Source organism: Heptranchias perlo, unplaced genomic scaffold (assembly GCF_035084215.1).
Source record: "Heptranchias perlo isolate sHepPer1 unplaced genomic scaffold, sHepPer1.hap1 HAP1_SCAFFOLD_148, whole genome shotgun sequence".
NCBI lineage: Eukaryota > Metazoa > Chordata > Chondrichthyes > Hexanchiformes > Hexanchidae > Heptranchias > Heptranchias perlo.
In genome coordinates, this window is record NW_027138733.1 from 765,135 (window position 1) to 837,223 (window position 72,089).

At 53.6% G+C, this 72,089-nt stretch overlaps 1 protein-coding gene across 1 annotated transcript; it reads right to left on the reverse strand.

The window, feature by feature from the left end:
• Positions 1 to 1,369: 1,369 nt before the first annotated feature.
• LOC137309131 (netrin-G1-like) lies at positions 1,370 to 55,926 on the reverse strand. Its single transcript, XM_067977424.1, has 7 exons — positions 55,680 to 55,926; positions 18,697 to 19,340; positions 16,102 to 16,274; positions 14,394 to 14,420; positions 5,174 to 5,341; positions 2,988 to 3,122; positions 1,370 to 1,652 (listed from the first exon to the last, which is right to left on the reverse strand). The coding sequence occupies exons 1-7, from the start codon at positions 55,920 to 55,922 to the stop codon at positions 1,423 to 1,425; spliced, it is 1,620 nt and encodes a 539-aa protein (XP_067833525.1). The 5' UTR covers positions 55,923 to 55,926; the 3' UTR covers positions 1,370 to 1,422.
• Between the last annotated feature and the right edge of the window lie 16,163 nt (positions 55,927 to 72,089).

The window sequence follows — 72,089 nt, forward strand, 5'->3', positions numbered from 1 at the left end:
AACCCCTTCCCCTTCCCCTCAACCCACTCCCCTGCCCCTCAACCCCTTCCCCCTCCCCCCTCCCCCTCCCCCTCCCCACAGACACACAGTCAGGACCCAGATCAGGAGACCAGGACACTTTCTGCAGCAGCTTTTATTGTTGTCCAGAGTAAAGCATCAAATCCTTTCCTGGATCTTATGACACTTTCCAGAGCTGTAAACTCAGATTCTTTGATGTCAGCACGTTGCAGTTACAGAGAAATCTGTGCACAGGAAAATCATACAAATAAAATAAAACCGTCTCATTCCCCCCGTCGCTGGGAATTACACAGTGAGAGATATATTCATCAACACAAACCGCGATTCATACAAAAACTACATGGAACATTGTGGGATTGCAAGAAAATAACTTCATCTTAATACAAAAGAATTGATAAACGCACTAACACTCTCCACTCACTGCTCAGGATTATTCCCCCATCGCTCTGATGCGCTCCAGGATTACACACAACGGTCACTAAAGCCCAGGTTCCAGGCCGCTCGAAGCCGGCCCACAGATTTCCTCAGGTCACGATGTACCGTCAGCAATCCCTCGCAGTGAGTGAGGGAGTGAGTGAGTGAGGAATGAGTGAGTGACTGAGTGAGTGAGGGAGGGAGTGAGGGAGGGAAGGAGTGAGGGAAAGAGTGAGGGAGGGAGTGAAGGAGTGAGTGTGGAGAGTGAGGAGTGAGTGAATGAGTGAGGAGTGAGAGGGATGGAGGGAGTGAGTGAGTGAGGGGCAAGCAATTGATGAGTGAGTGGAGTGACTGAGGGAGTGAATGAATGAAGTGAGGGAGGGAGGGAGTGTGGATTGAGTGAGTGGAGGGACAGAGTGAGTGAGGAGTGAATGAGGGTGTGAGGGAGAGTGAGGAAGGGAGAGAGTGAGGGAGAGGGAGGGAGTGAGTGAGGGGCGAGCGAGCAAGGGCTGCACCAGAGCGGGGAACGGCCTCCTCTGAGCTCCACAAATTTTCTGCCGTGTTTCCTACATTCCAACAGTGACGACACTTCAAAAGTACTTCATTGTCTGTAAAGCTCTTTGGGACGTCCTGAGGTGGTGAAAGGCGCTATATAAATGCAAGTCTTTCTTTCTTTCTTCTTTCCCAAAGCTGGCCATCCGAGGCCAGGCTGGCGATTGGAGAATGAATATCAGCAGCTCCCTCCCTCCCTCCCTCCCTCCCTCCGGCGGGGGGTCTGAAAGTACAGTCCCCACTGACTGCCCATTCCTTCAGGGCTCGGAGATACAGTCGGGCTCGGTGGGTGGGTGGGTGGGTGGGCTCAGGCCTGGGTTACAGTTTGCCTTTCCCGGGCCGGAGGGTGGGGACCGTGTTTAACGGGGACGCAGTAAACGCTGGATTCTCCTCCGCTCTTTGCACCTTCCCGTGAGCGTCCGTGGCGCTGGAAGCGGGTCAGAGCGCCGGGCGTCCGTTAGCGGTGGTTAGCAGCGCAGTGAGTGACAGCAGCACCCGGTGTAAGGTGGGGTCCCGGGGGGATTGGGAGACACACCCTCCTGCTTCCTTCCCACACTGGCCTTTCTCACACAGGAGCCCGGTGTAGGGAGCGGGACAGCGACACCTCCCATTGTCCTCGCACACTCCTCCGTTCTGACACCGCGTCAGCAAGTTATCGCACACGCCGGCTGCAAGAGGTCAGAGAAAAGAAACGTCAGGTCACTGAAAATCTCCTGACCTCAGAGATTGTTTGAACTGTCGCCGCTCCCAGTGTTTCACTTTTACACCAACAACTACTTGCATTTATATAGCGCCTTTAACGTAGTAAAACGGCCCAAGGTGCTTCACAGGAGCGTAAATCAGACCAAAATTAACACTGAACCACATAAGGAGACATTAGGATAGGGGACCAAAAGCTTGGTCAAAGAGGTAGATTTTAAGGAGCGTCTTAAAGGAGGAGAGAGAGGGGGAGAGGTTTGAGGGGAATTCCAGAGTTTCGGGTCCAGACAGCTGAAGGCACGGCCGCCAATGGGGGGGGTGAAGGAAATGGGGGATGTGCAAGAGGCCAGAATTGGGGGAGCGCAGAGATCTCGGAGGGGTGTCGGGCTGAAGGAGGTTACAGAGATAGGGAGGGGCGAGGCAACGGAGGGATTTCAATGTGAGGATGTGAATCTTAAAATTGAGGTGTTGCTGGACCGGGAGCCAATGTAGGCCAGAGATCACAGGGGTGATGGGTGAACAGGACTAAATTGATGGTTAAATACTGAAGGAGAGACTGAGGGTTAAATTCTGTGTCAAATTATTGTGTCCAATTCTGGGCACCGCACTTTAGGAAGGATGTCAAGGCCTTGGAGAGGGTGCAGAGGAGATTTACCAGAATGGTACCAGGGATGAGGGACTTGAGTTATGTGGAGAGACTGGAGAAGCTGGGATTGTTCTCCTCAGAACTGAGAAGGTTAAGGGGAGATTTAATGGAGGGGTTAAAAATTATGAGGGGTTTTAATAGAGTAAATAAGGAGAAACTGTTTCCACTGGCAGGAGGGTCAATAACCAGAGGACACAGATTTAAGGTAATTGGCAAAATAACCAGAGGGGAGATGAGGTGAATGTTTTTACACAGTGAGTTGTTCTGATCTGGAAGCAGATTCAATAATAACTTTCAAAAGATAATTGAATAAATACTTGAAGGGGAAAAATTTGCAGGGCTATGGGGAAAGAGCAGGGGGAGTGAGACTAATAGGATCGCTCTTTCAAAGAGCCAGCACTGCCTCGATGGGCTGAATGGCCTCCTTGTGTGCTGTCTGATTCTATGAAATGCTCCTCACTGAACTCCAGTCCCTCCCTTTGCGAGGAGCTGTGCCACTAATTGTTTCTCAGGGTGATGGGGGAACCCAGGAGGGTTCCTTGTCTAAAAGCCTTTGTCTTTCCCCCCCTGGTATCTCTGCTATCGGATCCACTGCTGACCCTGACACACAGGAGCCAGGCGGAGTGAGGGAGGGTCTGGTGCTGGAACGGTTACTTACCTCGGCAGCCCCTGTGCCAGTAATATCCGGGCAGGCACTTGTCACACTTGGGCCCTGCTGTCCCCTCCTTACAGTCACAATATCCCGTCTCATTACAGCGATCATGGAGTGAGCCATAGGGGTGACACTGACAGTCTGCAGAAACAAGACAACACACACACTGCACATGGCTGTTCCCAATAAAACCCATCGACACAACCTCAGGGACACAAATGACTCGGGCCCAGGACAGGGGACGAGCCGACTCTGGGGGGAAACAAGTCTCCAACAGTTTACAAACAGCGTCAATCATCCACACACTGATTGGACACGGCCCGTGTTCCACTCCTTGGGGCGACTGCACACAATTAACGCAGGTTAACAAGACCATAAAAAGCAAACCAAGCTCCGGGGTTCATTATTAGAGGGAGAGAATTCACAATCAGAGAGGTTATGTTAAACTTGTACAGAACCTTGGTTAGACCACACTTGGAGAACTGTGCACAGTTCTGGTCTCCATATTATAAAAAGGATAGAGAGACACTGGAGAGGGTGCAAAAAATCATCAGGGTGATACCAGAACTGAGAGGTTATAAATATCAGGAAAGATTGAACAGGCTGGGGCTCTTTTCTCAAGAAAAGAGAAGACTGAGGGGTGACCTGATAGAGGTCTTCAAAATTATGACAGGGTTTGATAAGATAGACGGAGAGAAGATGTTTCCACTTGTGGGGGAGACCGAAACTCGGGGCCATAAATATAAGACTGTCATTAATAAATCCAATAGGGAATTCAGGAGAAACTTCTTGACCCAGAGAGTGGTGAGAATGTGGAACTCGCTCCCACAAGGAGTAGTTGAGGCGAATAGCATCAAGGGGAAGCAAGATAAACACATGAGGGAGAAAGGAATAGAAGGATATGCTGATAGGATGAGATGAAGTAGGGAGGGAGGAGGCTCATGTGGAGCATAAATACCGACATAGACCAGTTGGGCCGAATGGCCTGTTTCTGTGCTGTACATTCTCTGTAATTCTATGTGTGGAGAATGGGAAGGAGATGAGGAAATGGAGAGAGAACATTGATGTTAGACAATGGGGGGAGGGTAACATTGAGCAGAGGCGAGTGATGCTGCTATGATGAAGGATGTTCGTTTGCCGAGAGTACAAACAACATACAAATTCCAGAAAAACAATGGAGACAGGGAAGCAATGATTATATCGTCACAACACAGGGCTTTCAATTTACCTCAGGGCCAGGCCTCATCGCCAGGGAAAGGTCGGACCGGGTCTGATCTCTGGGGAAAGGTCGGACCGGGTCTGATCTCTGGGGAAAGGTCGGACCGGGTCTGATCTCCGGGGAAAGGTCGGACCGGGTCTGATCTCTGGGGAAAGGTCGGACCGGGTCTGATCTCTGGGGAAAGGTCGGACCGGGTCTGATCTCCGGGGAAAGGTCGGACCGGGTCTGATCTCCGGGGAAAGGTCGGACCGGGTCTGATCTCCGGGGAAAGGTCGGACCGGGTCTGATCCCCGGGGAAAGGTCGGACCGGGTCTGATCTCCGGGGAAAGGTCGGACCGGGTCTGATCTCCGGGGAAAGGTCGGACCGGGTCTGATCCCCGGGGAAAGGTCGGACCGGGTCTGATCTCCGGGGAAAGGTCGGACCGGGTCTGATCGCTGGGGAAAGGTCGGACCGGGTCTGATCTCTGGGGAAAGGTCGGACCGGGTCTGATCTCTGGGGAAAGGTCGGACCGGGTCTGATCTCTGGGGAAAGGTCGGACCGGGTCTGATCTCTGGGGAAAGGTCGGACCGGGTCTGATCTCTGGGGAAAGGTCGGACCGGGTCTGATCTCTGGGGAAAGGTCGGACCGGGTCTGATCCCCGGGGAAAGGTCGGACCGGGTCTGATCTCCGGGGAAAGGTCGGACCGGGTCTGATCTCTGGGGAAAGGTCGGACCGGGTCTGATCTCCGGGGAAAGGTCGGACCGGGTCTGATCTCTGGGGAAAGGTCGGACCGGGTCTGATCTCCGGGGAAAGGTCGGACCGGGTCTGATCTCTGGGGAAAGGTCGGACCGGGTCTGATCTCTGGGGAAAGGGGAGCTGATTCCTTTTGCTCAGCCCTATCGAAGGTTCCTTTTTGTTTCTTTATCTTGTTTTGGGCTGAAATCTGAAGGGTGAAGGAAGGAGGCGAGAGCGGAGATTGTAACAGGAACTGACCGAGGCAAACGTTGTGATGGTCCAGCTCTGCTGACGGGTTTCGGTGATAGCCCAGTCGGCACAACTGGCAGTGTCGGCCTCTCGTGTTGTGCTTACAGCTCACGCAAATGGTGGTGGTGAGCAGCTCGATGTAACTGCACCGGTTCGAGTGGCCGAAACATTCACAGTCTTGCAAGGAGAAGACAGAAAGTGTAGACGGGACGTAGACAGGACGTAGACGGGTCGCAAACTGCGAGCGGGTCACATGCTGCAGGAATGAGAGGCGGAGAGGAAATGTCTGGAACGGGAGGGAGGGGAAACACTGAGACTTTTAGCAGTGAGGGGAGAACATCAGACTCCTGGCTCGATACGGTCACATGGAATCAGGCAGATGGCGATGGATGGGAACGTTCCAGGGTTTATAGAGTCCGGTGGTGTGGCTCAGTGGGTAGCACTCTCACCGCGGAGTCAGAAGGTCATTGGGTCAAGCCCCACTCCAGAGACTTGAGCCCAAAATCCAGGCCAACACTCGGAGTGCTGTACTGTCGGAGGGTCAGTAATGAGGGAGTGCTGCACTGTCGGAGGGTCAGTACTGAGGGAGTGCTGTACTGTCGGAGGGTCAGTAATGAGGGAGTGCTGTACTGTCGGAGGGTCAGTAATGAGGGAGTGCTGTACTGTCGGAGGGGCAGTAATGAGGGAGTGCTGTACTGTCGGAGGGGCAGTAATGAGGGAGTGCCGTATTGTCGGAGGGGCAGTAATGAGGGAGTGCTGTACTGTCGGAGGGGCAATAATGAGGGAGTGCTGTACTGTCGGAGGGGCAGTAATGAGGGAGTGCTGTACTGTCGGAGGGGCAGTAATGAGGGAGTGCTGTACTGTCGGAGGGGCAGTAATGAGGGAGTGCTGTACTGTCGGAGGGGCAGTAATGAGGGAGTGCTGTACTGTCGGAGGGGCAGTAATGAGGGAGTGCTGCACTGTCGGAGGGGCAGTAATGAGGGAGTGCTGCACTGTCGGAGGGGCAATAATGAGGGAGTGCTGTATTCTCAGAAGGGCAGTTATGAGGGAGTGCTGCACTGTCGGAGGGGCAGTAATGAGGGAGTGCTGTACTGTCGGAGGGGCAGTAATGAGGGAGTGCTGCACTGTCGGAGGGGCAGTAATGAGGGAGTGCTGTACTGTCAGAAGGGCAGTAATGAGGGAGTGCTGTACTGTCAGAAGGGGCAGTAATGAGGGAGTGCTGTACTGTCGGAGGGGCAATAATGAGGGAGTGCTGTATTGTCAGAAGGGCAGTAATGAGGGAGTGCTGTACTGTCGGAGAGGCAGTAATGAGGGAGTGCTGTTTTGTCGGAAGGGCAGTAATGAGGGAGTGCTGCACTGTCAGAAGGGCAGTAATGAGGGAGTGCTGCACTGTCGGAGGGGCAGTAATGAGGGAGTGCTGTACTGTCGGAGGGGCAGTAATGAGGGAGTGCTGTACTGTCGGAGGGGCAGTAATGAGGGAGTGCTGTACTGTCAGAAGGGCAGTAATGAGGGAGTGCTGCACTGTCGGAGGGGCAGTAATGAGGGAGTGCTGTACTGTCGGAGGGGCAGTAATGAGGGAGTGCTGTACTGTCGGAGGGGCAGTAATGAGGGAGTGCTGTGCTGTCGGAGGGGCAATAATGAGGGAGTGCTGCGCTGTCGGAGGGGCAGTAATGAGGGAGTGCTGCATTGTCGGAAGTCCTGTCTTTCGAATGAAACATTAAACCGAGGCCCTGTCCACCCTCTCAGGTGGACGTAAAAGATCTCATGGCAGTATTTCGAAGAGCAAGGTAATTCTCCCCATTGTCCTGGCCAATATTTATCCCTCAACTCAACGTCACTAAAAAGAAATTATCTGCTCTTTATTCATTGCTGTTTGTGGGATCTTGCTGTGCGCAAATTTTCTGCCGCGTTTCCTACATTACAACAGTGACCACACTTCAAAAGTACTTCTTTGGCTGTAAAGGACATTGGGATGTCTTGAGATTGTGAAAGGCGCTATATAAATGCAAGTCTTTCTTTCTTCATCTTTCTGCTGTAAGCCAGTAGCATTGTTTGAGAGCTCCTCCCTTGCTTTGTGTTGGTAACCTCTAGTGATGAGATACTTGGCCGTGTCTGACCTTGCTTTGTGTTAGTGACCCCGAGTGATGAGATACTTGGCCGTGTCTGACCTTGCTTTGTGTTAGTGACCTCTAGTGATGAGATACTTGGCCGTGTCTGACCTTGCTTTGTGTTAGTGACCTCTAGTGATGAGATACTTGGCCGTGTCTGACCTTGCTTTGTGTTAGTGACCTCTAGTGATGAGATACTTGGCCGTGTCTGACCTTGCTTTGTGTTAGTGACCCCGAGTGATGAGATACTTGGCCGTGTCTGACCTTGCTTTGTGTTCGTGACCTCCAGTGATGAGATACTTGGCCGTGTCTGACCTTGCTTTGTGTTAGTGACCCCGAGTGATGAGATACTTGGCCGTGTCTGACCTTGCTTTGTGTTAGTGACCCCGAGTGATGAGATACTTGGCCGTGTTTGACCTTGCTTTGTGTCAGTGACCTCGAGTGATGAGATACTTGGCTGTGTCTGACCTTGCTTTGTGTTAGTGACCCCGAGTGATGAGATACTTGGCCGTGTCTGACCTTGCTTTGTGTTAGTGACCTCTAGTGATGAGATACTTGGCCGTGTCTGACCTTGCTTTGTGTTAGTGACCTCTAGTGATGAGATACTTGGCCGTGTCTGACCTTGCTTTGGATGAGCTGCGTAAGGAGAAATCAGCAACGATTAATCCCAGATGGAGAACAACGCGCGGTCTGAACAGAACATCTGTACTGTGCGCACAAACACATCGACTCGAGACTGCACGGGACAGCAAGTGGGTCCGAGAGACAAGCAACCAGACACTTCCATCAAAACCCAACAAATATTTCTGAAAATCGTCACAGATTTCAATCTGCTGGGGTCAGACAGATGTTTGCAATGATTTCAATCTGCTGGGGTCAGACAGATGTTTGTAATGATTTCAATCTGCTGGGGTCAGACAGATGTTTGTAATGATTTCAATCTGCTGGGGTCAGACAGATGTTTGTAATGATTTCAATCTGCTGGGGTCAGACAGATGTTTGTAATGATTTCCTGCCAGAAGTAACTTTTCAGCTGATAGATATTTTTTAAAGATGATGTCAGCAGTGAAACCTCACTATCCACAGGATATTGGAACAGGAGGAGGCCATTCAGCCCCTCGAGCCTGTGACACAGGAACAGGAGGAGGCCATTCAGCCCCTCGAGCCTGTTACACAGGAACAGGAGGAGGCCATTTAGCCCCTCGAGCCTGTTGCACAGGAACAGGAGGAGGCCATTCAGCCCCTCGAGCCTGTTACACAGGAACAGGAGGAGGCCATTCAGCCCCTCGAGCCTGTTACACAGGAACAGGAGGAGGCCATTCAGCCCCTCGAGCCTGTTGCACAGGAACAGGAGGAGGCCTTTCAACCCCTCGAGCCTGTTCTGCTGTTCATATAAGATCATAGCTGATCTGTACCTCAACTCCATTTACCCGCCTTTGCTCCGTATCCCTCGATACCCTCACCCAACAAAAATCTATCGATCTCAGTCTTGAAAGCTCCAATTGACCCCCAGCATCCACAGCCTTTTGGGGGAGAGAGTTCCAGATTTCCACTCCCCTTTGTGTGAAGAAATGCTTCCTGACATCACCCCTGAACGGCCGAGCTCTAATTTTAAGATTATTCCCCCTTGTTCTGGACTCTCCCACCAGAGGAAATAGTTTCTCTCTATCGACCCGATCAAATCGTTCAATCATTTTAAACACCTCGATCAGATCAACCCTCAATCTTCTAAACTCAGGGAATACAAGCCTGGTTTATGTAACCTGTCCTCTTAATTTAATCCTTTTTGCCCCGGTATCATTCTGGTGAATCTGCGCTGAACCCCCTCCAGGGCCAATATATCTTGTCCACATTGAACTCCATCTGCCTCAGTTTTGCCCACTCACTCAGTCTGTCCATGTCCCTTTGTAACTTCCTGCTCCCATCCCCACGACTGACTGTGTCTCCGAACTGAGTCTCACAAACTTCAATAAAAACAAACTCCTTCTTGCAGGGGTCAAGTTGCTCGGTTGAAAGTATATTTTTTGCTGATGATTTTATTCAATCTGAACAAACGGTCACAGTTTCTGACCCTCACCCACAGATAATAACAGCAACCTGCATTTATATAGCGCCTTTAACGTAGTAAAACGTCCCAAGGCCCTTCACAGGAGCGATTATCAAACAGAATTTAACACCGAGCCACATAAGGAGATATTCGGACAGGTTTCATCAAAGAGGTGGGTTTTAAGGAACATTTTAAAGGAGGAGAGAGAGGGGGAGAGGTGGAGAGGTTTATGGAGGGAATTCCAGAGCTCAGGGCCTCGGCAGCTGAAGGCACGGCCGCCAATGGTGGAGCGATTAAAATCGGGGATGTACAAGAGGCCAGAATTGGAGGAGCGCAGAGATCTCGGAGGGTTGTAGAGCTGGAGGAGGTTACAGAGATAGGGAGGGGTGTAGGGCTGGAGGAGGTTACAGAGATAGGGAGGGGTGTAGGGCTGGAGGAGGTTACAGAGATAGGGAGGGGTGTAGGGCTGGAGGAGGTTACAGAGATAGGGAGGGGTGTAGGGCTGGAGGAGGTTACAGAGATAGGGAGGGGTGTAATGCTGGAGGAGGTTACAGAGATAGGGAGGGGTGTAGGGCTGGAGGAGGTTACAGAGATAGGGAGGGGTGTAGGGCTGGAGGAGGTTACAGAGATAGGGAGGGGTGTAGGGCTGGAGGAGGTTACAGAGATAGGGAGGGGTGTCGGGCTGGAGGAGGTTACAGAGATAGGGAGGGGTGTAAGGCTGGAGGAGGTTACAGAGATAGGGAGGGGTGTAGGGCTGGAGAAGGTTACAGAGATAGGGAGGGGCGAGGGGCTGGAGGAGGTTACAGAGATAGCGAGGGGTGAGGGGCTGGAGGGGGTTACAGAGATAGGGAGGGGTGTAGGGCTGGAGGAGGTTACAGAGATAGGGAGGGGTGTCGGGCTGGAGGAGGTTACAGAGATAGGGAGGGGTGTAAGGCTGGAGGAGGTTACAGAGATAGGGAGGGGTGTAGGGCTGGAGAAGGTTACAGAGATAGGGAGGGGCGAGGGGCTGGAGGAGGTTACAGAGATAGCGAGGGGTGAGGGGCTGGAGGGGGTTACAGAGATAGGGAGGGGCGAGGGGCTGGAGGGGGTTACAGAGATAGGGAGGGTTGAGGCCAGGGAGGGATTTGAAGGTGAGGATGAGAATTTTAATTGCGAGGCGTTGCTGGACCGGGAGCCAATGTCGGTTCAATCAATCGCTTCTCCGGGTCGAATCACTGCCCGGGTTGGAGCTCGAAGCTGAGCGAACGCTAATTAGCTGGAATCTGGTCTGTGGAGCCGATGATTTAATGGGGGGAGGCTGGTGACAGGCTGTTATTATGGGATTTCAGTAATTCGAGTAGGTTGAGTGTTTGAAAGACAAACTGTGTAATCCAGTATCTGACTGCGTCTCCCTGTAATTATTCAGCGAGACTGAATCCAGTAACAACCACGGTCAGTCATTAAGGACAAAATAGATAATCATTGAAGACATTAGAACGAGTTTATCTTTAGTTAAGTTTGTGCCAGTGATGAAGGTTTTGATGGTCTGTTTTTTCATGTTGGTTCTGGCTGTACCTGGGCAGGAAAGGGGCAGGTTTGGGTCCAAAGTGTAATGTTTCATAGAACTCCAGGGTGTCCCAGTCCCAGTCCCAGTCCCAGCATCGCACATGTTCCTGTCCAGGATCGGACTGTGATACGGACACTCTGTCCCGGTCAGTACGGGGAGTTATGGACACTCTGTCCCGGTCAGTACGGGGAGTTATGGACACTCTGTCCCCGGTCAGTACGGGGAGTTATGGACACTCTGTCCCGGTCAGTACGGGGAGTTATGGACACTCTGTCCCGGTCAGTACGGGGAGTTATGGACACTCTGCTCCCGGTCAGTACGGGGAGTTATGGACACTCTGCTCCCGGTCAGTACGGGGAGTTATGGACACTCTGCTCCCGGTCAGTACGGGGAGTTATGGACACTCTGTCCCCGGTCAGTACGGGGAGTTATGGACACTCTGCTCCCGGTCAGTACGGGGAGTTATGGACACTCTGCTCCCGGTCAGTACGGGGAGTTATGGACACACTGTCCCGGTCAGTACGGGGAGTTATGAACACTCTGCTCCCGGTCAGTACGGGGAGTTATGGACACTCTGCTCCCGGTCAGTACGGGGAGTTATGGACACTCTGCTCCCGGTCAGTACGGAGAGTTATGGACACTCTGCTCCCGGTCAGTACGGGGAGTTATGGACACTCTGCTCCCGGTCAGTACGGGGAGTTATGGACACTCTGCTCCCGGTCAGTACGGGGAGTTATGGACACTCTGTCCCGGTCAGTACGGGGAGTTATGAACACTCTGCTCCCGGTCAGTACGGAGAGTTATTGACACTCTGCTCCCGGTCAGTACGGAGAGTTATGGACACTCTGCTCCCGGTCAGTACGGGGAGTTATGAACACTCTGCTCCCGGTCAGTACGGGGAGTTATGGACACTCTGCTCCCGGTCAGTACGGGGAGTTATGGACACTCTGCTCCCGGTCAGTACGGGGAGTTATGGACACTCTGCTCCCGGTCAGTACGGGGAGTTATGGACACTCTGTCCCGGTCAGTACGGGGAGCTATGGACACTCTGCTCCCGGTCAGTACGGGGAGTTATGGACACTCTGTCCCCGGTCAGTACGGGGAGTTATGGACACTCTGTCCCGGTCAGTACGGGGAGTTATGGACACTCTGTCCCGGTCAGTACGGGGAGTTATGGACACTCTGCTCCCGGTCAGTACGGGGAGTTATGGACACTCTGCTCCCGGTCAGTACGGGGAGTTATGGACACTCTGCTCCCGGTCAGTACGGGGAGTTATGGACACTCTGTCCCCGGTCAGTACGGGGAGTTATGGACACTCTGCTCCCGGTCAGTACGGGGAGTTATGGACACTCTGCTCCCGGTCAGTACGGGGAGTTATGGACACACTGTCCCGGTCAGTACGGGGAGTTATGAACACTCTGCTCCCGGTCAGTACGGGGAGTTATGGACACTCTGCTCCCGGTCAGTACGGGGAGTTATGGACACTCTGCTCCCGGTCAGTACGGAGAGTTATGGACACTCTGCTCCCGGTCAGTACGGGGAGTTATGGACACTCTGCTCCCGGTCAGTACGGGGAGTTATGGACACTCTGCTCCCGGTCAGTACGGGGAGTTATGGACACTCTGTCCCGGTCAGTACGGGGAGTTATGAACACTCTGCTCCCGGTCAGTACGGAGAGTTATTGACACTCTGCTCCCGGTCAGTACGGAGAGTTATGGACACTCTGCTCCCGGTCAGTACGGGGAGTTATGAACACTCTGCTCCCGGTCAGTACGGGGAGTTATGGACACTCTGCTCCCGGTCAGTACGGGGAGTTATGGACACTCTGCTCCCGGTCAGTACGGGGAGTTATGGACACTCTGCTCCCGGTCAGTACGGGGAGTTATGGACACTCTGTCCCGGTCAGTACGGGGAGCTATGGACACTCTGCTCCCGGTCAGTACGGGGAGTTATGGACACTCTGCTCCCGGTCAGTACGGGGAGTTATGGACACTCTGCTCCCGGTCAGTACGGGGAGTTATGGACACTCTGTCCCGGTCAGTACGGGGAGTTATGGACACTCTGTCCCGGTCAGTACGGGGAGTTATGAACACTCTGCTCCCGGTCAGTACGGGGAGTTATGGACACTCTGCTCCCGGTCAGTACGGGGAGTTATGGACACTCTGCTCCCGGTCAGTACGGAGAGTTATGGACACTCTGTCCCGGTCAGTACGGGGAGTTATGAACACTCTGCTCCCGGTCAGTACGGGGAGTTATGGACACTTTGTCCCGGTCAGTACGGGGAGTTATGAACACTCTGCTCCCGGTCAGTACGGGGAGTTATGAACACTCTGCTCCCGGTCAGTACGGGGAGTTATGGACCCTCTGTCCCGGTCAGTACGGGGAGTTATGGACACTCTGCTCCCGGTCAGTACGGGGAGTTATGGACACTCTGCTCCCGGTCAGTACGGGGAGTTATGGACACTCTGCTCCCGGTCAGTACGGGGAGTTATGGACACTCTGCTCCCGGTCAGTACGGGGAGTTATGGACACTCTGCTCCCGGTCAGTACGGGGAGTTATGGACACTCTGCTCCCGGTCAGTACGGGGAGTTATGGACACTCTGCTCCCGGTCAGTACGGGGAGTTATGGACACTCTGTCCCGGTCAGTATGGGTGTTGGTTTGGGTGCTCAATGCAGCCGATGGTTTGGAATGACATGGACAGCATGCGAAGGGTTAAATAAACGGGAACGAGTTCATGCAAAATACGGGAAACGAAGGTGAAGAGATTGAGGCCGAGAGACACTCGTCCAGTTCCCATTTCTGTATCTGGGAGAACGGGATTACAACAGGTCCCGATTGATCTCGGTATCAGGAACCAGACAGCTTTCCACAAATACACTCAGTCCCTGTTCACACCTACACCTGTTTCACACTCAGTCCCTGTTCACACCTACAGCTGTTCCACACCCAGTCCCTGTTCACACCTACACCTGTTCCACACTCAGTCCCTGTTCACACCTACACCTGTTCCACACTCAGTCCCTGTTCACACCTACACCTGTTCCACACTCAGTCCCTGTTCACACCTACACCTGTTCCACACTCAGTCCCTGTTCACACCTACACCTGTTCCACACTCAGTCCCTGTTCACACCTACACCTGTTCCACACTCAGTCCCTGTTCACACCTACACCTGTTCCACACTCAGTCCCTGTTCACACCTACACCTGTTCCACACTCAGTCCCTGTTCACACCTACACCTGTTCCAAACTCAGTCCCTGTTCACACCTACACCTGTTCCACACTCAGTCCCTGTTCACACCTACACCTGTTCCACACTCAGTCCCTGTTCACACCTACACCTGTTCCACACTCAGTCCCTGTTCACACCTACACCTGTTCCACACTCAGTCCCTGTTCACACCTACACCTGTTCCACGGTCAGTGAGACACGAGGGGGGGTCGAGGGGAAGGTTCGTTCCCGATACAGAAATGGGCTCTGGGTCAGCAGGTCGCAGGTCAGAGAGCGTAGGTCCTACTTACGGTCACTGGTGACGGTGTTCGGGAGGCCTGGAGAGGGAAACGGAAACAAAAATCAGGGCCTGAGTTCAGGTGTTTGTGTCGAACACGGATTATAAAGTATTTTAGTGGAACAATGTGTCAGAACGCAACGTAAACACATTACAGTGAAAGGAGACTTCTTCAGAGTGAAGGGAGGGGGAGGGGAGAGGAGGGGAGGGGGAGGGAGAGGAGGGAGGACGGGGCGAGATGGGGGGGAGTGGAGTGGAGGGGGGAGAGAAGGGAGGAGGGGGAGAGGAGGTGGTTTGGACGGGGGAGGGGGATGGGGAAAGGGGAGGGGGAGGGGAGCATTTGGGGAGGGGGAGAAGCATTGGGGGAGTGGAGGGGGAGTGGAATGGAGGGAGAGTGATGGAGGAGGGCAAGGAGAAGGGTTGGGGGGAGGAGGGAGGGGTTGGGGAGGGGGAGGGGTTGGGGAGGGGGAGAGGGAGGGGTTGGGGGTGGGGGGGAGGAGGGTTGGGGAGGGGGAGAGGGAGGGGTTGGGGAGGGGAAGGGGTTGAGGGTTGGGGATAATACAGGAGGTGGTAATTCCAGAGTGAGCCTCACCTTGAGGGAATGGAGGCTTCGCCTGAGGAGGGTCAGACAGCTCCGCCCCTCCCCATCCGGACAGTGACAACCAGTGGCCAACATCCGGCCCCCGGGGTCACGGGGTCAGGGGACTCAATCTCCCAGAGTGCAGCGGGGCCCGAGCTCTCGATGGGGCCTTTTCTCCACCGCCCTGCATTGTGGGAAGGCAGGGCCGCCATCGCCGCCTCCGTTCAACCGGCTCCTGGAATCAGGGAATCGACAGAAAAAGGGGCCACGGGGGAAATTCACACCCCGGGGATCGACCATCACCCCCCTCCGGAACCTGTTCTCCCCCCTCCGGAACCCCTTCTCCCCCCTCCTGAACCCCTTCTCCCCCCTCCTGAACCCCTTCTCCCCCCTCCTGAACCCCTTCTCCCCCCTCCTGAACCCCTTCTCCCCTCTCCTGAACCCCTTCTCCCCCTCCGGAACCCCTTCTCCCCACTCCTGAACCCCTTCTCCCCCCTCCGGAACCCCTTCTCCCCCCTCCTGAACCCCTTCTCCCCCCTCCGGAACCCCTTCTCCCCACTCCTGAACCCCTTCTCCCCACTCCGGAACCCCTTCTCCCCCTCCTGAACCCCTTCTCCCCCCTCCGGAACCCCTTCTCCCCACTCCTGAACCGCTTCTCCCTCCCTCCTGAACCCCTTCTCCCCCCTCCGGAACCCCTTCTCCCCCCTCCGGAACCTCTTCTCCCCCCTCTTGAACCCCTTCTCCCCCCTCTTGAACCCCTTCTCCCCCCTCCGGAACCCCTTCTCCCCCCTCCGGAACCTCTTCTCCCCCCTCTTGAACCCCTTCTCCTCCCCTCCTGAACCCCTTCTCCCCCCTCCTGAACCCCTTCTCCCCCCTCCTGAACCCCTTCTCCCCCCTCCTGACCCCCTTCCCCTCCCCCTCGTGGTCCCCTCCCCCTGGAGTCAGTCCTTATTCCTGTTCTCTGTCTCTGTCCAATCTCCCGCTCTGAGTCTCTGTTTACACATTAATTCATTCACAAACATCCATTTGCTTCTATTTTGGAATCGGTGCATTGCCGGGAGTTGGAATTAGAATGAAATCTGAACTGAAACCCAAGGTGCCGCCGGTATCAGGCGGGGCCGGAGAAGCCCTCGTTACTCACAGATATTGGCCGTCCCTTTGGGGATCGGGAGGTACGAGCCGGCTCTCCACGGCCGGCCTTGAAAGCCTTTCTTGCATCTCCCGCAGTCCGGCCCCGTCGTGTTGTGCTCACACTCGCAACTCAGCTTCCCCTTCTCCAGGACACAGTTGTTGGCGTGAAGATTGCACTTACACCTGGCAAAAAAACAAGGGGACAAGCTGGTTTAAAATGACCCCGAGCAGCTCCGTTACACACCGGACTCTCTGCTCCGGGGCTCAGCTCTCCCTTTACCAGCTTAGGTTCCTGGTGTCTCCATCACAGGAAGGTCCTGGATCCCAGTTAAAGGTCATTGCAGAATTTTAAACTGATGCAAACCCCTTCCTGCAGAACATGGGCAGCCTGTGATCCCCTCACACAGTCTCCCCTTTCCCCAAACTGGACCCAGTGACAAGATCTCAGGCCCGAACTGCACAGGACGACAAACCCAGTGCAGAGCGATTCCCAGCACAGGACAATTCCCAGCACAGGACAATTCCCACTGACTGGAGCAGCAGAGACCAGGAATATGGGTCAACCCTAAAAAGAGAAAGAACTCCCATTTCCACAGCGCCTTTCACCACCTCAGGACGTCCCAAAGTGCTTTACAGCCAATGAAGTAAATTTGAAATGTAGTCACTGTTGTAATGTGGGGAACACAGCAGCCAATTTACGCACAGCAAGATCCCACAAACAGCAATGAGATATTGAGATCTCGCCTCTGAGACAGAAGGTCATAAGTTCAAGCCCCGCTCCAGAGACTTGAGCAAATAATCCAGGCCGGCACTCCCCGGTGTCAGTACTGAGGGAGTGCTGCACTGTCGGAGGGTCAGTACTGAGGGAGTGCTGCACTGTCGGAGGGTCAGTACTGAGGGAGTGCTGCGCTGTCGGAGGGTCAGTACTGAGGGAGTGCTGCACTGTCGGAAGTGCTGTCTTTTGGATGAGAATTCAAAGAAGAGCGGGGGAGTTCTCCCCGGTGTCCTGACCAATGTTTATCCACCAACCAACATCATAAAACAGATTATTTGGTCATTATCACATTGAAGAGGGTTTAGTCGCTGTGATGGGAGTTTACAGTTTCTGGGGAAGGTCGGTCTGGGATCACCTCCTTGTGAAATATATATTTTAATGTTCTAAAGGACACAATCGCATCGCTGACATTAACAGTGACTGTGATGAAGATTTCCCTTTAGTAAATACGATGTGGAAAGGCCCAGTGTGTTGTGAGGGTTTCTGTGTTGTAAAGTGTGAGATCGCTGGTCTCGGGGATTCTGTGCTAACAGCATCGGGCCGCTGTTTAACTCACTGGGAAGGTGAAGCTTCAAAATCTGCAGATTGGTCCTCACACATTCAGCACATTTGCTGTTCTCGGCACTTTTTGCTGAACTAAGCAGAAACCCAGACAGTTCCTTGGAGGCAAATTAACCTCAGCATAAACATTTTCCTGTTCCTGTTCTCGAATTAGTGTCTGAAGATTCTCCTGGACTAAAAGCTCGAGTGAGTCTCCCAGATGCTGAGTGTAGAATTTCTCATCTACAGGCTGCCCCCCGGTGACATCATCTGAAAACACAACGTCAGGTTCCACATGTACACTGACGACACCCAGCTCCACCTCACCCCCACCTCTCTCGACCCCTCCACTCTCTCTGATTTGTCACGCTGCTTTTCCAACAGCCAGTACTGGAGGAGCACAAATTTCCTCCAATTAAATATTGGGAAGACCGAAGCCATTGTCTTCAGTCCCCACCTCAAACTCCGTTCCCCAGACACCGACTCCATCCCTCTCCCCGGCCACAGTCTGAGGCTAACTCTGCTGCCCGTATCCTAACTCGCACCAAGTCCCGTTCTCCCATCACCCCCGTGCTCGCTGACCAACATTGGCAACGCCTCAATTTTAAAATTCTCATCCTTGTTTTCAAATCCCTCCATGGCCTCGCCCCTCCCTATCTCTGTAACCTCCTCCAGCCCTACAACCCTCCGAGATCTCTTCAATTCTGGCCTCTTGCGCTTCCCCAATTTTAATCACTCCACCATTGGCAGCCGTGCCTTCAGCTGCCTGGGAGCTAAGCTCTGGAATTCCCTCCCTAAACCTCTCCCCCTCTCCACCTCTCTCTCCTCCTTTGAGACGCTCCTTAAAACCTACCTCTTCGAACAAGCTTTTAGTCTCCTGTCCGAATATCTCATGTGGCTCGGTATCAAATTTTTGTTTGATAGTCGCTCCTGTGAAGCACCTTGGGACGTTTTACTCTGTTAAAGGGGCTATATAATTGCAAGTTGTTGTTGTTGATAGAGTTCCCTCCAGATGTTGGCCCAGACAGACCGTCCCCCAGATGTTTGCCCTGGGAGATTATCCCCCAGATGTTTGCCCTGGTAGACCTTTCCCCCAGATGTTTGCCCTGGTAGACCGTTCCCCCAGATGTTTGCCTTGACAGACCATCCCTCAGATGTTTGCCCTGATAGACAGTCCCCCAGATGTTTGCCCTGATAGACCGTCCCCCAGATGTTTGCCCTGATACAGCGCCCCCTGGATGTGAAGTGTGGGATCAGTGACCCTGAGCAGAGGTGACGAGGAGCTCTCACCGTCCGTGAATCTCCACGTTGGAGATGGCGTAGAAGTATTTGGAGAGGTTGAGCCGGTCGACGCTGGTGGCCCCGGTGGCCGGCTGGAGCAGCCTGACCCGCAGGTCGGTCAGGGTGAAGAAGTCCCTCAGGTCCTTGGTGGTGTCCAGCTGGCCGTAGAGCGAGGCCATGTTGCGGAGAAGGGGCCCCCCGAACAGGGCGAACCGCTCCCTGATCTCGAAGCGGACCGTCTTGTCCACCTTCCACACGTAGCCCCTGGAGTACTCCTCCGTGCAGATGATGTCCAGCACCGAGGCTGGGCTCAGATCCCGGACCGTTCTCCGCTCCATCCCGAAGGAGTTGAGGCAGTCGGCAGCGTAGAACTGGTAGGGCTGCCACGTCCGGCCGTGGTCCAGAGATTTCTCCAGGACCATCTGCTCCGGCCGGCCCGACTCGAAGGTGATGACGATATCCTCGGTCAGCTCGATGGTCTTGCCCCAGGACAGGGTGATATTGACCAGGAGGGGCTCGGGGAAACTCCTCCAGGAGACGCTTTGCCAAAAGGTGTTTGGGATCCTGCCCTCGTGATCCAGCATCAGCTCGGGGGGGTGTGCGAGCTCGGGCGTGCGAGCGTCACACTCGTTGTTGCACATGTAGGGGTTCTCCTGGAAATGGACACAGAGCAACACGGGTTAGATACAGAGTTAGGCCCCATCTACACTGTCCCATCAAACACTCACCGGGCAGGTACAGCACGGGTTAGATACAGAGTAAAGCTCCCTCTACACTGTCCCATCAAACACTCCCAGGGCAGGTACAGCACGGGTTAGATACAGAGGAAAGCTCCCTCTACACTGTCCCATCAAACACTCCCAGGGCAGGTACAGCACGGGTTAGATACAGAGTAAAGCTCCCTCTACACTGTCCCATCAAACACTCCCAGGGCAGGTACAGGGTTAGATACAGAGTAAAGCTCCCTCGACACTGTCCCATCAAACACTCCCAGGGCAGGTACAGGATTAGATACAGAGTAAAGCTCCCTCTACACTGTCCCATCAAACACTCCCAGGGCAGGTACAGCATGGGTTAGATACAGAGTAAAGCTCCCTCGACACTGTCTTGGAATCCAGGAATATCGATCCACTCTGATTTTCTCAGGGATAAGTTTTGATTAAACTGTACGCGCTCCATCTCACTGCACTCTGTGCTGGACGGTTAGACAGCTGGTTAATTATATCGCTGTAGTGTCGAGGAATGATGCTCGCTCTGTCTAACTAAAAATAGCTTCACACCTCTAAAATATTTAGAGACCTGAATTGTAAAACTACACAGGAATTGGAAACACAACTGTAAGATCCCACCTTATCCTCACTGGGAGTGATTCCCCGTCGCTGGGGGTGATTCCCCGTCACTGGGGGAGATTCCCCGTCACTGGGGGAGATTCCCCGTCACTGGGGGAGATTCCTCGTCACTGGGAGTGATTCCCCGTCGCTGGGGGTGATTCCCCGTCGCTGGGAGTGATTCCCCGTCACTGGGGGAGATTCCCCGTCACTGGGAGTGATTCCCCGTCGCTGGGAGTGATTCCCCGTCACTGGGGGAGATTCCCCGTCGCTGGGGGTGATTCCCCGTCGCTGGGAGTGATTCCCCGTCACTGGGGGAGATTCCCCGTCGCTGGGGGTGATTCCCCGTCGCTGGGGGAGATTCCCCGTCACTGGGGGAGATTCCCTGTCACTGGGAGTGATTCCCCGTCACTGGGGGAGATTCCCCGTCACTGGGAGTGATTCCCCGTCACTGGGGGAGATTCCCCGTCACTGGGGGAGATTCCCCGTCACTGGGGGAGATTCCCCGTCGCCGGGGGTGATTCCCTGTCCACCGGGGGAGATTCCCCGTCACTGGGAGTGATTCCCCGTCACTGGGGGTGATTCCCCGTCACTGGGGGTGATTCCCCGTCACTGGGGGTGATTCCCCGTCACTGGGGGAGATTCCCCGTCACTGGGAGTGATTCCCCATCACTGGGGGAGATTCCCCGTCACCGGGGGTGATTCCCCGTCACCGGGAGTGATTCCCCGTCACTGGGGGAGATTCCCCGTCACTTGGAGTGATTCCCCGTCACTCTGCAGTTTGTTGTATCAGAATTCGGAATATCTGGATCACAGAATTTATCATCAGCCAATTTCTCAGGAATGTTGTTCTGAAAGAATCATTTGTGTTTATTAATTCTCGGGATGTGGGCGTCGCTGGCGAGGCCGGCATTTATTGCCCAAAAGGAGAGAGAAAGGAGGAAAGTTTTCCGGGCGGAATGATCGAGGGGCAGTTCTCTTTTTACAGTCCGTTGTTAAAACAATCCCTTATTTCCGATCAGGCCATAATCCTGGGCTCTGGGTGTCAGACCACAGCCCAGCCTGTGGTCCTAATGATGCTTTATCTGCGGCTGGTTTGCGAGGAAGCAGTCGGAGATGGCAGGGCTCCCTCGGGCTCACTTCAGGTCAGGGTCCTTCCGCAGTGAAGCAGCGACAGAGACAGCGGCAGCTCCACATATTTCACACAAGGTGCGTTTCGGGAATGAGTCGACGGCCCGCAGACAATCAGAGGTCACACATCAGCTTTTATGTGGGTCGTATTCTCCCATCACAATGTTCTCAGATTCTCTGATGATTCCGACAGTCGGGTGAAGGACAGACGAGGCCCCGGAGAGGGTGCAGAGGAGATTTACCAGAATGGGACCAGGGATGAGGGACTTCAGTTATGTGGAGAGACTGGAGAAGCTGGGGTTGTTCTCCTCAGAGTCGAGAAGGTTGAGGGGAGATTTAATAGAGGTGTTCAAAATTATGAAGGGTTTTGACAGAGTAAATAAGGAGAAACTGTTTCCAGTGGCAGGAGGGTCGGTAACCAGAGGACACAGATTTAAGGTAATTGGCCAAAAAACCAGAGGAGAGATGTGGAGAATTTTTTTCGCAGCGAGTTGTCATGATCTGGAATGCGCTGCCTGAAAGGGCGGTGGAAGCAGATTCAATAATAACTTTCAAAAGGGAATTGGATAAATACTTGAAAAGGAAAAATTTGCAGGGCTATGGGGAAAGAGCGGGGGAGTGGGATTAATTGGATAGCTCTTTCAAAGAGCCGGCACAGGCACGATGGGCCGAATGGCCTCCTTCAGTGCTGTAAGGTTCTACGATTCTCTGATTATAAGACGGGATGGTGTGTGACTCGGAGGGGAACTTGGAGGTGACGGTGTTCCCATGCACCTGCTGCCCTTGTCCTTCTCGGTGGTGGAGGTGGTGGGTTTGGGAGGTGCTGTCGAAGAAGCCTTGGCGAGTTGCTGCAGTGCATCCTGTGGATGGGACACACTGATACTCTCCCCAACATCGGCAACACAGAATCAGACCAACATCCTTTTCCAAATGATCACACAGCTCGCCTGTTAGACCGCAATCTTCAGAAAGTGGCTGTTGCAGCAATGAATAAAATTAATGTGTGAGAAAGATGGAGAGGGGGCCGTATACAGAGAGAATCGAGATTAATGAATCTACAATTCTCACAGCATCTTTCTAAAGGCACTGACTAAAGCTGGATAATAGAGATTAACAAGAGAAATTAAAGATAGTATTAAATCAAAGAAAGAGGCAGAGAAAGACGCCAGAAAAAGCAGTAAGCCTGAGGATTGGGAGCATTTTAGAATTCAGCAAAGGAGGACCAAGAAATTGATAAAGAGGGAAAATAGAATATGAGAGTAAACTAGCGAGAAACATACAAACGGACTGTAAAAGCTTCTATCGGTATGTGAAAAGGAAAAGACTGGTGAAGGCAAATGTGGGTCCCTTACACACAGAGAGGGGAGAATTTATAACGGGGAAAAAGGAAATGGCAGAGAAATTAAACAAATACTTTGTGTCTCTTCATGGAAGAAGACACAAAAAACCTCCCAGAAATACTAGAGATCCAAGGGTCTGGTGAGAATGAGGAACTGAAAGAAATTAGTATTCGTAAAAAAATAGTATTAGAGAAATTAATGGGACTGAAAGTCGATAAATCCCAAGGACCTGATGATCTCCATCCCAGGGTTTTGAAAGAGGTGGCGACAGAGATAGTGGATGCATTGGTTGTCATCTTCCAAAATTCTATAGATTCTGGAATGGTTCCTGCAGATTGGAGGGTGGCAAATGTAACCCCACTATTTGAGAAAGGAGGAAGAGAGAAAACAGGGAATTACAGACCTGTTAGCCTGACAACAGTAGTAGGGAAAATGCTAGAATCTATTATAAAGGATGTGATAACAGGACACTGAGAAAATAATAATAGGATTTGGCAGAGTCAACGTGGATTTATGAAAGGCCGAAAGGGAAATCATGTTTGACAAACCTATTGGAGTTCTTTGAGGATGTAACGAGTAGAATAGATAAAGGGGAACCAGTGGATGTGGTGTATTTGGATTTTCAGAAGGCTTTCGATAAGGTCCCACACCGGAGGTTGGTGAACAAAGTTAGAGCACATGGAATTGGGGGTAATATACTGGCATGGATTGAGAATTGGTTAACAGAGAGTAGGAATAAACGGGTCTTTTTCAGGTTGGCAGACTGTGACCAGTGGGGTACCACAGGGATCAGTGCTTGGGCCCCAGCTATTCACAATCTATATCAATGATTCGGATGCGGGGACCAAATGTAATATTTCCAAGTTTGCTGATGACACAAAACTAGGTGGGAATGTGAGTTGTGAGGAGGATGCAAAGAGGCTTCAATCATTGAGTACATTCAAAACAGAGATCGATAGATTTCTAGATATTAAAAGGCATCAAGGGATATGGGGATGGTGCAGGAAAATGGCATTGAGGTAGAAGATCAGCCATGATCTTGTTCAATGGCGGAGCAGGCTCGAGGGGCCGAATGGCCTACTCCTGCTCCTATTTCTTATGTTCTTATTAATGAATCCACAATTCTCACAGCATCTTTCTAAAGGCACTGACTAAAGTTGGATATTGGAAGAGATTATTTTAATGTCTGTATTTAGAATGAAACGAGTGTCCATTAGTAACAGAATCCTAAAGCTGTCAAAAGTATGCATGAATAATCACACTGTCCAGATGTTAAGTGCTCCTGAATTGCCGTGTCCTCGGTACATAATTAACAGCCCCTTGTCCCAGTGCTACAACTCACCATTCTATGGAATGACAGTGTGTAAACGGTGAGGAAACTCGAGGGGCAATCAGTGGTGGGAGTTCAGTGTGAAACCACAGCGGGAGTGAAGAGAGAGACTGAGCGACTGTCTCTCTCCACCACTCGCTCGAGCTCTCTCTGATTCTCACATTTCTGGACCAGGTTTCTTGTTTACTGTTCCACTGCACCATCCATGCCTTTCTCACCTCCAGGCTCGACGATTCCAATACTCTCCTGCCCGGCCTCCCATCTTCCGTAAACTTCAGCTCATCCAAAACTCTGCCTCCCGTATCCTAACTCGCCCGTTCACCCATCACCCCTGTGCTCGCTGACCTACATTGGCTCCCAGTCCAGCAATGCCTCGATTTTTAAATTCTTATCCTCGTGTTCAAATCCCTCCGTGGCCTCGCCCCCTCCCTATCTCTGTAACCTCCTCCAGTCCTACAACCCTCCGAGATCTCTGCACTCCTCCAATCCTGGCCTCTTGCGCATCCCCGATTTTCATCACCCCACCATTGGCGGCCATGCCTTCAGCTGCCTGGGCACCAAGCTCTGAAATTCCCTCCCTAAACTGCTCCGCCTCTCCACCTCTCTCTCCTCCTTTAAGACGCTCCTTAAAACCTGCCTCTTTGACCAAGCTTTTGATCACCTGTCCTAATATCTCCTTGTGTGACTCGGTGTTAAGTTTTGTCCGATTACGCTCCTGTGAAGCACCTTGGGTCATTTTACTACGTTAAAGGCGCTATATAAATGCAAGTAGTTGTTGTTGAAACAGTAATTAAACATCACCACACAGCCCAGGGAGGGAGAGAAACAACAGGCTCCTGCTCTGTGCAGCTGCATCAACGTGGGAAGGGAAGATATTTCAATACACGGATCATATATTCCAGGAACTGTTCCTGCCACACTGGAGTGTAAACGGAGCATCTTATGAATCATTGTTACTTCTCCAAATCCACTCACCACTTGACATTTATTTCAGGGCTTTAAGTGTTTCTATCTTGGATTTACAATGTGTTGTGTGAGTAACAGCCTGTCATTATCACTAACTAAACCTCTCGCTATCTGCACGGTTCAGTCCCCTGGTTAATTATGTTAATTAGGGTATTATTAAGTACAGGAGTTAGTGGCTCCATAAAGTACAATCCCACAGATTGCGGTCACTCCCCATCGCCAAGTAATCAGCTCCTTTGTTACAGTTAATTTTAGAGCAGAGTTGCTCAGTTTGGAGGTTAATGATTGGACAAAGAATAAAATGAGCAGCGTTTAGTGTCCCAGAGAGGAGCTGAAATATTCTCCAGTAATCTCGACAGGACAGAGGCAGCGAGAGGATAAAACGGGTCAGAAATTCACCCCCATCCTTTTATACTGTCTGAGGGTTAAAGAGACAATAAATCAGACTCCAAACCTGGAGACTTTTACACCGACTCATTTACAAAACCCCCAACAGCAAATGGAAATCCTGCTATTAATTATGGGGATGTCTCACTTTTTCATCAATTTGACTATTTTAGGGGATCGATTGTTTCTGATAAATACAGTTCAGAAAGTGAATAAAAGGATCATTTAGAGGGTTTTTTTTATCTTCTTTGCCTGATCTCAATCTCATGCTTCTGTCAAACTATCAGCGATTAATCGTTCCTTCAGATCCCAATATCAGGAATACTCTCTGTCCCCTCCCCTCCAATGGGGACCCTCCCTCTCTCCCCATCCTCCAATGGGTACCCTCTCTCTCTCTCCCCTCCTCCAATGGGTACCCTCCCTCTCTCCCCCTCCTCCAATGGGTACCCTCCCTCTCTCCCCTCCTCCAATGGGTACCCTCCCTCTCTCCCCCTCCTCCAATGGGTACCCTCCCTCTCTCCCCTCCTCCAATGGGTACCCTCCCTCTCTCTCCCCTCCTCCAATGGGTACCCTCCCTCTCTCCCCCTCCTCCAATGGGTACCCTCCCTCTCTCCCCTCCTCCAATGGGTACCCTCCCTCTCTCCCCTCCTCCAATGGGTACCCTCCCTCTCTCCCCCTCCTCCAATGGGTACCCTCCCTCTCTCCCCTCCTCCAATGGGTACCCTCCCTCTCTCCCCTCCTCCAATGGGTACCCTCCCTCTCTCCCCTCCTCCAATGGGTACCCTCCCTCTCTCCCCTCCTCCAATGGGTACCCTCTCTCTCTCCCCTCCTCCAATGGGTACCCTCCCTCTCTCCCCTCCTCCAATGGGTACCCTCCCTCTCTCTCCCCTCCTCCAATGGGTACCTTCCCTCTCTCTCCCCTCCTCCAATGGGTATCCTCCCTCTCTCTCCCCTCCTCCAATGGGTACCCTCCCTCTCTCCCCTCCTCCAATGGGTACCCTCCCTCTCTCCCCCTCCTCCAATGGGTTCCCTCCCTCTACCCTCCTCCAATGGGTACCCTCCCTCTCTCTCCCCTCCTCCAATGGGTATCCTCCCTCTCTCTCCCCTCCTCCAATGGGTACCCTCCCTCTCTCTCCCGTCCTCCAATGGGTACCCTCCCTCTCTCTCCCCTCCTGCAATGGGTACCCTCCCTCTCTCCCCTCCTCCAATGGGTACCCTCCCTCTCTCTCCCCTCCTCCAATGGGTACCCTCTCTCTCCCCTCCTGCAATGGGTACCCTCCCTCTCTCCCCTCCTCCAATGGGTACCCTCCCTCTCTCTCCCCACCTCCAATGGGTACCCTCCCTCTCTCCCCTCCTCCAATGGGTACCCTCCCTCTCTCCCCATGCTCCAATGGGTACCCTCCCTCTCTCCCCTCCTCCAATGGGTACCCTCCCTCTCTCTCCCCTCCTCCAATGGGTACCCTCTCTCTCCCTCTCTCTCTCTCTATGCAGTGAGTCCGTCAGCAGCTGCACACAGACCTGATTCTAACCGGACGGTGTTTTAAGAGGCTGTTTCCAGATGTTGAGGTAATGACTGACTGACTTTGTGACCCTGTCATCAGGGGAATGGATTTTTCTATCGACCAGTTTGAATGATGAGGAGTCTCGGGGCCGTCTCCTGTTATTCTCTGTTTCCCGTTCTCTGAATTGCCCACGTTCATATTTAATTATAAACACCGATAGAGACAGACAGGCAAGGTCATGGGTACAAGGCCCACTCCAGAGACTCGAGCACATAATCCAGGCCGACACTCACAGTGCAGTACTGAAGGAGTGTCGCACTGTCGGAGGGTCAGTACTGAGGGAGTGCTGCACTGTTGGAGGGTCAGTACTGAGGGAGTGCTGCACTATCGGAGGGTCAGTACTGAGGGAGTGCTGCACTGTCGGAGGATCAGTACTGAGAGAGTGCTGCACTGTCGGAGAGTCAGTACTGAGGGAGTGCTGCACTGTCGGAGGGTCAGTACTGAGGGAGTGCTGCACTGTCGGAGGGTCAGTACTGAGGGAGTGCTGCACTGTCGGAGGGTCAGTACTGAGGGAGTGCTGCACTGTCGGAGGGTCAGTACTGAGGGAGTGCTGCACTGTCGGAGGGTCAGTACTGAGGGAGTGCTGCACTGTCGGAGGGTCAGTACTGAGGGAGTGCTGCACTGTCGGAGGTGCCGTCCTTCAGATGAGACATTAAACCGAGGCCCCGTCTGCCCTCTCAATTGGGCGTAGAAGATCCCACGGCCACTATTGGAAGTAGAGCAGGGGAGTTCACCCCGGTGTCGAGGTCAATATTAATCCCTCAACTAACATCACTGAAACAGATTATCTGCTCATTATCACATTGCTGTTAATGATACCAGGGCTAAAAGGGTTAAATTATGAGGACAGGTTGTCTGAACATGTTTGGTTTCCCTCGAGTTTAGAAGGTTGAGGGATGATCTAATCGAGGTGTTTAAAATGTTAAAAGGGATTTGATAGAGTCGATGGAGAGAAACTATTTCCTCTGGTGGGAGAGTCCAGAACAAGGGGGAATAATCTTAAAATTAGAGCTCGGCCATTCAGGGGTGATGTCAGGAAACATTTCTTCACACAAAGGGGAGTGGAAATCTGGAACTCTCTCCCCCAAAAGGCTGTGGATGCTGGGGGTCAATTGGATCTTTCAAGACTGAGATCGATAGATTGTTGGGTATCGAGGGATACGGAGCAAAGGCGGGTAATTGGGGTTAAGATATAGATCAGCCATGATCTAATTGAATGGCGGAACAGGCTTGAGGGGCTGAATAGCCTCCTCCTGTTCCTATGTAACAGGTTCGAGGGGCTGAATGGCCTCCTCCTGTTCCTATGTAATAGATTCGAGCGGATGAATGGCCTCCTCCTGTACCTATGTAACAGGTTTGAGGGGCTGAATGGCCTCCTCCTGTTCCAATGTAAAAGGTTCGAGGGGCTGAATGGCCTCCTGCTTGTTTAATATTTGCTGGAGATTCTCATTCTTTCTCCAGTCAGGTTTCCGTTCTCTTGAAACCTCCCTGTGCTCGGCTCATTACTGAAATGTTTAAACACAAACACCAGGTGCAGAGTTCTGGGTTTTATTAACATGAACAAACATTCATTTCCACCAGCTCAGATTCTCTGTAATTAAATTTCGACGCTGAGAATCCCATCGAGCTCCCTGGGAAGATGTGGACTTAAAACATCGTTCGTTTATTAAATTGATTCTGGGGATGTGGGCGTCGCTGGCAAGGCCGGCATTTATTGCCCATCCCGAGTTGCCCTGAGAAGGTGGTGCTGGGCCTTCTTCTTGAACCACTGGGAGCGGGTTTGATACAAACTGAGTGTCTCGCTCGGCCACTTCAGAGGGAGGTTAAGGGTCAACCACGTTGGTGTGGGACTGGAGTCACATATAGGCCCAGACCGGGTAAGGACGGCAGGTTTCCTTCCCTAAAGGACATTAGTGAACCAGTTGGGTTTTTACGACAATCCGACAGTTTCATGGTCACTTTTACTGAGACCAGATTTTTATTTCCAGATTTAAACTGAATAAAAGCATACGGGATTCTGGGCTTTAAAAACAGATGCAGAGAGGACAAAAGCAAGGAGGTTATGCTGAACCTTTATAAATCACTGGTCAGGCCTCAGCTGGAGAATTGAGTCCAATTCTGGGCACCACACTTTAGGGAGGATGTCAAGGCCTTGGAGAGGGTGCAGAGGAGATTTACCAGAATGGTCCCAGGGATGAGGGACTTCCGTTATGTGGAGAGACTGGAGAAGCTGGGATTGTTCTCCTTAGAGCAGAGAAGGTTAAGGGGAGATTTAATAGAGGTGTTCAAAATCATGAAGGGTTTTGATAGAGTAAATAAGGAGAAACTGTTTCCAGTGGCAGGAGGGTCGGTAACCAGAGGACACAGATTTAAGGTAATTGGTGAAAGAACCAGAGGGGAGATGTGGAGAAATTTTTTAACGCAGCGAATTGTTCTGATCTGGAATGCGCTGCCTGAAAGGGCGGAGGAAGCAGATTCAATAATAACTTTCAAAAGGGAATTGGATAAATACTTGAAATGGAAAAATTTACAGGACTATGGGGAAAGAGCAGGGGGAGTGGGACTAATTGGAAAACTCTTTCAAAGAGCCGGCACAGGCACGATGGGCCGAATGGCCTCCTTCTGTGCTGTAAGATTCTACGATTCTATGAATTGAAATTCTCAAACTGCCCATGGTGGGATTTGAACTCACGATCTCTGGATTATTCGGCCAATAACAGGCTTGATGGACCAGCTGGTCCTTTCCTGCCCGTCATTTCCATGTTTGTAACAAAATCACCACATCACCGGACCCCTTTTCTGGGAGAAATTTCTGGAGAACACGGAACCGAATCACTTGACTCGGCTCAAAGAAGAGAAGCCGACACTTCCCGTTAACATTCTCCAGCTGTCGAGACTCGCTGGGATTTTCATAATTGGTGCTCGGATTTAGAAATAATTGGCTGTCAGACTTTTAGCCGAGCGAGTCACACAGACTGTGTTTCTCCAGAAGTAGTGATGTTCCTCCCTTTAAGTCGACAGTTCGAGCAAACCTCACAACACAGGTAGAGAATTCGCTGAGACAAGGATTCCTGGTTAACCACATCCTCCTTCAAACTCATGGACAGTGAGTGAATTTAAAGGGAGCAAAATAGTGAGGTAATCCCGTCACTTTATAAATCATTGGTGCGACCGCACGGAGAATAAAGTGTACAGTTCATAGAATAAAGTGTACAGCTCATAGAATAAAGTGTACAGTTCATAGAATAAAGTGTACAGCTCATAGAATAAAGTGTACAGTTCATAGAATACAGTGTACAGATGTTAGAATACTGTGTGCAGATGTTAGAATACAGTGTACAGATGTTACAATACTGTGTGCAGATTTTAGAATATCATGTACAGATGTTGAAATGCCATGTACAGATGTTAGAAAACCGTGTACATGTGCTGGAATAGTGTACAGTTCTTAGAATACCGTGTACAGTTGTTGGAATACCGTGTACAGATGTTAAAATACCACGTACAGATGTTAGAATACCATGTACAGTTCTGGTCGTCACAGTATAAAAGGATGTTGCAGCAACTGAACGAATACAGAAGAGAACAATCAGCATGATTGAGGGGATGGAGAGATTGGATTATGAGGAGCTATTACGGAAATTGGGAAAGTTCTCACTGGGAAAGAGAAGGTTGAGAGGTGATCTGATTGCTGTGTTTCGGATTCTAAAGGGACTGGATAATGTCGACCATGACCAGCTGTTTCACCCTGTCCAGAACAGTAGAACTCGAGGACACGGCCTGCGCTCGAAGGGGGTCAATTCAAAACTCATCTGTGGGAACAATATTTCAGTGAGTGAGTGGTCAATCTATGGAACAGGTTCCCCAGGGAGACGGTGGGAACAGTTAGTATTGATTCACTCAAATACAAATTACATCGATTTCATTCAGAAATAATATTTTGTGATCCAGTATCTGAGTAATTTGAGACATGATGTGTGCTGAGTGTAACAGGCTCGGGAGGAACAGGGGACTTTGGACCTATGGTTCCCAAAGCTCTCCCCCACTGGGGGTTTTCCTCACCTCATGTCTGGGTCTGTTGGAGACTCATTGATAGAGATTGATTGCTGTGATTGGTCAATAACTCCATTACCATTGGATCATGTGATTACCAGGATGGTAGAAGGTGAACGAGATCGACCTCGGTCTTTTCCCCTCCAGTAATTCCTATGGACGGCCATCAAACCAATCCCAGACAAACAGAAATACCACATTCTTCTCCCATCTGGCGTGACTCCGTCACACAGCAGACTCCGCACGGTTACAGACACAAAACAATCCAATCACAATAAAGTCAGTCATTGACCGGGAGCCTGAAATTTACACACAGTCACAAACTGTGACGATGGGGAGGTCACGTCCGGAAATAGAGAAATTGCTGAAGCTTCTAACCGTTCGTTTTTTAACAATGTTTACAAAAGAAATGGGGGGAGAAAGGTCAGAATTGGGGTCCAGTTTAAAGGTGAATGTAGATGGGGAAATGTGGAGAGGACATGTTGGGGAGGTTGTTGAAGCTCAAGGTCGATGAGGCTCCTGGATCTGATACGTTTCATCCCAGGGGTGCTGCACTGTCAGAGATGCCGACTTTTGGATGAGACATTAAACCGAGGCCCTGTCTGCCCTCTCAGGTGGACATAAAAGATCCCATGGCACTATTCGAAGAAAAGCAGAGGCGTTCTCCCCGGTCAATATTTATCCTTCAACCAACATCACTAAAACAGATTGTCTGGTCATTTATCTCATTGCTGTTTGTGGGATCTTGCTGTGCGCAAATTGGCTGCCGCATTTCCTACATTACAACAGTGACTACACTTCAAAAAATTACTTAATTTGCTGTGAAGCTTTGGGACATCCTGAGGTCCTGAAAGGTGTGATAGAAACACAAGTCTCTCTGTCTTCCTTTCTTTCACAGCCCTGCAAATTTTTCCTTTTCAAGTATTTATCCAATTCCCCTTCGAAAGTTATTATTGAATCTGCTTCCACCGCCCTTTCAGGCAGCGCATTCCAGATCAGAACAACTTGCTGCGTAAAAAATTCTCATCTCCCTCCTGGCTTTTTTGCCAATTCCCTTAAATCTGTGTCCTCTGGTTACCGACCCTCCCACCACTGGAAACAGTTTCTCCCTCTCTACTCTGTGAAAATCCCTCATTATATTGAACACCTCTGTTAAATCTCCCCTTAACCTTCTCTGCTCGAAGGAGAACAATCCCAGCTTCTCCAGTCTCCCCACACCTGAATTCCCTCATCCCCGGTCCCATTCTATTGGAGACGGGGATTTTAACTCAGGAGGCGAGTGTTTGGCCCGTTTTGCCGGGGCTGAATTTCGGCCCCAATTGGGGCTGGTTTTCGATGGTCCTGTTTTCCTGCTCTCGGACACTTTTTAATTCCTCTCTCAGTATTTACCCAGTGACCTTTTCAACACTATAAATGATTCAGTATCGATCAGCACTTGTGGCAAAGCTTCAATCATTCGGATTTCAATCATCAGTGATTTTAATTCTGATTTTAAAATTCTCTTCCTCTTCTTCAAATCCCCCCCATGGCCTCTTCCCTCCCTATCTCTGTAACCCCCTCCAGCCCTACACCCCTCCCTATCTCTGTAACCCCCTCCAGCCCTACACCCCCCCCCCATCTCTGTAACCCCCTCCAGCCCTACACCCCTCCCTATCTCTGTAACCCCCTCCAGCCCCACACCCCTCCCTATCTCTGTAACCCCCTCCAGCCCCACACCCCTCCCTATCTCTGTAACCCCCTCCAGCCCTACACCCCCCCCATCTCTGTCACCCCCTCCAGCCCTGCACCCCTCCCTATCTCTGTAACCCCCTCCAGCCCAACACCCCCCCATCTCTGTAACCTCCTCCAGCCCTACACCCCTCCCTATCTCTGTAACCCCCTCCAGCCCTACACCCCCCCATCTCTGTAACCCCATCCAGCCCTACACCCCCCCATCTCTGTAACCTCCTCCAGCCCTACACCCCTCCCTATCTCTGTAACCCCCTCCAGCCCTCCACCCCTCCCTATCTCTGTAACCCCATCCAGCCCTACAACCCTCCGAGATCTCTGCACTCCTCCAATTCTGGCCTCTTGTCCATTCCCCATTTCCTTCACCCCACCATTGGCGGCCGTGCCTTCAGCTGTCTGGACCCCAATCTCTGGAATTTCCTCCCTAAACCTCTCCCCCTCTCCCCCTCTCTCTCCTCCTTTAAGATGCTCCTTTAAACCTATCTCTTTGACCAAGCTTTTGGTCTCCTGTCCTAATATCTCCCTGTTTGGTTCGGTGTCAATTTTTGTCTGATTTACACTCCTGTGAAGCACCTTGGGACGTTTTGCTACGTTAAAGGCGCTATATAAATGCAGGTTGTTGTTGTTGTCAGTGGAAAGAAACCCTGAAAATGCAGGAGGGAAAGGGTGAGCCCAGACATTATCCCGTCTCCTTTTCACACACGTTTATCGACCCGCGAACCAAATCGAACTGAAGGTGGACTCTGGGCACGAGGTCAGCGGGAGGTCGAAGGGTGAACGGGCCGTGTATTAACAAGCAAACGGCAGTCAGTCCTGCTTCTGTCCACAGCCCCACTCCTCAATGCTGACCCACAGGGCAATAAACCCAGCAACAAAGGATCATCACTCCTTTAAAGTGGAAACCTGGCCCGGTTTAAAGAGGAAGCTCATCTCATTTACATTTTAAACACAATCCACTGAAATGGAAAGTGGATTTAATTCATCCCATTTCATTTTGACTCAAACATTCAGTTTGTGAATTAATGGGATTGAGTTTCTGCTTTTTGTTGGGAAGTGTTGTGAGATTGAATCAGTCCCTCCTCCGATCTCCCATCTCCTTTGTTAAACAGTGTTCGTGACCGACTGCTTCTCATCTCCTCTGGACCACCCTCTCGGGTCTGGGAGGTGGTCCAGAGTTGGGGGTCTGGGGGGTGGATGGGATCTGGTGAGGGGGTTGGTCCAGGGTTGGGGGTCTTGCATGGGGGGGGGGGTGGGGCCCTGGGGGTGGGTGGTCCAGGACTAGGGAATGGGGTCTTGGGTAGTGGGGTCTGGGGGAGGGGGGGTCCGGGGGAGGGGGGGTCCGGGGGAGTGGGGTCCGGGGGAGTGGGGTCCGGGGGAGTGGGGTCCGGGGGAGTGGGGTCCGGGGGAGTGGGGTCCGGGGGAGGGGGGTCCGGGGGAGGGGGATCTGGGGGAGGGGGGGTCCGGGGGAGTGGGGTCCGGGGGAGTGGGGTCCGGGGGAGTGGGGTCCAGGCGCGGGGTGCTCTACAGCATTGATTGTTGGGGCCTGTTTATGGAAGGTGACCCTTCTCTGTCTCTCAGTCCAATTAACACCTTCGTCCCACTTCATTAACAATGGATTAAAATAAAAACACACCTTGTAAATTTCTTCTGTTAAACTCGGTTGAGGATTGAATAAAAAGAGATGAATTTATTTCGATTAAACCAGCTTTATTAAAGGGCTCAGCCTGTGTGTCCAAACTCCCTCTGTCAGACCTGTGGGTTGTGTAGTCGGCTGTCACTCGATACCTCATCGATGGTTTGTCGGATATCGATGGTTCAGGGAAGGTCTCCAAATTATACACTCAGACTGATCTGAAACACGGGCACACTGAGAGGGCACTCTCGGGGCTTAAAGGGTTAAATTATGAGGACAGGTTGTATGGATTAGGCTTGTATTCCCCGGAATATAAAGATTAAGGAGAGATCGAATTGAGGTGTTTAAAATGATAAAGGGATTCGATCGTGTAGATAGAGAGAAACTATTTCCTCTGGTGGGAGAGTCCAGAACAAGGGGGAATAATCTTAAATTAGAGCTCGGCCGTTCAGGGGTGATGTCAGGAAACATTTCTTCACACAAAGGGGAGTGGAAATCTGGAACTCTCTCCCCCAAAAGGCTGTGGATGCTGGGGGTCAATTGGAGCTTTCAAGACTGAGATCGATGGATTTTTGTTGGGTGAGGGTATCGAGGGATACGGAGCAAAGGAGGGTAAATGGGGTTGAGATACAGATCAGACGTGATCTAATTGAATGGCGGAACAGGCTCGAGGGGCTGAATGGCCACCTGCTGTTCCTATGTTCCCGACAGTGTTTGCTTCACTCACCAATACTCCCCTCCCCTCTCCTCACACTGTCCCCTCAGTATTTCAATCAAACCTCAACCATGTTTTGTTCTCTGGAGAAGCAACTTTACATCAATTATTAACAGACTTTCCGGGGAGAGAAGGTGAGTGATATAATCAGTAACAAGGCCATGGATTCAGTTGGTCAGCTGACATTGAACATCATGTCCTGGAGATGCTGAAATATTGATCGTAACCCCTTCATTCTGCTGTCGAGAGACTTTGGTAAAATTAGTGATATTGCGGGAAGTGGAGCCCAGAATGTGAGTCAGACTGGGTGAAACCGCGGCCTTTTATATAAATATAGCCCATTATCTGAACTCGAACCTGAGCTCCGACACTCCAGAGAAACACATCCATCAGCTCACAGGAAAAGATTTTAAAGCAATGCAGAGATTTCAAATCCTGGAACCCGTATTAAAGGGGCTTTCGGCCCTCACGGAGTTTTAACCTCAGCTCAGGGTCTACAACAGGATCACTGGAATCTCTGCTTCACAGGAGACAATCTGCACTGGGCCTCAACTTAGCCCCCAGACCTCACCCTGCACTCCCCCATGACCTTCTGACTCCGAGGTGAAAGTTCACCACTGAGCCAAGGCTGACAGGTGAAACACGGTTAGTCTGATGGAGCTAAACGCAGCAGCCATTTTGTGCACAGCAAGATCCAACAGACAGCGTTGTGATGAGCTGTTTGTGTTGATGTTGGATGGGAGGAGAGTTGGCCAGGACACCGGGAGGTCTCACTGATCGTCCAATAATAAATGTTTCCTCATGCTGTGCGGAGCCGGGTTCGAAGGTCGATTACACAGGTCCCTCTCGGGTCACGACTCTCAGGCCTCGGGCCTTCACAAGTCAGGACACCAGGGCCTGGCAGGCAGTCCCCACTCCCAACAACAAACAGAACGTCAGTGTAAACAGGGTTAGGATCAGACGGCCGATAAAGGTACAGAGCAGCAGAAACAACAACAGCAACAACAACAACCTGCATTTATATAGCGCCTTTAATGTAGGAAAACGTCCCAAGGCCCTTCACAGGAGCGATTATCAGACACAAACTGACACCGAGTCACAGAAGGAGATATTAGGACAGGTGACCAAATACTTGGTCAAAGAGGTAGGTTTTAAGGAGCATTTTAGAGGAGGAGAGAGAGGCGGAGAGGTGGAGGGAGGGAATTCCAGAGCTTAGGGCCCAGGCAGCTGAAGGCACGGCCACCAATGGATCGAAGAAACTCGGGGATGGACAAGAGGCCAGAATTGGAGGAGGTTACAGAGATCTCGGAGGGTTGTAGGGTTGGGGGAGGTTACAGAGATCTTGGAGGGTTGTAGGGTTGGGGGAGGTTACAGAGATCTCGGAGGGTTGTAGGGTTGGGGGAGGTTACAGAGATCTCGGAGGGTTGTAGGGTTGACGAGGTTACAGAGATCTCGGAGGGTTGTAGGGTTGGGGGGGGTTACAGAGATCTCGGAGGGTTGTAGGGTTGGGGGAGGTTACAGAGATCTCGGAGGGTTGTAGGGTTGACGAGGTTACAGAGATCTCGGAGGGTTGTAGGGTTGACGAGATTACAGAGATCTCGGAGGGTTGTAGGGTGGGGGAGGTTACAGAGATCTCGGAGGGTTGTAGGGTTGGGGGAGGTTACAGAGATCTCGGAGGGTTGTCGGGTTGGGGGAGGTTACAGAGATCTCGGAGGGTTGTAGGGTTGACGAGGTTACAGAGATCTCGGAGGGTTGTAGGGTTGGGGGGGGGTTACAGAGATCTCGGAGGGTTGTAGGGTTGACGAGGTTACAGAGATCTCGGAGGGTTGTAGGGTTGGGGGAGATTGCAGAGATCTCGGAGGGTTGTAGGGTTGGGGGAGGTTACAGAGATCTCGGAGGGTTGTAGGGTTGACGAGGTTACAGAGATCTCGGAGGGTTGTAGGGTTGGGGGAGGTTACAGAGATCTCGGAGGGTTGTAGGGTTGATGAGGTTACAGAGATCTCGGAGGGTTGTAGGGTTGACGAGGTTACAGAGATCTCGGAGGGTTGTAGGGTTGACGAGGTTACAGAGATCTCGGAGGGTTGTAGGGTTGGGGGAGATTGCAGAGATCTCGGAGGGTTGTAGGGTTGACGAGGTTACAGAGATCTCGGAGGGTTGTAGGGTGTGGGAGGTTACAGAGATCTCGGAGGGTTGTAGGGTTGGGGGAGGTTACAGAGATCTCGGAGGGTTGTAGGGTTGGGGGAGGTTACAGAGATCTCGGAGGGTTGTAGGGTTGGGGGAGGTTACAGAGATCTCGGAGGGTTGTAGGGTTGGGGGAGGTTACAGAGATCTCGGAGGGTTGTAGGGTTGGGGGAGGTTACAGAGATCTCGGAGGGTTGTAGGGTTGACGAGGTTACAGAGATCTCGGAGGGTTGTAGGGTTGACGAGGTTACAGAGATCTCGGAGGGTTGTAGGGTTGACGAGGTTACAGAGATCTCGGAGGGTTGTAGGGTTGACGAGGTTACAGAGATCTCGGAGGGTTGTAGGGTTGACGAGGTTACAGAGATCTCGGAGGGTTGTAGGGTTGACGAGGTTACAGAGATAGGGAGGGGAGAGGCCATGGAGGGATTTGAACACGAGGATGAGAATTTTAAAATCTGCAGCATCTGTGCAGGAATTGCTGTCTTTGCACCAACACTACAGCCAGAGTCTGAATCCATTCTCACCCTGCAGTCTTTCCGTCTCACTCACCCACTCACATTGAATACTGAATCAGAGAACAGAATCAGAGAACAGAAGTTCAGGAGAGGGAACAGATTGGGAGAGAAGGAGCGAGGACACGAGTAAAAAACAGTTACAGAATAAAAAATATACAAACTACGAGATACCGGCCGAACAACAAGGCTCCGTTTCTCAGGCGTAAACCGGCCAACTAAGGTCCCAATATGGCGGCAGGAAGTTAATATTTATCCTCAACCAACATCAACAGAGTGCAGAAAAGATTTACTAGGATGCTACCAGGACTTGATGGTTTGACTTATAGGGAGAGGTTAGATAGAATGAGACTTTTTCCCTGGAGAGTAGGAGGTTAAGGGGTGATCTTATAGAAGTCTATAAAATAATGAGGGGCATAGATAAGGTAGGTAGTCAAAATCTTTTCCCAAAGGTAGGGGAGTCTATAACGAGGGGGCACAGATTTAAGGTGAGAGGGGAGAGATACAAAAGGGTCCAGAGGGGCAATTTTTTCACTCAAAGGGTGGTGAGTGTCTGGAACGAGCTGCCAGAGGCAGTAGTAGAGGCGGGTACAATTTTGTCTTTTAAAAAGCATTTGGACAGTTACATGGGTAAGATGGGTATAGAGGGATATGGGCCAAGTGCAGGCAATTGGGACAAGCTTAGTGGTATAAACTGGGCGACATGGACATGTTGGGCCGATGGGCCTGTTTCCATGTTGTAAACTTCTATGATCATTAAAACAGATTATCGGGTCATTTATCACATTGCTGTTTGTGGGATCTTGCTGTGCGCAAATTGGCTGCCACGTTTCCTACATGACAACAGTGACTACACTTCAAAAAGTACCTCATTGGCTGTGAAGCGATTTGGGACGTCCTGAGGATGTGAAAGGCGCTATAGAAATGCAAGTTCTTTGTTTCTTTCTTCAAAGCCAATTAAGGACTTTTTTTGAAGTGTAGTCACTGTTGTAATGAGATAAATGACCAGATCATCTGTTTTTGGTGATGGTTAAGGGATAAATATTGCCCAGGACACCGGGGAGAACTCCCCTACTCTTCCTTGAAATAGTAACCCTCGGATCATTCACGCCCACCCGAGAGGGCAGATGGGACCTCGGTTTAACGTCTCATCCAAAAGACGGCACCTCCGACAGTGCAGCACTCCCTCAGTACTGACCCTCCGACAGTGCAGCACTCCCTCAGTACTGACCCTCCGACAGTGCAGCACTCCCTCAGTACTGACCATCCGACAGTGCAGCACTCCCTCAGTACTGACCCTCCGACAGTGCAGCACTCCCTCAGTACTGACCCTCCGACAGTGCAGCACTCCCTCAGTACTGACCCTCCGACAGTGCAGCACTCCCTCAGTACTGACCCTCCGACAGTGCAGCACTCCCTCAGTACTGACCCTCCAACAGTGCAGCACTCCTTCAGTACCGACCCTCCGACAGTGCAGCACTCCCTCAGTACTGACCCTCCGACAGCGCACCACTCCCGAAGTACTGACCCTCCGACAGCGCACCACTCCCTCAGTACTGACCCTCCGACAGTGCTGCACTCCCTCTGTGCTGACCCTCCGACAATGCAGCACTCCCTCTGTACTGACCCTCCGACAGTGCACCACTCCCTCAATGCAGCACTCCCTCAGTACGACACGCGGAGTGTCAGCCGAGATTATGTGCTTGAGTCTATGGAGTGGGACTATGAACCCATAACCTTCCAACTCAGAGGTCAGAGTGCTCCCCACTGAGCCACAGCTGACACTTTCAAAGTGCTTTGGGGCATCCTGAGGTGTGTGAATCTCACACAGTGACACCCGGTCCGGTCTCACTGGGTCCGGACAGTGTTTCACACACAGTGACACCCGGTCCGGTCTCACTGGGTCCGGACAGTGTTTCACACACAGTGACACCCGGTCCGGTCTCACTGGGTCCGGGCAGTGGTTCACACACACAGTGACACCCGGTCCGGTCTCACTGGGTCCGGGCAGTGTTTCACACACAGTGACACCCGGTCCGGTCTCACTGGGTCCGGACAGTGTTTCACACACAGTGACACCCGGTCCGGTCTCACTGGGCCCGGGCAGTGTTTCACACACAGTGACACCCGGTCCGGTCTCACTGGGCACGGGCAGTGTTTCACACACAGTGACACCCGGTCCGGTCTCACTGGGCCCGGGCAGTGTTTCACACACAGTGACACCCGGTCCGGTCTCACTGGGTCCGGACAGTGTTTCACACACAGTGACACCCGGTCCGGTCTCACTGGGTCCGGTCAGTGTTTCACACACAGTGACACCCGGTCCGGTCTCACTGGGTCCGGGCAGTGTTTCACACACAGTGACACCCGGTCCGGTCTCACTGGCCCCGGACAGTGTTTCACACACAGTGACACCCGGTCCGGTCTCACTCGGTCCGGGCAGTGTTTCACACACAGTGACACCCGGTCCGGTCTCACTGGGTCCGGGCAGTGTTTCACACACAGTGACACCCGGTCCGGTCTCACTGGGCCCGGGCAGTGTTTCACACACAGTGACACCCGGTCCGGTCTCACTGGGTCCGGACAGTGTTTCACACACAGTGACACCCGGTCCGGTCTCACTGGGCCCGGACAGTGTTTCACACACAGTGACACCCGGTCCGGTCTCACTGGGCCCGGACAGTGTTTCACACACAGTGACACCCGGTCCGGTCTCACTGGGCCCGGACAGTGTTTCACACACAGTGACACCCGGTCCGGTCTCACTGGGCCCGGACAGTGTTTCACACACAGTGACACCCGGTCCGGTCTCACTGGGCCCGGACAGTGTTTCACACACAGTGACACCCGGTCCGGTCTCACTGGGCCCGGACAGTGTTTCACACACAGTGACACCCGGTCCGGTCTCACTGGGTCCGGGCAGTGTTTCACACACAGTGACACCCGGTCCGGTCTCACTGGGCCCGGGCAGTGTTTCACACACAGTGACACCCGGTCCGGTCTCACTGGGCCCCGGACAGTGTTTCACACACAGTGACACCCGGTCCGGTCTCACTGGGCCCGGACAGTGTTTCACACACAGTGACACCCGGTCCGGTCTCACTGGGCCCGGGCAGTGTTTCACACACAGTGACACCCGGTCCGGTCTCACTGGGCCCGGACAGTGTTTCACACACAGTGACACCCGGTCCGGTCTCACTGGGCCCGGGCAGTGTTTCACACACAGTGACACCCGGTCCGGTCTCACTGGGTCCGGACAGTGTTTCACACACAGTGACACCCGGTCCGGTCTCACTGGGTCCGGACAGTGTTTCACACACAGTGACACCCGGTCCGGTCTCACTGGGTCCGGACAGTGTTTCACACACAGTGACACCCGGTCCGGTCTCACTGGGTCCGGACAGTGTTTCACACACAGTGACACCCGGTCCGGTCTCACTGGGTCCGGACAGTGTTTCACACACAGTGACACCCGGTCCGGTCTCACTGGGCCCGGACAGTGTTTCACACACAGTGACACCCGGTCCGGTCTCACTGGGTCCGGGCAGTGTTTCACACACAGTGACACCCGGTCCGGTCTCACTGGGCCCGGACAGTGTTTCACACACAGTGACACCCGGTCCGGTCTCACCGGGTCCGGACAGTGTTTCACACACACTGACACCCGGTCCGGTCTCACCGGGTCCGGACAGTGTTTCACACACAGTGACACCCGGTCCGGTCTCACCGGGTCCGGGCAGTGTTTCACACACAGTGACACCCGGTCCGGTCTCACCGGGTCCGGGCAGTGTTTCACACACAGTGACACCCGGTCCGGTCTCACCGGGTCCGGGCAGTGTTTCACACACAGTGACACCCGGTCCGGTCTCACTGGGCCCGGGCAGTGTTTCACACAGTGACACCCGGTCCGGTCTCACCGGGTCCGGACAGTGTTTCACACACAGTGACACCCGGTCCGGTCTCACTGGGTCCGGGCAGTGTTTCACACACAGTGACACCCGGTCCGGTCTCACTGGGTCCGGACAGTGTTTCACACACAGTGACACCCGGTCCGGTCTCACTGGGTCCGGGCAGTGTTTCACACACAGTGACACCCGGTCCGGTCTCACTGGGCCCGGACAGTGTTTCACACACAGTGACACCCGGTCCGGTCTCACTGGGCCCGGGCAGTGTTTCACACACAGTGACACCCGGTCCGGTCTCACCGGGTCCGGACAGTGTTTCACACACAGTGACACCCGGTCCGGTCTCACCGGGTCCGGGCAGTGTTTCACACACAGTGACACCCGGTCCGGTCTCACCGGGTCCGGACAGTGTTTCACACACAGTGACACCCGGTCCGGTCTCACTGGGCCCGGACAGTGTTTCACACACAGTGACACCCGGTCCGTTCTCACTGGGCCCGGACAGTGTTTCACACACAGTGACACCCGGTCCGGTCTCACTGGGTCTGGGCAGTGTTTCACACACAGTGACACCCGGTCCGGTCTCACTGGGCCCGGACAGTGTTTCACACACAGTGACACCCGGTCCGGTCTCACTGGGTCCGGACAGTGTTTCACACACAGTGACACCCGGTCCGGTCTCACTGGGCCCGGACAGTGTTTCACACACAGTGACACCCGGTCCGGTCTCACTGGGTCCGGACAGTGTTTCACACACAGTGACACCCGGTCCGGTCTCACTGGGCCCGGGCAGTGTTTCACACACAGTGACACCCGGTCCGGTCTCACTGGGTCCGGGCAGTGTTTCACACACAGTGACACCCGGTCCGGTCTCACTGGGTCCGGGCAGTGTTTCACACACAGTGACACCCGGTCCGGTCTCACTGGGCCCGGACAGTGTTTCACACACAGTGACACCCGGTCCGGTCTCACTGGGTCCGGGCAGTGTTTCACACACAGTGACACCCGGTCCGGTCTCACTGGGCCCGGGCAGTGTTTCACACACAGTGACACCCGGTCCGTTCTCACTGGGCCCGGACAGTGTTTCACACACAGTGACACCCGGTCCGGTCTCACTGGGCCCGGGCAGTGTTTCACACACAGTGACACGCGGTCCGGTCTCACTGGGTCCGGGCAGTGTTTCACACACAGTGACACCCGGTCCGGTCTCACTGGGCCCGGGCAGTGTTTCACACACAGTGACACCCGGTCCGGTCTCACTGGGCCCGGACAGTGTTTCACACACAGTGACACCCGGTCCGGTCTCACTGGGTCCGGACAGTGTTTCACACACAGTGACACCCGGCCCGGTCTCACTGGGCCCGGGCAGTGTTTCACACACAGTGACACCCGGTCCGGTCTCACTGGGCCCGGACAGTGTTTCACACACATTGACACCCGGTCCGGTCTCACTGGGCCCGGACAGTGTTTCACACACAGTGACACCCGGTCCGGTCTCACTGGGCCCGGACAGTGTTTCACACACAGTGACACCCGGTCCGGTCTCACTGGGTCCGGACAGTGTTTCACACACAGTGACACCCGGTCCGGTCTCACTGGGCCCGGGCAGTGTTTCACACACAGTGACACCCGGTCCGGTCTCACTGGGTCCGGACAGTGTTTCACACACAGTGACACCCGGTCCGGTCTCACTGGGTCCGGACAGTGTTTCACACACAGTGACACCCGGTCCGGTCTCACTGGGTCCGGGCAGTGTTTCACACACAGTGACACCCGGTCCGGTCTCACTGGGTCCGGGCAGTGTTTCACACACAGTGACACCCGGTCCGGTCTCACTGGGCCCGGACAGTGTTTCTCACACAGTGGCACCCGGTCCGGTCTCACTGGGCCCGGGCAGTGTTTCACACACAGTGACACCCGGTCCGGTCTCACTGGGTCCGGGGCAGTGTTTCACACACAGTGACACCCGGTCCGGTCTCACTGGGTCCGGACAGTGTTTCACACACAGTGACACCCGGTCCGGTCTCACTGGGCCCGGGCAGTGTTTCACACACAGTGACACCCGGTCCGGTCTCACTGGGCCCGGGCAGTGTTTCACACACAGTGACACCCGGTCCGGTCTCACTGGGCCCGGGCAGTGTTTCACACACAGTGACACCCGGTCCGGTCTCACTGGGCCCGGGCAGTGTTTCACACACAGTGACACCCGGTCCGGTCTCACTGGGTCCGGACAGTGTTTCACACACAGTGACACCCGGTCCGGTCTCACTGGGCGCGGACAGTGTTTCACACACAGTGACACCCGGTCCGGTCTCACTGGGTCCGGGCAGTGTTTCACACACAGTGACACCCGGTCCGGTCTCACTGGGTCCGGGCAGTGTTTCACACACAGTGACACCCGGTCCGGTCTCACTGGGCCCGGGCAGTGTTTCACACACAGTGACACCCGGTCCGGTCTCACTGGGTCCAGTGTTTCACACACAGTGACACCCGGTCCGGTCTCACTGGGTCCGGACAGTGTTTCACACACAGTGACACCCGGTCCGGTCTCACTGGGTCCGGACAGTGTTTCACACACAGTGACACCCGGTCCGGTCTCACTGGGTCCGGACAGTGTTTCACACACAGTGACACCCGGTCCGGTCTCACTGGGCCCGGACAGTGTTTCACACACAGTGACACCCGGTCCGGTCTCACTGGGTCCGGACAGTGTTTCACACACAGTGACACCCGGTCCGGTCTCACTGGGTCCGGGCAGTGTTTCACACACAGTGACACCCGGTCCGGTCTCACTGGGTCCCGGACAGTGTTTCACACACAGTGACACCCGGTCCGGTCTCACTGGGCCCGGGCAGTGCTTCACACACAGTGACACCCGGTCCGGTCTCACTGGGTCCGGGCAGTGTTTCACACACAGTGACACCCGGTCCGGTCTCACTGGGTCCGGACAGTGTTTCACACACAGTGACACCCGGTCCGGTCTCACTGGGTCCGGACAGTGTTTCACACACAGTGACACCCGGTCCGGTCTCACTGGGCCCGGGCAGTGTTTCACACACAGTGACACCCGGTCCGGTCTCACTGGGTCCGGGCAGTGTTTCACACACAGTGACACGCGGTCCGGTCTCACTGGGCCCGGGCAGTGTTTCACACACACTGACACCCGGTCCGGTCTCACTGGGCCCGGACAGTGTTTCACACACAGTGACACCCGGTCCGGTCTCACTGGGCCCGGACAGTGTTTCACACACAGTGACACCCGGTCCGGTCTCACTGGGCCCGGACAGTGTTTCACACACAGTGACACCCGGTCCGGTCTCACTGGGTCCGGGCAGTGTTTCACACACAGTGACACCCGGTCCGGTCTCACTGGGTCCGGACAGTGTTTCACACACAGTGACACGCGGTCCGGTCTCACTGGGTCCGGACAGTGTTTCACACACAGTGACACGCGGTCCGGTCTCACTGGGCCCGGGCAGTGTTTCACACACAGTGACACCCGGTCCGGTCTCACTGGGCCCGGACAGTGTTTCACACACAGTGACACCCGGTCCGGTCTCACTGGGCCCGGACAGTGTTTCGCACACAGTGACACCCGGTCCGGTCTCACTGGGTCCGGGCAGTGTTTCACACACAGTGACACCCGGTCCGGTCTCACTGGGCCCGGACAGTGTTTCACACACAGTGACACCCGGTCCGGTCTCACTGGGCCCGGACAGTGTTTCACACACAGTGACACCCGGTCCGGTCTCACTGGGCCCGGACAGTGTTTCACACACAGTGACACCCGGTCCGGTCTCACTGGGCCCGGGCAGTGTTTCACACACAGTGACACCCGGTCCGGTCTCACTGGGCCCGGACAGTGTTTCACACACAGTGACACCCGGTCCGGTCTCACTGGGCCCGGGCAGTGTTTCACACACAGTGACACCCGGTCCGGTCTCACTGGGCCCGGACAGTGTTTCACACACAGTGACACCCGGTCCGGTCTCACTGGGTCCGGGCAGTGTTTCACACACAGTGACACCCGGTCCGGTCTCACTGCGCCCGGACAGTGTTTCACACACAGTGACACCCGGTCCGGTCTCACTGGGCCCGGGCAGTGTTTCACACACAGTGACACCCGGTCCGGTCTCACTGGGCCCGGACAGTGTTTCACACACAGTGACACCCGGTCCGGTCTCACTGGGTCCGGGCAGTGTTTCACACACAGTGACACCCGGTCCGGTCTCACTGGGCCCGGGCAGTGTTTCACACACAGTGACACCCGGTCCGGTCTCACTGGGTCCGGACAGTGTTTCACACACAGTGACACCCGGTCCGGTCTCACTGGGTCCGGACAGTGTTTCACACACAGTGACACCCGGTCCGGTCTCACTGGGCCCGGACAGTGTTTCACACACAGTGACACCCGGTCCGGTCTCACTGGGTCCGGACAGTGTTTCACACACAGTGACACCCGGTCCGGTCTCACTGGGCACGGACAGTGTTTCACACACAGTGACACCCGGTCCGGTCTCACTGGGCCCGGGCAGTGTTTCACACACAGTGACACCCGGTCCGGTCTCACTGGGCCCGGCAGTGTTTCACACACAGTGACACCCGGTCCGGTCTCACTGGGCCCGGGCAGTGTTTCACACACAGTGACACCCGGTCCGGTCTCACTGGGCCCGGGCAGTGTTTCACACACAGTGACACCCGGTCCGGTCTCACTGGGTCCGGACAGTGTTTCACACACAGTGACACCCGGTCCGGTCTCACTGGGTCCGGGCAGTGTTTCACACACAGTGACACCCGGTCCGGTCTCACTGGGCCCGGGCAGTGTTTCACACACAGTGACACCCGGTCCGGTCTCACTGGGCCCGGGCAATGATTCACACACAGTGACACCCGGTCCGGTCTCACTGGGTCCGGGCAGTGTTTCACACACAGTGACACCCGGTCCGGTCTCACTGGGCCCGGACAGTGTTTCACACACAGTGACACCCGGTCCGGTCTCACTGGGTCCGGGCAGTGTTTTCACACACAGTGACACCCGGTCCGGTCTCACTGGGCCCGGACAGTGTTTCACACACAGTGACACCCGGTCCGGTCTCACTGGGTCCGGACAGTGTTTCACACACAGTGACACCCGGTCCGGTCTCACTGGGCCCGGACAGTGTTTCACACACAGTGACACCCGGACCGGTCTCACTGGGTCCGGACAGTGTTTCACACACAGTGACACCCGGTCCGGTCTCACTGGGTCCGGACAGTGTTTCACACACAGTGACACCCGGTCCGGTCTCACTGGGCCCGGGCAGTGTTTCACACACAGTGGACACCCGGTCCGGTCTCACTGGGCCCGGGCAGTGTTTCACACACAGTGACACCCAATCCGGTCTCACTGGGTCCGGACAGTGTTTCACACACAGTGACACCCAGTCCGGTCTCACTGGGACCGGGCAGTGTTTCACACACAGTGACACCCAGTCCGGTCTCACTGGGTCCGGACAGTGTTTCTCACACAGTGACACCCAGTCCGGTCTCACTGGGACCGGGCAGTGTTTCTCACACAGTGACACCCAGTCGGTCTCACTGGGCCCGGGCACTGTTTCACACACAGTGACACCCGGTCCGGTCTCACTGGGCCCGGACAGTGTTTCACACACAGTGACACCCGGTCCGGTCTCACTGGGACCGGACAGTGTTTCACACACAGTGACACCCAGTCCGGTCTCACTGGGCCCGGGCACTGTTTCACACACAGTGACACCCGGTCCGGTCTCACTGGGCCGGACAGTGTTTCACACACAGTGACACCCGGTCCGGTCTCACTGGGTCCGGACAGTGTTTCACACACAGTGACACCCGGTCCGGTCTCACTGGGTCCGGGCAGTGTTTCACACACAGTGACACCCGGTCCGGTCTCACTGGGTCCGGGCAGTGTTTCACACACAGTGACACCCGGTCCGGTCTCACTGGGTCCGGGCAGTGTTTCACACACAGTGACACCCGGTCCGGTCTCACTGGGCCCGGGCAGTGTTTCACACACAGTGACACCCGGTCCGGTCTCACTGGGCCCGGGCAGTGTTTCACACACAGTGACACCCGGTCCGGTCTCACTGGGTCCGGACAGTGTTTCACACACAGTGACACCCGGTCCGGTCTCACTGGGCCCGGACAGTGTTTCACACACAGTGACACCCGGTCGGTCTCACTGGGCCCGGACAGTGTTTCACACACAGTGACACCCGGTCCGGTCTCACTGGGCACGGACAGTGTTACACACACAGTGACACCCGGTCCGGTCTCACTGGCCCGGACAGTGTTTCACACACAGTGACACCCGGTCCGGTCTCACTGGGCCCGGGCAGTGTTTCACACACAGTGACACCCGGTCCGGTCTCACTGGGTCCGGGCAGTGTTTCACACACAGTGACACCCGGTCCGGTCTCACTGGGTCCGGGCAGTGTTTCACACACAGTGACACCCGGTCCGGTCTCACTGGGCCCGGACAGTGTTTCACACACAGTGACACCCGGTCCGGTCTCACTGGGCCCGGACAGTGTTTCACACACAGTGACACCCGGTCCGGTCTCACTGGGCCCGGGCAGTGTTTCACACACAGTGACACCCGGTCCGGTCTCACTGGGCCCGGGCAGTGTTTCACACACAGTGACACCCGGTCCGGTCTCACTGGGCCCGGGCAGTGTTTCACACACAGTGACACCCGGTCCGGTCTCACTGGGCCCGGGCAGTGTTTCACACACAGTGACACCCGGTCCGGTCTCACTGGGTCCGGACAGTGTTTCACACACAGTGACACCCGGTCCGGTCTCACTGGGCCCGGACAGTGTTTCACACACAGTGACACCCGGTCCGGTCTCACTGGGCCCGGGCAGTGTTTCACACACAGTGACACCCGGTCCGGTCTCACTGGGCCCGGGCAGTGTTTCACACACAGTGACACCCGGTCCGGTCTCACTGGGTCCGGGCAGTGTTTCACACACAGTGACACCCGGTCCGGTCTCACTGGGTCCGGGCAGTGTTTCACACACAGTGACACCCGGTCCGGTCTCACTGGGTCCGGGCAGTGTTTCACACACAGTGACACCCGGTCCGGTCTCACTGGGTCCGGGCAGTGTTTCACACACAGTGACACCCGGTCCGGTCTCACTGGGTCCGGGCAGTGTTTCACACACAGTGACACCCGGTCCGGTCTCACTGGGTCCGGGCAGTGTTTCACACACAGTGACACCCGGTCCGGTCTCACTGGGTCCGGACAGTGTTTCACACACAGTGACACCCGGTCCGGTCTCACTGGGTCCGGGCAGTGTTTCACACACAGTGACACCCGGTCCGGTCTCACTGGGTCCGGACAGTGTTTCACACACAGTGACACCCGGTCCGGTCTCACTGGGTCCGGGCAGTGTTTCACACACAGTGACACCCGGTCCGGTCTCACTGGGTCCGGGCAGTGTTTCACACACAGTGACACCCGGTCCGGTCTCACTGGGTCCGGGCAGTGTTTCACACACAGTGACACCCGGTCCGGTCTCACTGGGCCCGGGCAGTGTTTCACACACAGTGACACCCGGTCCGGTCTCACTGGGCCCGGGCAGTGTTTCACACACAGTGACACCCGGTCCGGTCTCACTGGGGCCCGGACAGTGTTTCACACACAGTGACACCCGGTCCGGTCTCACTGGGTCCGGACAGTGTTTCACACACAGTGACAACCCGGTCCGGTCTCACTGGGTCCGGACAGTGTTTCACACACAGTGACACCCGGTCCGGTCTCACTGGGTCCGGGCAGTGTTTCACACACAGTGACACCCGGTCCGGTCTCACTGGGCCCGGACAGTGTTTCACACACAGTGACACCCGGTCCGGTCTCACTGGGCCCGGGCAGTGTTTCACACACAGTGACACCCGGTCCGGTCTCACTGGGCCCGGGCAGTGTTTCACACACAGTGACACCCGGTCCGGTCTCACTGGGTCCGGGCAGTGTTTCACACACAGTGACACCCGGTCCGGTCTCACTGGGTCCGGGCAGTGTTTCACACACAGTGACACCCGGTCCGGTCTCACTGGGTCCGGGCAGTGTTTCACACACAGTGACACCCGGTCCGGTCTCACTGGGTCCAGACAGTGTTTCACACACAGTGACACCCGGTCCGGTCTCACTTTGCCCGGGCAGTGTTTCACACACAGTGACACCCGGTCCGGTCTCACTGGGCCCGGGCAGTGTTTCACACACAGTGACACCCGGTCCGGTCTCACTGGGCCCGGGCAGTGTTTCACACACAGTGACACCCGGTCCGGTCTCACTGGGTCCCGGACAGTGTTTCACACACAGTGACACCCGGTCCGGTCTCACTGGGCCCGGACAGTGTTTCACACACAGTGACACCCGGTCCGGTCTCACTGGGCCCGGGCAGTGTTTCACACACAGTGACACCCGGTCCGGTCTCACTGGGCCCGGGCAGTGTTTCACACACAGTGACACCCGGTCCGGTCTCACTGGGTCCGGGCAGTGTTTCACACACAGTGACACCCGGTCCGGTCTCACTGGGTCCGGGCAGTGTTTCACACACAGTGACACCCGGTCCGGTCTCACTGGGTCCGGGCAGTGTTTCACACACAGTGACACCCGGTCCGGTCTCACTGGGTCCGGGCAGTGTTTCACACACAGTGACACCCGGTCCGGTCTCACTGGGTCCGGGCAGTGTTTCACACACAGTGACACCCGGTCCGGTCTCACTGGGTCCGGGCAGTGTTTCACACACAGTGACACCCGGTCCGGTCTCACTGGGTCCGGACAGTGTTTCACACACAGTGACACCCGGTCCGGTCTCACTGGGTCCGGGCAGTGTTTCACACACAGTGACACCCGGTCCGGTCTCACTGGGTCCGGACAGTGTTTCACACACAGTGACACCCGGTCCGGTCTCACTGGGTCCGGGCAGTGTTTCACACACAGTGACACCCGGTCCGGTCTCACTGGGTCCGGGCAGTGTTTCACACACAGTGACACCCGGTCCGGTCTCACTGGGTCCGGGCAGTGTTTCACACACAGTGACACCCGGTCCGGTCTCACTGGGCCCGGGCAGTGTTTCACACACAGTGACACCCGGTCCGGTCTCACTGGGCCCGGGCAGTGTTTCACACACAGTGACACCCGGTCCGGTCTCACTGGGCCCGGACAGTGTTTCACACACAGTGACACCCGGTCCGGTCTCACTGGGTCCGGACAGTGTTTCACACACAGTGACACCCGGTCCGGTCTCACTGGGTCCGGACAGTGTTTCACACACAGTGACACCCGGTCCGGTCTCACTGGGTCCGGGCAGTGTTTCACACACAGTGACACCCGGTCCGGTCTCACTGGGCCCGGACAGTGTTTCACACACAGTGACACCCGGTCCGGTCTCACTGGGCCCGGGCAGTGTTTCACACACAGTGACACCCGGTCCGGTCTCACTGGGCCCGGGCAGTGTTTCACACACAGTGACACCCGGTCCGGTCTCACTGGGTCCGGGCAGTGTTTCACACACAGTGACACCCGGTCCGGTCTCACTGGGTCCGGGCAGTGTTTCACACACAGTGACACCCGGTCCGGTCTCACTGGGTCCGGGCAGTGTTTCACACACAGTGACACCCGGTCCGGTCTCACTGGGTCCAGACAGTGTTTCACACACAGTGACACCCGGTCCGGTCTCACTGGGCCCGGGCAGTGTTTCACACACAGTGACACCCGGTCCGGTCTCACTGGGCCCGGGCAGTGTTTCACACACAGTGACACCCGGTCCGGTCTCACTGGGTCCGGACAGTGTTTCACACACAGTGACACCCGGTCCGGTCTCACTGGGTCCGGGCAGTGTTTCACACACAGTGACACCCGGTCCGGTCTCACTGGGCCCGGGCAGTGTTTCACACACAGTGACACCCGGTCCGGTCTCACTGGGTCCAGCCAGTGTTTCACACACAGTGACACCCGGTCCGGTCTCACTGGGTCCGGGCAGTGTTTCACACACAGTGACACCCGGTCCGGTCTCACTGGGCCCGGACAGTGTTTCACACACAGTGACACCCGGTCCGGTCTCACTGGGCCCGGGCAGTGTTTCACACACAGTGACACCCGGTCCGGTCTCACTGGGCCCGGGCAGTGTTTCACACACAGTGACACCCGGTCCGGTCTCACTGGGCCCGGACAGTGTTTCACACACAGTGACACCCGGTCCGGTCTCACTGGGCCCGGACAGTGTTTCACACACAGTGACACCCGGTCCGGTCTCACTGGGCCCGGGCAGTGTTTCACACACAGTGACACCCGGTCCGGTCTCACTGGGCCCGGGCAGTGTTTCACACACAGTGACACCCGGTCCGGTCTCACTGGGTCCGGACAGTGTTTCACACACAGTGACACCCGGTCCGGTCTCACTGGGTCCGGACAGTGTTTCACACACAGTGACACCCGGTCCGGTCTCACTGGGCCCGGGCAGTGTTTCACACACAGTGACACCCGGTCCGGTCTCACTGGGCCCGGGCAGTGTTTCACACACAGTGACACCCGGTCCGGTCTCACTGGGCCCGGGCAGTGTTTCACACACAGTGACACCCGGTCCGGTCTCACTGGGCCCGGACAGTGTTTCACACACAGTGACACCCGGTCCGGTCTCACTGGGCCCGGACAGTGTTTCACACACAGTGACACCCGGTCCGGTCTCACTGGGTCCGGGCAGTGTTTCACACACAGTGACACCCGGTCCGGTCTCACTGGGCCCGGGCAGTGTTTCACACACAGTGACACCCGGTCCGGTCTCACTGGGCCCGGGCAGTGTTTCACACACAGTGACACCCGGTCCGGTCTCACTGGGTCCGGACAGTGTTTCACACACAGTGACACCCGGTCCGGTCTCACTGGGCCCGGGCAGTGTTTCACACACAGTGACACCCGGTCCGGTCTCACTGGGCCCGGACAGTGTTTCACACACAGTGACACCCGGTCCGGTCTCACTGGGCCCGGGCAGTGCTCACACACAGTGACACCCGGTCCGGTCTCACTGGGTCCGGGCAGTGTTTCACACACAGTGACACCCGGTCCGGTCTCACTGGGTCCGGGCAGTGTTTCACACACAGTGACACCCGGTCCGGTCTCACTGGGCCCGGGCAGTGTTTCACACACAGTGACACCCGGTCCGGTCTCACTGGGTCCGGACAGTGTTTCACACACAGTGACACCCGGTCCGGTCTCACTGGGCCCGGGCAGTGTTTCACACACAGTGACACCCGGTCCGGTCTCACTGGGTCCGGGCAGTGTTTCACACACAGTGACACCCGGTCCGGTCTCACTGGGCCCGGGCAGTGTTTCACACACAGTGACACCCGGTCCGGTCTCACTGGGCCCGGACAGTGTTTCACACACAGTGACACCCGGTCCGGTCTCACTGGGCCCGGGCAGTGTTTCACACACAGTGACACCCGGTCCGGTCTCACTGGGCCCGGACAGTGTTTCACACACAGTGACACCCGGTCCGGTCTCACTGGGTCCGGGCAGTGTTTCACACACAGTGACACCCGGTCCGGTCTCACTGGCTCCGGACAGTGTTTCACACACAGTGACACCCGGTCCGGTCTCACTGGGCCCGGGCAGTGTTTCACACACAGTGACACCCGGTCCGGTCTCACTGGGTCCGGGCAGTGTTTCACACACAGTGACACCCGGTCCGGTCTCACTGGGTCCGGGCAGTGTTTCACACACAGTGACACCCGGTCCGGTCTCACTGGGCCCGGACAGTGTTTCACACACAGTGACACCCGGTCCGGTCTCACTGGGCCCGGGCAGTGTTTCACACACAGTGACACCCGGTCCGGTCTCACTGGGTCCGGACAGTGTTTCACACACAGTGACACCCGGTCCGGTCTCACTGGGTCCGGGCAGTGTTTCACACACAGTGACACCCGGTCCGCTCTCACTGGGTCCGGGCACTGTTTCACACACAGTGACACCCGGCCCGGTCTCACTGGGTCCGGGCAGTGTTTCACACACAGTGACACCCGGTCCGGTCTCACTGGGTCCGGGCAGTGTTTCACACACAGTGACACCCGGTCCGGTCTCACTGGGCCCGGGCAGTGTTTCACACACAGTGACACCCGGTCCGGTCTCACTGGGCCCGGACAGTGTTTCACACACGGTGACACCCGGTCCGGTCTCACTGGGCCCGGACAGTGTTTCACACACGGTGACACCCGGTCCGGTCTCACTGGGCCCGGACAGTGTTTCACACACAGTGACACCCGGTCCGGTCTCACTGGGACCGGACAGTGTTTCACACACAGTGACACCCGGTCCGGTCTCACTGGGTCCGGGCAGTGTTTCACACACAGTGACACCCGGTCCGGTCTCACTGGGTCCGGGCAGTGTTTCACACACAGTGACACCCGGTCCGGTCTCACTGGGCCCGGACAGTGTTTCACACACAGTGACGCCCGGTCCGGTCTCACTGGGCCCGGACAGTGTTTCACACACGGTGACACCCGGTCCGGTCTCACTGGGCCCGGGCAGTGTTTCACACACAGTGACACCCGGTCCGGTCTCACTGGGTCCGGACAGTGTTTCACACACAGTGACGCCCGGTCCGGTCTCACTGGGTCCGGGCAGTGTTTCACACACAGTGACACCCGGTCCGGTCTCACTGGGTCCGGACAGTGTTTCACACACAGTGACACCCGGTCCGGTCTCACTGGGTCCGGACAGTGTTTCACACACAGTGACACCCGGTCCGGTCTCACTGGGTCCGGGCAGTGTTTCACACACAGTGACACCCGGTCCGGTCTCACTGGGTCCGGACAGTGTTTCACACACAGTGACACCCGGTCCGGTCTCACTGGGTCCGGGCAGTGTTTCACACACAGTGACACCCGGTCCGGTCTCACTGGGTCCGGACAGTGTTTCACACACAGTGACACCCGGTCCGGTCTCACTGGGTCCGGGCAGTGTTTCACACACAGTGACACCCGGTCCGGTCTCACTGGGTCCGGGCAGTGTTTCACACACAGTGACACCCGGTCCGGTCTCACTGGGTCCGGACAGTGTTTCACACACAGTGACACCCGGGACCGGTCTCACTGGGTCCGGGCAGTGTTTCACACACAGTGACACCCGGTCCGGTCTCACTGGGTCCGGGCAGTGTTTCACACACAGTGACACCCGGTCCGGTCTCACTGGGTCCGGGCAGTGTTTCACACACAGTGACACCCAGTCCGGTCTCACTGGGTCCGGGCAGTGTTTCACACACAGCTCCGACAGTGGAATATGGGACTGGTGTAAGATTTACCTCAAAGACTCGTATTATTGTTGTAACAGATTACTAATTGACCTGGAGAATAATTCCCTCTGATAAACTACATGTTCTGCAATAAATTACACAGTTTTAATTATTGGTGAAACTTATGACGGATTATTAATTCAGGAGTTTTCCCTCTAACAATGATGAAGGAACCAGTTGTCCTGAGGAGATGATTAACTCAACGAGAGGATAATTAATATTTAGAAACAGTCCTGAATTTACATCTCAATGACTTCATTACAGGACAGTTTGCATCGTACGGAAACCCAATCAGATCAGATTGTCAGACTCGGGGAGATTACAGCAAAGCCAATCGGGATCGAGTCTGTTGCCTTTTGGGCTAAATTGGATCTTCAGAAAATGACAAGTCTCCCAGCAGCCCCAGAGAGACAGAACATTATAATAAATCAGTGGTGTCCAGAAATATAATTGGACATATTCCCCCACTGGAGATATTGGACAGTGTTCAGAGACACAATTGGACATATTCACCTGCTCGGGGCCATAAATATAAGATCGTCACTAATAAATCCAATAGGGAATTCAGGAGAAACTTCTTCACCCAGAGAGTGGTGAGAATGTGGAACTCACTCCCACAAGGAGAGGTTGAGGTGAATAGTGTAGATGGATTTAAGGGGAAGCTCGATAAACACAGGAGGGAGAAAGGAATAGAAGGATATGTTGATCGGGTGAGATGAAGTAGGGTGGGAGGAGGCTTGTGTGGAGCATAAACACCAGTATAGACCAGTTGGGCCGAATGGCCTGTTTCTGTGCTGTACATTCTCTGTAATTCTATGTAATGACTCACTTTGATAAAGGCCATTCAGTGACCGTCCATTCCCAGCGTGACACACAACAGAGACTGGGTGTGAAAGGCTTCTACTCACCAGCGTGCAGTACATCTCCGGGGTCTCTCCACACGTACTGTTGGGGGGATCCAACCTCACCCTCAGGAACCTGCTGACCAGCTCCGCCTCGGGCTGGCAGGCCATGTAATCCCAACTCCTCCCCTGGTCCCAGTGAATCTGAGTCTTACACAGGTCGTAGTGACCCCAGGACGGGAAGTGCTGTGTGGAGACAGACAGGGCTGTCCAAAGGGCCTGAAGGGGCAACAAACCGGACAGATGCATCGTTCCGACTGGACCCTCGCTCAGAGAGGGGGTGATCTCGGTCTGTCTGGGGGTGATTCTGGGGGGTCTCCGTTCTGAATGGACCCTCGCTCAGAGAGGGGGCAATCTCAGTCCGTCTGGGGGTGATTCAGGGGGTCTCCGCTCCGAGGTCTGGTGTGAACGTTCTGTGACGATCCGACTTTGACTGGACACTGATTCCAGATGTTTTTCCCCAGCGGTGTTTGCAGATATTCCAGGTGTTGGGGTTCCAGCTGTTTTTCCCAGCTGTGTTTGCGAACGTGTCAGGTGTTAGGATTCCAGCTGTTTTTCCACAGCGGTGTTTGCAGATGTTCCAGGTGTTTGGATTCCAGCTGTTTTCCCCCCAGCTGTTCTCTGTGTCAGACAGTTGTCCTTATTCACTGATCAGTCAGTCCTGGGACCCAATGAGATGACTGTGTCCTGACAAGACTCTCTCTCCCATTGATCATCTCCTCCTTCTGACATCAGCTCCCTGTTGGGAGAGAAATAAAATCAATGGATTTTGGACCAGGTTCTGCTCCTGACCTTCGAGCCCAATCCTCAGACTCACACTGCCCATTAACAGCCAATCCCCGCACTCTGACTAATCCAATCCAAGTGCCTGGATTTGAGACTTTATCTCGATTTCGATGAGATGAAGATTTCAACTCAACTCCCAGGATTCTGATCGAGATAAAAATAAATCGTGATGGGATTTTCCCGTTAAATCTCGGCCACTATTGAAAAGCTCACTGATTAAATAGAACACACTGGAGTTTGAGGGATTAAGGATATTATTCATTATCTGATTATAAACGCACTGATTTACTGCAACATTCAGAAATTACAGACAATCAAAAGATCCTTTCAGACAACACCAGATCGAGACTCTGGATCCCTGATCATCAGGACCACACTGCCCAGAATCAATCGTTACCGCCTTTTATTAGTTTTAATATAAACCAATAACTGCAGACACTGAGAACCAGTGAGTGTGACGGAGCCGGGTCACCTATTGGCTGGAGTGAGGATTAAAGTGAAACAGCTTTGTTTAATTTTAAAATGTGAGAGTCTCCAGCCCTTCAATTCAATGACAAGGAATCGAGGTTCCCACTCAAACACTTTCTATTGGCTCTCTCTGTGGAGGACTTTGTTTGAGCAGCTTTGGGACTTTCACATCCTCAGGACGTCCCAAAGCGTTTACAGCCAATGAAATACTTTATTGAAGTGTAGTCACTGTTGTAATGTCGGAAACACGGCAGCCAATTTGTGCACAGCAAGATCCCACAAACAGCAATAAGATAAATGACTCAATAATCTGTTTTTTCACAATGTTGGTTGAGGGATAAATATTGGCCAGGACACCGGGGAGATCTCCCCTGCTCTTCTTTTGAATAGTGCCATGGAATCATCGACATCAACCTGAGAGAGCAGACGGGGTCTCGGTTTAACATCTCATTCCGAAAAACGGCACCTCCAACAGTGCAGCACTCCCTCAGTACTGACCCTCCAACTGTGCAGCACTCCCTCAGTGCTGACCCTCCAACAGTGCAGCAATCCCTCAGTACTGACCCTCCGACAGTGCAGCAGTCCCTCAGTACTGACACTCCGACAGTGCAGCACTCCCTCAGTACTGACCCTCCGACAGTGCAGCACTCCCTCAGGACTGACCCTCCGACAGTGCAGCACTCCCTCAGGACTGACCCTCCGACAGTGCAGCACTCCCTCAGTACTGCACCGGGAGTGTCGGCCTGGTTTAAGTGCTCGAGTCTCTGGAGTGGGACTTGAGTCAGCACCTTCAGGAGAGGTGAGGAGGAGCTGCAAAAGCAAAAATATTCCCCTCCCTCCATCATCTCACCTCAATCTCAGCAGCGCCTCACACGGGAAAAGTGAAATTATTCTCATTCTCTTTTTAAAAGTTGCCCCAATAAAAACTCACAAACTCTGGGTTTGATGTCCCTCCCGTGGACCATTTTACGACACAATGTGTTACTCTGGACTCTGACCGATATACAGACTTGTAACTGGGATATTTATAACCCATTTTCTATAATAAATACTACGGCCTTTTATCAGCTGCTCCACTGTGAGCAGAAATAGTCTCCGAACGTCACCATTCCTCCCCCGGAATGCTGTTCCCCTTCAGCTCGATCCTCACAATCCACACTCATCTTCTGGCTCCTACGTCACACCACCTGCTCGTAGGGTTTGTGAATCTTTAGAATTCTCCACCCCAGAGGGCTGTGGATGCTCAGTCGTTGAGAATATTCAAGACTGAGATCGATAGATTTTTGGACACTGAGGGAATCAAGGGATATGGGGATCGGGCGCGAAAGTGGAGTTGAGGTCGAAGACCAGCCATGATCTGATTGAATGGTGGGGCAGGCTCGAGGGGCCGAATGGCCTATTCCTGCTCCTATTTCTTGTGTTATGTTCTTATGTGACCCCAACAACAACTTGCATTTATATAGCGCCTTTAACGCAGTAAAACATCCCAAGGAACTTCACAGGAGCAATTATCAAATAAAATTTGACACTGAGCCACATTAGGAGATATTAGGACAGGTGACCAAAAGCTTGGTCAAAGAGGTGGGTTTTTAGGAGGGTCTTTAAGGAGGAGAGAGGGGGAGAGGGGGAGAGGTTAAGGGAGGGAATTCCAGAGCTTAGAGCCTGGACAGCTGAAGGCACGGCCGCCAATGGAGGGGTGAAGGGAGTGGGGGATGGACAAGAGGCCAGAGTTGGAGGAACGCGGAGATCTCGGAGGGTGGGAGGGCTGGAGGGTCTCACAGTCGGACATCACTAGAGTTTGATGAGGTTTTCATGTATTGGGCCTAGTTTAGGAGAGATTTGTTTCAGTGATCACATTATCTTCACAAGCTGCAGATCAATAGGAATAATTACACCTCGATAACAGGCGAGTTGGGGTTGAATTTATTGGCAGCTCAGAGCTGAGGGGAGTGTGAATCTTGCCCAGTGGCTGGTTCGGGGATGTGGGCTGGTTTGATGCCCTCGCTCTGGAAACTCTGCTGTGATTTAGAAATGAAATGAAATGTTGTGAGAAGTGAATCTGATCCCAGACAGGAGCATTAAACACACGGCGGGGGGAAACAGGACAAGTTCAGCACCGGCCGCTCATCAAAAACTCATTTCATCAACGCTGATTTAAGGCTCATCCAATCCCATTGTTTGTGTGTTCAGGATTATTTCTTTATTAACCATTAAATAAAGAAAGCTCCTTCTGCATCTCGAATCGTTTATAAAGTCAGACAATGTGGGAAGGAGTGAGTTGGGGGAGACGCTCAGTGAAAGGAAATTGTCCCCAAAACTGGGGGTGGTCCAGGGTGTGAGACTGGGCCGGACCGGCAGGGGGCCCTGTTCCAGCCCGGGGGAAATGGGAATCAGAGTTTGTGGGTGTTGGAGATTGTCAGATTGCAGGAAGCAGCATATCCCACCCTGGACCGTACACAGAGCCCGTACAGTGTACACAGAGGCCGTACACCGTACATAGAGCCCGTACACCGCGCACAGAGCCCGTACACCGCGCACAGAGCCCGTACACCGCGCACAGAGCCCGTACACCGCGCACAGAGCCCGTACACCGTGCACAGAGCCCGTACACCGCGCACAGAGCCCGTACACCTCGCACAGAGCCCTGTACACCTCGCACAGAGCCCTGTACACCGTACACAGAGCCCGTACACTGTACACAGAGCCCTATACACTGTACACAGAGCCCGTACACTGTACATAGAGCCCTGTACACCGTACACAGAGCCCGTACACTGCACACAGAGCCTGTACACCTCGCACAGAGCCCTGTGCACCGAGCCCGTACACAGTACACAGAGTCCGCACACCGTACACAGAGCCTGCACACCGCACAGAGCCCTATACACTGTACACAGAGCCCTATACACCGTACACAGAGCCTGTACACCGTACACAGAGCCTGTACACCGTACACAGAGCCCTATACACTGTACACAGAGTCCTATACACTGTACACAGAGTCCTATACACTGTACACAGAGTCCTATACACTGTACACAGAGCCCTATACACTGTACACAGAGTCCTATACACTGTACACAGAGCCCGTACACTGTACACAGAGCCCGTACACTGTACACAGAGCCCTATACACCGTACACAGAGCCCTATACACCGTACACAGAGCCCTATACACCGTACACAGAGCCTGTACACCATACACAGAGCCTGTACACTGTACACAGAGCCTGTACACTGTACACAGAGCCTGTACACCGTACACAGAGCCCTATACACTGTACACAGAGCCTGTACACTGTACACAGAGTCATGTACACTGTACACAGAGCCCGTACACTGTACACAGAGCCTGTACACTGTACACAGAGCCCTATACACCGTACACAGAGCCCTATACACCGTACACAGAGCCCTATACACCGTACACAGAGCCTGTACACCGTACACAGAGCCTGTACACCGTACACAGAGCCTGTACACTGTACACAGAGCCTGTACACTGTACACAGAGCCTGTACACTGTACACAGAGCCCTATACACTGTACACAGAGCCTGTACACTGTACACAGAGCCTGTACACTGTACACAGAGCCTGTACACAGAGCCCCATACACTGTACACAGAGCCTGTACACTGTACACACAGCCTGTACACAGAGCCCCATACACTGTACACAGAGCCTGTACACTGTACACAGAGCCTGTACAAAGAGCCCCATACACTGAACACAGAGCCCTATACAATGTACACAGACCCTCCTATACAATGTACACAGACCCCCCTATACAATGTACACAGACCCTCCTATACAATGTACACAGACCCTCCTATACAATGTACACAGACCCCCCTATACAATGTACACAGACCCCCCTATACAATGTACACAGACCCTCCTATACAATGTACACAGACCCTCCTATGCAATGTACACAGACCCCCCTATACAATGTACACAGACCCCCCTATACAATGTACACAGACCCTCCTATACAATGTACACAGACCCTCCTATACAATGTACACAGACCCCCCTATACAATGTACACAGACCCCCCTATACAATGTACACAGACCCCCCTATACAATGTACACAGACCCTCCAATACAATGTACACAGACCCCCCTATACAATGTACACAGACCCCCCTATACAATGTACACAGACCCCCCTATACAATGTACACAGACCCCCCTATACAATGTACACAGACCCCCCTATACAATGTACACAGACCCTCCTATACAATGTACACAGACCCTCCTATACAATGTACACAGACCCTCCTATACAATGTACACAGACCCCCCTATACAATGTACACAGACCCCCCTATACAATGTACACAGACCCCCCTATACAATGTACACAGACCCCCCTATACAATGTACACAGACCCTCCTATACAATGTACACAGACCCTCCTACCGGGGGGACATGTCCAGAGTCTCACTCACACTGGCCGAGATCAGCGCCCTCCGATCAGGGACCGAGCTCCGCATTCCTCAGGACGGAGCCTCTTCAATCGGGTCCGATGACTTTAGCAGAGAAACCGGATTAAAGTTGATTTTGCGGCCGCGGGATTTGCTGACAGGAAATAAATCCCGAAATAAAATGATCGACTCGGTCCTGGGATCGACCCGTCTGCAGAGAGCGGGTGGAGGGGGAGAATCCGAGTCCCGTTTGATGGGTGTGATGGGGACATGTGTTGGGTGTTGGCGGATTGTGAGACTGAGAGATGGGATCGGCAATTAGACCATCACAAGGAGAGGGGGAGAGGGAGAGGGGGAGAGGGGGGGAGAGGGAGAGAGGGAGAGGGGGGGAGAGAGGGAGGGGGAGAGAGGGAGGGAGGAGGGGGGAATAGATGGGGAGAGAGGGGGGAATAGATGGGGAGAGAGGGGGGAATAGATGGGGAGAGAGGGGGAATAGATGGGGAGAGGGGGGAATAGATGGGGGGAGAGAGGGAATAGAGGGGGGAGAGGGGGGAATAGAGGGGGGAGAGGGGGAATAGATGGGGAGAGAGGGGGGAATAGATGGGGGGAGATGGGGGGAATAGATGGGGGGAGAGGGGGGAATAGATGGGGGGAGAGAGGGAATAGAGGGGGGAGAGGGGGGAATAGAGGGGGGAGAGGGGGAATAGATGGGGAGAGAGGGGGGAATAGATGGGGAGAGAGGGGGGAATAGATGGGGAGAGAGGGGGAATAGATGGGGAGAGAGGGGGGAATAGATGGGGGGAGAGAGGGAATAGATGGGGAGAGAGGGGGAATAGATGGGGGGAGAGGGGGGAATAGATGGGGGGAGGGGGGAATAGATGGGGAGAGAGGGGGAATAGATGGGGAGAGAGGGGGGAATAGATGGGGGGAGAGGGGGGAATAGATGGGGGGAGAGGGGGGAATAGATGGGGGGAGAGAGGGAATAGAGGGGGGAGAGGGGGGAATAGAGGGGGGAGAGGGGGAATAGATGGGGAGAGAGGGGAATAGATGGGGAGAGGGGGGAATAGATGGGGAGAGGGGGGGGAATAGATGGGGAGAGAGGGGGGAATAGATGGGGGGAGAGAGAGGGGGAGAGGGGGAATAGATGGGGAGAGGGGGGGAATAGATGGGGAGAGAGGGGGGAATAGATGGGGAGAGAGGGGGGAATAGATGGGGGGAGAGAGACCGGCCCGGTCCCGGGGAGATTCACAGAGAGAGAAATAAAATCTCAATCCAGGAGCAGACACAGACTGGAAACATCAACCCACCTGAGGCTTCCCCGCGGTCCGAAAGCCCGCCGAGTTACTCTGCCCGATAGTCCCACCTGAGGCTTCTGTGTGGTCCTAAAGCCCGCTGCGTTAAACTATCGGATTTCATTAACACTCAAATTTGTTCGAATCAAAATGAATCCGATATTCAGCCCGGATTTGGGCTTGTGTGTTCTACTGTTGCTGATAAATATGAATAAAGATACTACAAGAAATGTGAAGTAATTACAGTTTTAATAATATGGGGGAGGGGAGGTGAAAGTCCAGGGCTGGGATTTGATGTCTGTTTCACTTCAGGGATTGGTCCTGTTGCTGTTTACAACATTCCCAGGTCGGGTTGCCAACCCTCCAGGATTGTCCTGGAGTCTCCAGGAAAAAATATTAATCTCCAGGACACCGCTGCGAGCAAACCAGGGAAGAAACATCATGGGGGCATTAAAAAATGGTACGTTGTTTACATTTTCTTTGAGTATTTTCATTTATTAATTGTAAAAATATTGGCGATGGCAGAAATTGGCTGTTTGACTGACAGTCAAGAATCATCCAATCGGGTAACAAAGAGTCTGTTCACTTTCCGCTCGGTGTGGGATGGACGTGTTGGGTGACCAATGGCGAGTGTGTGGAGGCGGGTCATCATGAGGATGGACGTGTCGGGTGACCAATGGCGGGTGTGTGGAGGCGGGTCGTCATGAGGATGGATGTGTTGGGTGACCAATGGCGGGAGTGCGGGGGGAGGTTCCCATGTATGGACGTATCAGGCGACCAAAGGAGGGAGTGTGGGACGGGGCGTTGTTAAGATGGACGTGTCGAGCGACCAATGGTGGGGGTGAGGGGGTGGGGTGTTTGGAGGTGCGAGGTCATGTGATGAAACCTCCAGGAACATGTCCAACCAGAGTTGCCGACCCGATTCCCGGGAGAGCTGACTGATGCTCCATCTATACAGGGCTATGGGGAAAGAGCAGGGGAGTGGAATTAATTGGACAGCTCTTTCAAAGAGCCGGCACAGGCATGATGGGCCGAAAGGCCTCCTCCTGTACTGTACGATTCTATGGAAGGATTAATCACATAAACCTTGGGGTGATGGGGTTCTTGGACCGTTCGTACCTCCTGCTCCCCCTCCCCCCCCCCCCGACATTTAACTTGAGAAATGAAGACAAGTCTGGCAGCTTTCAGAGAGATCCAGAGAGAGGCCATTCGGCCCATCCAGCTCCACCTTTCCAAGAAATCCTACAAATCCCCCAGCCCTGCCCATCACAGCCTCCAACTGACCCTTGTGAATGGCCCCAGAGGTTTCAGTCCCACTCCCCTGCTCCGGGACTAATTTCAGATATTGGTCACTTTCTGTGTGAAGTGCTTCCTGACACCAGTCCTGAACCTGCCTTTTCCCAGTCTGTCCCTGTGTCTCCTGCAGTCACGGTTTAATTTAAAATAGTGACTGGGGATTAACCTTTTCCATTCCACTTAGTATCATACACGATTCTGCAAGATCCCGTCTCATTCACTCCCCGAGAGAGAGAGAGAGAGAGAGAAACAGAGAGAAAGAGAGATATAGACAGACAGACAGAGGTGCAGGGAGAGAGAAATAGACAGAGACAGATACAGAGACACGGAGAAACAGACACAGACAGATTTTTCCAAGAAATCTTACAAATCAGAGAAACAGAAACAGACTGACAGAGACAGAGGGACAGACAGAGAGATAGAGAGAGACAGACAAAGAGAGAAAAACAGACAGATACAGAGCGAGACAGAAAGAGAGAGAGAGAAAGATTCAGAGACAGAGAGACAAAGAGAGAGAGAAAAACAGAGACCCCATTTTCTGGTCTTTCTTGGTATTTATTTGCCTCACTCCAGGCAGCGTCCCAGTGAATCTGTATTTTACTCTCTCTAAATCCCAATATCCTTCCTACAGTGTGGAGCCCAATACTGTACACAGTCCTCGAACTGAGGTCTGATTAAGGTTTTATTTCGGTTCATCATTACCTCTTGGTTTTTATATTCTACACCTTTTTAGGTGAAACCTAAAATTCCATGAGCTTTTTACAGCCTTCTCCCCCTGAGGTGGTGCCTTTAATGACCTGTGACCCTGTCCTCCCCCAAATCCCTCTGCTCCCCACAGTCCTGAACCCACTCCCATTCACAGTATAATTACTGCAGTTGTTTATTTAACCAAAATGCATCACCTCGCACTGACTGACATTGAATCCCATCGGGCCCTGTCCAGCCCATTCCCCATCTCATCAATAGCCCTCTGTCCCTGTCCAACCCATTCCCCATCTCATCAATATCCCTCTGTCCCTGTCCAGCTCATTCCCCATCTCATCAATATCCCTCTGTCCCTGTCCAGCCCATTCCCCATCTCATCAATATCCCTCTGTCCCTGTCCAGCCCATTCCCAATCTCATCAATATCCCTCTGCCCCTGTCCAGCCCATTCCCCATCTCATCAATATCCCTCTGTCCCTGTCCAGCCTATTCCCCCATCTCATCAATATCCCTCTGCCCCTGTCCAGCCCATTCCCCATCTCATCAATATCCCTCTGCCCCTGTCCAGCCCATTCCCCATCTCATCAATATCCCTCTGTCCCTGTCCAGCCCATTCCCCATCTCATCAATATCCCTCTGTCCCTGTCCAACCCATTCCCCATCTCATCAATATCCCTCTGCCCCTGTCCAGCCCATTCCCCATCTCATCAATATCCCTCTGCCCCTGTCCAGCCCATTCCCCATCTCATCAATATCCCTCTGCCCCTGTCCAGCCCATTCCCCCATCTCATCAATATCCCTCTGCCCCTGTCCAGCCCATTCCCCATCTCATCAATATCCCTCTGCCCCTGTCCAGCCCATTCCCCCATCTCATCAATATCCCTCTGCCCCTGTCCAGCCCATTCCCCATCTCATCAATATCCCTCTGCTCCTGTCCAGCCCATTCCCCATCTCATCAATATCCCTCTGTCCCTGTACAGCCCATTCCCCATCTCATCAATATCCCTCTGCCCCTGTCCAGCCCATTCCCCCATCTCATCAATATCCCTCTGCCCCTGTCCAGTCCATTCCCCATCTCATCAATATCCCTCTGCCCCTGTCCAGCCCATTCCCCATCTCATCAATATCCCTCTGTCCCTGTCCAGCCCATTCCCCCATCTCATCAATATCCCTCTGCCCCTGTCCAGCCCATTCCCCATCTCATCAATATCCCTCTGCCCCTGTCCAGCCCATTCCCCATCTCATCAATATCCCTCTGTCCCTGTCCAGCCCATTCCCCATCTCATCAATATCCCGCTGTCCCTGTCCAACCCATTCCCCATCTCATCAATATCCCTCTGCCCCTGTCCAGCCCATTCCCCATCTCATCAATATCCCTCTGCCCCTGTCCAGCCCATTCCCCATCTCATCAATATCCCTCTGCCCCTGTCCAGCCCATTCCCCCATCTCATCAATATCCCTCTGCCCCTGTCCAGCCCATTCCCCATCTCATCAATATCCCTCTGCCCCTGTCCAGCCCATTCCCCATCTCATCAATATCCCTCTGCCCCTGTCCAGCCCATTCCCCCATCTCATCAATATCCCTCTGTCCCTGTCCAGCACATTCCCCATCTCATCAATATCCCTCTGCCCCTGTCCAGCCCATTCCCCATCTCATCAATATCCCTCTGTCCCTGTCCAGCCCATTCCCCATCTCATCAATATCCCTCTGCCCCTGTCCAGCCCATTCCCCATCTCATCAATATCCCTCTGTCCCTGTCCAGCCCATTCCCCCATCTCATCAATATCCCTCTGCCCCTGTCCAGCCCATTCCCCATCTCATCAATATCCCTCTGCCCCTGTCCAGCCCATTCCCCCATCTCATCAATATCCCTCTGCCCCTGTCCAGCCCATTCTCCATCTCATCAATATCCCTCTGCCCCTGTCCAGCCCATTCCCCATCTCATCAATATCCCTCTGCCCCTGTCCAGCCCATTCCCCATCTCATCAATATCCCTCTGCCCCTGTCCAGCCCATTCCCCATCTCATCAATATCCCTCTGCCCCTGTCCAGCCCATTCCCCATCTCATCAATATCCCTCTGCCCCTGTCCAGCCCATTCCCCATCTCATCAATATCCCTCTGCCCCTGTCCAACCCATTCCCCATCTCATCAATATCCCTCTGCCCCTGTCCAACCCATTCCCCATCTCATCAATATCCCTCTGTCCCTGTCCAGCCCATTCCCCATCTCATCAATATCCCTCTGCCCCTGTCCAGCCCATTCCCCATCTCATCAATATCCCTCTGTCCCTGTCCAGCCCATTCTCCATCTCATCAATATCCCTCTGCCCCTGTCCAGCCCATTCCCCATCTCATCAATATCCCTCTGCCCCTGTCCCGCCCATTCCCCATCTCATCAATATCCCTCAGCAGCTTCCTTTAACCTTCTGAAGAATTAACCAGACCTCCTAATCTGGAATTGTCCGCAAATTCCCCCGTCCGAAGCCCTCAGTCACCAACTCGCCCAGTGCCCCGATCGGAGAGACTCACCCAATAAACTTCTGTCCTTCAGGCATCTAAATTGTTGCATCAGCAAATCCTCAGCCCGTTAATCCGGATCAGTGAGTCGCGACACACCCAGATCGACCTGCTTCAGATCACTGTCTGGACCATCGACTCGATCAAACCCTCGGCCGTGTGTTTGGGCACCGGACAGTAACAGACCCTGAGACCGGGAGTCGGGACCTCGGCTGCTGCCTCCCAGTGACAGGGATTTACATTCAGAAACACACGGCAAGAGAAAGGGAATCCGGGACTGGGGTTAATCCGGGACCGGGGTTAATCCGGGACTGGGGTTAATCCGGGACTGGGGTTAATCCGGGACTGGGGTTAATCAGAGACTGGGGTTAATCAGGGACTGGGGTTAATCAGGGACTGGGGTTAATCAGAGAATGGGGTTAATCAGGGACTGGGGTTAATCAGGGACTGGGGTTAATCCTGGACTGGGGTTAATCAGAGAATGGGGTTAATCAGAGAATGGGGTTAATCAGGGACTGGGGTTAATCAGGGACTGGGGTTAATCAGAGACTGGGGTTAATCCGGGACTGGGGTTAATCCGGGACTGGGGTTAATCAGGGACTGGGGTTAATCAGGGACTGGGGTTAATCAGGGACTGGGGTTAATCAGGGACTGGGGTTAATCCGAGACTGGGGTTAATCAGGGACTGGGGTTAATCAGAGACTGGGGTTAATCCTGGACTGGGGTTAATCAGAGAATGGGGTTAATCCGGGACTGGGGTTAATCAGAGACTGGGGTTAATCAGGGACTGGGGTTAATCCTGGACTGGGGTTAATCAGAGAATGGGGTTAATCAGGGACTGGGGTTAATCAGGGACTGGGGTTAATCAGAGACTGGGGTTAATCCGGGACTGGGGTTAATCCGGGACTGGGGTTAATCAGGGACTGGGGTTAATCCGGGACTGGGGTTAATCCGGGACTGGGGTTAATCCGGGACTGGGGTTAATCAGAGACTGGGGTTAATCCGGGACTGTGGTTAATCCTGGACTGGGGTTAATCAGAGACTGGCGTTAATCAGGGACTGGGGTTAATCCGGGACTGGGGTTAATCAGAGACTGGGGTTAATCAGGGACTGGGGTTAATCCGGGACTGGGGTTAATCCGGGACTGGGGTTAATCAGAGACTGGGGTTAATCAGGGACTGGGGTTAATCAGGGACTGTGGTTAATCCTGGACTGGGGTTAATCAGAGACTGGGGTTAATCCGGGACTGGGGTTAATCCGGGACTGGGGTTAATCCGGGACTGGGGTTAATCCGGGACTGGGGTTAATCCGGACTAACCAACAACTTGGTCAAAGAGGTGGGTTTTAAGGAGGTGGAGAGGTTTCGGGAGGGAATTCCAGAGTTTAGGGCCTCGGCAGCTGAAGGCACGGAGCGGTTCAAGAAGGCGGCTCACCACCACCTTCTCAAGGGGCAATTAGGGATGGGCAATAAATGCCGGCCTCGCCAGCGACGCCCACATCCCATGAACGAATGAAAAAAAGGTACGAAGGGGTTTATACACTGCTCTGTGTGTCTGACTCTCTCTCTCACTAACACGGGCTCTCTGTGTTAAACTGACTCACACCAGCCTCCGTCTCCTAACGAACCTCCATCGTTTAGTAACAGCTCTCTCATTATTATTCATCATTAATATTCCAGATGTTTCAGTCCTGACTGGAAACCAGAGTAAATTTGGAATTGAGTTTAATAAATGATATAAAGGGTGAGAGGAATTCTCTCCCCAAACACAGCTCCACACTGTTCTCCCAAGAAACAATATCCAACAATTAACGGGGCAGTTTCAGAAACCCCAGAACAACACGAGCATTAACCAGGGATTTATAGGAACAGGAGGAGGCCATTCAGCCCCTCGTGCCTGCTCCGCCATTTGATAAGATCATGGCTGATCTGTGATCTAACTCCATATACCTGCCTTTGGCCCATATCCCTTAATACCTTTGGTTGCCAAAAAGCTATCTATCTCAGATTTAAATTTAGCATTTGAACTAGTATCAATTGCCGTTTGCGGAAGAGAGTTCCAAACTTCTACCACCCTTTGTGTGCAGAGATGTTTTCTAATCTCACTCCTGAAAGGTCTGGCTCTAATTTTTAGACTGTGCCCCCGACTCCTAGAATCCCCAACCAGCGGAAATAGTTTCTCTCTATCCACCCTATCTGTTCCCCTTAATATCTTATAAACTTCGATCAGATCACCCCTTAACCTTCGAAACTCCAGAGAATACAACCCCAATTTGTGTAATCCCTCCTCGTAACTTAACCCTTGAAGTCCGGGTATCATTCCAGTAAACCTCCGCTGCACTCCCTCCAAGGCCAATATGTCCTTCCGAAGGTGCGATGCCCAGAACTGCTCACAGTACTCCAGGTGCGGTCTAACCAGGGTTTTGTATAGCTGCAGCATAACTTCTGTCCCCTTGTACTCTAGTCCTCTCGATATAAAGGCCAGCATTCCATTAGCCTTATTGATTATTTTCTGCACCTGTTCATGACACTTCAATGATCGATGTACCTGAACCCCGAAGTCCCTTTGGACATCCACTGTTTTTAACTTTTTACCATTTAGATCCAAAGTGGATGACCTCACATTTGTTTACATTGAATTCCATTTGTCACAGTTTTGCCCATTCACCTCATCTATCAATATCACTTTGTAATTTTATGTTTTCATCTACACTGCTTACAATGCCACCAATCTTTGTGTCATCGGCAAACTTAGATATGAGACTTTCTATGCCTTCATCTAAGTCATTAATAAATATTGTGAATAATTGAGGCCCCAAGACAGATCCCTGCGGGACTCCACTAGTCACATCCTGCCAATGTGAGTACCTTCCCATTATCCCTACTCTCTATAATTTACTCTGGGATTCAGAGAGAGTTCTGTAAACAGATCCTGAGATTAGATTTAAAAGATATCTGAAGACAAAGAAATCGATCAAAATAAAAACAGAGCTTCGAAATTGAACACTCTGCTGTCACTGAAATAAAACCAGGAAGTGTTACTGAACCGTGTATAAACTGGAATAAAACAATGATCTTTATCCTCCCTAAAGCTCATCCAAAACTCTGCTGCCCGTATCCTAACTCGCACCGAATCCCGTTCACCCATCACCCCCTGTGCTCACTGACCTACACTGGCTCCCGGTCCAGGAACGTCTCGATTTTAAAATTCTTATCCTTGTGTTCAAATCCCTCCATGGCCTCACCCCTGCCTATCTCTGTAACCTCCTCCAGCCCTACAACCCTCCGAGATCTCTGCGCTCCTCCAATTCTGGCCTCTTGTCCATCCCCGATTTTAATCGCTCCACCATTGGCGGCCGTGCCTTCAGCTGCCGAGGCCCCGAGCTCTGGAATTCCCTCCCTAAACCTCTCCCCCTCTCCACCTCTCTCTCTCCTCCTTTAAGATGCTCCTTAAAACCTGCCTCTTTGACCAAGTTTTTGGTCTCCTGTCCTAATATCTCCTTATGTGACTCGGTGTAAGTTTTGTCTGATAATCCCCTCCTGTGAAGGGCCTTGGGAGGTTTCCCTACCTTTAAGGCGCTATATAAATGCAGGTAGTTGTTGTTGTTGCTGTGGGCTGTACACTGTCCACACACTGTAATAAATGGATGGTGTTGGGCTGCAATAATCTCGATCCACCTGCCCGGAGCCCCCGATTTCTCTCTCTCTCACTCACCGCCTATTTCTGAAGGTTATTTCCTGCACGGATTATTCCCAGGACTGATTGGACCGACCCAGCTCCACTTTAAAGCTTCCAGTTTTATCCCGGTTGGTTTATGAGAGTCGTGTGTTCACTGGAGACGGGCGAATGTTCCCCTCTCTCGATAGCTCGACACGTCCAGCCCCCGATCCACGGCAGCATCCGCACTGAATGAACCAAGACGGGAAACTAATCACTCGGCACATTGGGGCCGTCCAGCCCTTTAATTCAGTGTTAATGCTGGTCTGTGAAAGCTTTGCACACACTGCCTGTGGGCTGATGGCTGGGATACAGACAGCGATCGAAAACTGGAGCCTGGAATAAATGAGCAGCCTCCCCCTCACCGCGGCCAGTCTCACTCTCCCTGTAAATCCCCTTCCTCAGGCTGGGTCCCCTCAGTGTTCCAGGGGAATGAGTGAGGGGCAGAGTCCTGTGTGTGGGACAAGGGCGGGGGCAATGGGTTTATATCAATATACACGTGTGTGTGTTTGTGTACAGAAGGACATGCAGGTATATGTAAGTGTACACACTTATTTATATATTTAAATACATTAACCCCATATATACACATATTTATATCTATATGAATGTGAATGTATATTATATATAATATTGGACTTTCAAAACACATAATAGACTTGTCAGCAAATGTGAAGCCCATGAGATTAAAGGGACAGTGGGAGTGTGGGGATGAAATTGTCTGAGGGACAGAAAGCAGAGAGTAGTGGTGAGCGGTTGTTTTTCAGACTGGAGGGAAGTTTACAGTGGTGTCCCCCAGGGCTCGGTGTTGGGACCACTGCTCTTTTTGATTTATATTAAGAGAAGTGTGAAGAGATTCACTTTGGTCAGAAGAATGAAAACTAAATGGTACAATTTTAAAGGGGGTGCAGGAACAGAGAGACCTGGGGGTGGATGTACACAAATCATTGAAGGTGGCAGGACAAGTTAATAAGGCTGTTAAAAAAGTGTACAGGGTTCTGGGCTTTATAAATAGAGGCATAGAGTACAAAAGCGAGGAAGTTATGCTAAACCTTTATAAATCACTGGTCAGGACCCAGCTGGAGTATTGTGTCCAATTCTGGGCACCACACTTTAGGAAGGATGTGAAGGCCTTGGAGAGGGTGCAGAGGAGATTTACTAGAATGGGACCAGGGATGAGGGACTCCACTTATGTGGA

What these genes read in the sequence shown, in the direction of transcription:
- LOC137309131 (XM_067977424.1), bottom strand. Translation starts at nt 55,922, where the DNA reads ATGCATCTGTCCGGTTTGTTGCCCCTTCAGGCCCTTTGGACAGCCCTG. An exon ending in GAACACCGTCACCAGTGACC is followed by an intron (nt 5,342 to 14,393) that starts GTAAGTAGGACC and finishes TCTCCTTGCAAG; the next exon opens with ACTGTGAATGTTTCGGCCAC. An exon ending in CTGGCACAGGGGCTGCCGAG is followed by an intron (nt 1,653 to 2,987) that starts GTAAGTAACCGT and finishes GACCTCTTGCAG; the next exon opens with CCGGCGTGTGCGATAACTTG.